The sequence below is a fragment of the Ovis aries genome, chromosome 15 (genome assembly GCF_016772045.2).
Source record: "Ovis aries strain OAR_USU_Benz2616 breed Rambouillet chromosome 15, ARS-UI_Ramb_v3.0, whole genome shotgun sequence".
In the NCBI taxonomy this organism is placed as follows: domain Eukaryota; kingdom Metazoa; phylum Chordata; class Mammalia; order Artiodactyla; family Bovidae; genus Ovis; species Ovis aries.
The window spans coordinates 37,550,823-37,611,770 of NC_056068.1; the positions used below are offsets into that span (position 1 = coordinate 37,550,823).

At 40.5% G+C, this 60,948-nt stretch overlaps 1 pseudogene; it reads left to right on the plus strand.

Moving 5' to 3' along the window:
* The first annotated feature begins 55,685 nt into the window (after positions 1-55,685).
* LOC101121038 (calcitonin receptor-stimulating peptide 2-like) lies at positions 55,686-59,334 on the plus strand (annotated as a pseudogene).
* The last annotated feature ends 1,614 nt before the right edge of the window (positions 59,335-60,948 follow it).

Below are 60,948 nucleotides of genomic sequence, written 5' to 3' on the forward strand. Positions count from 1 at the left end.
TGGGAGAAAATATTTGCAATTAATCTGCCTGACAAGGGTTTAATTTCCAAACTATACAAACAGCTCATACAACTCAACAACAACAACAACAAAAGACCCAACCAAAAAATGGGTAGAAAACCTAAATAGACATTTCTCCAAAGAAGAAATACAGAGGCCAATAGGCACATGAAAAGATGGTCAACATCATTAATTATTAGAGAAATGCAAATCAAAACTGCAATGAGGTACCACTTCACATCAGTCAAAATGGCCATCACTAAAAACTCTACAAGGAATTCCTTGGTGGACCAGTGACTTAAGATTCCACACTCTCACTGCAAGGGTCCTGAGTTCAATCCCTGGTCAGGGAACTAAGATCCCATAGGTTGTACAGCACAGCCAAATAAATAAAAATGAGAACTCTACAAAGAACAAATGCTGGAGAGGATATGGGAAAAAAGGGAACCCTCCTACACTGTTGGTGGGAATGTAAGCTGGTACAGCCACTGTGGTAAATAGTATGGAGGTTCCTCAGAAAACTAAAAACAGAATTACCATGTCATCCAGCTATCTTACTCCTCCTCACACAAAACCGTAAGTCAAAAAGATGCACGCAGCCAGATGTTCATAGCAGCACTATTCAGAAAATATGGAAAGACCTAAATGTCCATCAATAGATGAATGGATGAAGAAGATGTGGTACACACATACAGTGGACTACTACTCAATCATAAAAAAGAATAAACTAGGGGCTTCCCTTGTGGTTCAGTGGTAACGAATATGCCTGCCAATGCAGGAGACCTGTGTTCAATCCCTGATCTGGGAAGAAGCCACATACCACAGGGCAATTAATCCTGCACTCTGGAGCCTGAGAGCTGCAGCTGCTGAAGCCTGTGTACCCCAGAGCCCGTGCTCCACAAGAGAAGCCACCATGATGAGAAGCCCACGCACAGCTAGGGAGAAGCCTTCCCAGCAATACAGATGCAGCCAAACATAGTTATTCTATCTTGTAACTCAATTCCAGAAAAATAAGCGACCCCATCAAAAAATAGGCCAAAGAACTAAACAGACATTTCTCCAAAGAAGACATACAAATGGCTAACAAACACATGAAAAGGTGCTCAACATCAGTCATTCTCAGAGAAATGCAAATCAAAACCACAATGAGGTACCATCTCACGCCAGTCAGAATGGCTGCCATCAAAAAGTCTACGAACAAGACATGCTGGAGAGAGTGCAGAGAAAAAGGAACCCTCTTACACTGTTGGTGGGAATGCAAACTAGTACAGCCACTATGGAGAACAGTGTGGAGATTCCTTTAAAAGCTGGAAATAGAACTCTCATTGCTAAGTCACTTCAGTTGTGTCCGACTCTGTACGACCCCATAGATGGCAACCCACCAGGCTCCCCCGTCCCTGGGATTCTCCAGGCAAAAACACTGGAGTGGGTTTGCCATTTCCTTCTCCAATGCATGAAAGCGAAAGGTGAAAGTGAAGTCACTCAGTCATGTCTGACTTAGCAACCCCATGGACTGCAGCCTACCAGGCTCCTCTATCCATGGGATTTTCCAGGCAAGAGTACTGGAGTGGGGTGCCATTGCCTTCTCTGAGAATTCGCATATGACCCAGCAATCCTGCTTCTGGGCATACACACCAAGGAAACCAGAATTGAAAGAGACACATGTACCCCAATGGTCATCACAGCACTGTTTGCAATAGCCAGGACACAGAAGCAACCCAGTCCATCAGCAGATGAATGGATAAGAAAGCTGTGGTACATATACACAATGAAATATTACTCAGCTACTAAAAAGAATGCATTTGAATCAGTTCTAATGAGGTGGGTGAAACTGGAGCCTATTATACAGAGTGAAGTAAGTCAGAAAGAAAAATACCAATACAGTATATTAATGCATATTTATGGAATTTAGAAAGATGGTAATGATGACCCTATATGCAAGACACCAAAAGAGACACAGATGTAAAGAACAGACTGTTGGACTCTGTGGGAGAAGGCAAGGGTGGGATGATTTGAGAGAATAGCATTGAAACATGTATATTATCCTATGTGAAATAGATCACCAGTCCAGGTTCGATGCATGAGACAGGGTGCTCAGGGCTGGTGCACTGAGATGACCCTGAGGGATGGGATGGAGAGGGAGGTGGGAGGGAGGGTCAGGATGGGGAACAAGAAATGCTGTACACCCATGGCTGATTCATGTGAATGTATGGCAAAAACCACCACAATATTATAAAGTAATTAGCCTCCAATTAAAATAAAATATATATATATAAATTAATAGTTTTTTAAATAAAGAATAAAAAAGAATAAAATAATGCCATTTGCATCATGGGTGTGACTAGAGATTATCACACTAAGTGAGGTAAGTCAGAAAGAAAGACAAATACTATATGATATTGCTTGTATGTAGAATCTAAAATATGGCACAGATGAACCTATATACAAAACAAAAACAGACTCATGGACATAGAGAATGCATTTATGGTTGCCAAGCAGAGAGGGTTTGGGAGGGATGCAGTGGGAGGTTCAGGTTAGCAGATGTAAGCTTGTATACATAGAATGGATTCACAACAAGGTCTTACTATATAGCACAGAGAACTATATTCAATATCCTAGGATGAACCATAATGGAGAAGAATATTTTTTAAAAGAATATGTGCGTGTGTGTGTGTGTGTGTGTGTGTGTGTGTGTGTGTGTAGAAGAATCACTTTGCCATACAGCAGAAATTAACATAAAAAAGAAAAATCATTGAAGAAAAACATACTGAAATAAAAAACAACTTGAAATCATATATTGAAAGAATGTACTGAGCACCCTGGAAAAGGTACCCAGAATGACTGACTCCAAGGCATATACTAACAAAATAATGAGAACTTAAAGAAAAAAATGAATTAAAAATATAAGCTCAATAATAAAAGTTTTAGGAGTCTCTTTCATCTAGAAATTTAAAAATTATGCTGGCAGACTCATCCGAGGGGCAGGGGGTGGGGGTGCCATCAAGTGAGTGCCTCATGGGCTCCTGCCAGTTCTTGGCTTGAGTCCTACACACTAAATCCACAGTGCTCTCTCCCTGTGCAGAGTAAGGCAACCAGCACAAAATCCCCCCTTGGTATGTCCCATTATGTGTACTTATGTGTGTTTTTCCTAACAATGGAGGAGAGTGAGGGCCTGTAACAGGACAACCCAATTCTTTTTTTGTTTTAATTGGAGGCTAATTACTTTATAATATTGTGGTGGTTTTTGCCATACACTGACATGAATCAGCCCTGAGTGTACACATGTACTCCCATAACACCCTGAATGTGCCCCATCTCGTCTGATCTCAGAAGCTAAGCAGGGTCAGGCCTGGTTAGTACTTGGATGGGAGGACAACCCAATTCTTGATCTCAATGATAAAATTATACATGAGAATACACTGCACTCTTAGGTGGTAAGAAATGGAACATTAGGTGAGGACTCTGTTTTCTGTTGGATAACCATAACCACAGGCAGCAGTAAACCAGAGGTAAAGCTGTTAGAAACCATTTGTGTTAAGATCTGATGTGCCCTTCCAGCACTGAGAGAAGAGTTTCTCTCACTAATGGATGAAGTTCCATTATTAGACATTCATTCCTTTGGCTTAAACTTTATCCTTAGCACTTTGGAAATATTTAAAGCACTTGGCTGTTTTGATGGAAATTCTCAGGACCTTTCAAGCTGCCTACTAAGCAGGAAAACTAAAGCATAATTGTCCCCATACTGCCTTAGAGCTATTGTCTTAGGGCCATTATTTTTTTCCAATTACGTTTCTCCTGTGTGAAATGAAAGACAGAGTTGGACAGATCTGTATTTCTGCACTTCTGTTTTTTGCTGGTGAACAGTCAAGAAACCAGGTATTCGACAGCAGCATTCCAGGGCCAAACATTTCATGGCTGTTGAAAGGTGAGTGAAAGTCACTCAGTCGTATCTGACTCTTTGAGACCCCATGGACTATACAGTCCATAGAATTCTCCAGGCCAGAGTACTGGAGTGGGTAGCCTTTCCCTTCTCCAAGGTAGCTGTGGCAACACCAGGGACAGTGTCCCGATCCCTGGATCTCAGGCTTCATGGGATTTTCTTCCTGTCTACAGTTCAAGTGTGCAGACTTCTGAGTCCCTATCTTTTGGTTATGGTAACAGTAGCATCTTCCAGAACTGCACACATTATTTTTTAACACCTAGTTCCCTGTATGAAATTCCTTTCTGTTAAAATACCTAAAGTAGCTTCTATTTTGAAAACTGAATTGGGAATGTCACATGTGAATAAGCAGCTTAGTGGAAAATGGATAAAGGATTGTGGGGCAATAAACCTCCTAGTAAGGGTATGAGCTTCAAAACTTGAGAAAACAAACCTCACGGAAAACCAGTCCCATTGAAAATTGGACTGAAGGATGCCTTCCCTGAAAATGGCTTCTCTTAGAAGAACTCACCAGTAAGTCAGGCTGGGTTCTCCATAAAAAATAAAATAAATAGTTATAATCCGTGTCTCTCAACTAACCTCCAAGTAAATCTCATTGCCACCACAGTATCCCTCATTTGTTCTTTGTTCTTCTATGTCCACCTCCTTCACTCCCCTTCTCATTTCAGCAAAATTAAAGAATAAGACTGAAGTGTTCCTCACAACTATTTTCATTAGATGCTACTATTTTCTAGACTTAGGAACAAGTCATCAGTAGAATGACTTACAGAATATGATCTATATATGATCTGATATCTATATATGATCAAAATTTACCCAGTACCTCTTAAGACTGTAGAAAAGTCAGATTAACGGAAGAGGGCTTGTTGAAACATTTAATGCTGAAGTACACCAGAGAGGTAAGAATAACTTTTCTAACAACCTCCACCTCATTCTGCTGTCACCTGCAGGACCTGAAATCTATCTTCCTATAGAGAGAGCAGAAAGGATTTCACAGCCTAATTTTGGCCCAGTGAAAACTCCTTAACTTCTGAGGCAAAAGAAACAAGTTGTCCCAGATTGACCACAAGGCAAAGCAGGAAAAGAAAAAAACAACAATTCTCTAACCTGTGATCTCTGAGCCTTTGGGATCTTCTATGAACCCATTCTTCACATTCTTATTTTAACTTATCTTCTTCTTTCTTATTTTAACACACGGGAGGTTTGCTGTGGATGGCACTTATTGGTGCTGGAGAGAAGTTAGGCAATGATTTTGTAAGTGTGTGTGACTACTGCTTACTGCTTAAAGTATGTTGAGGACAACTGACCCAGGGCTGGTGTTTCCAAAGGACGTATAAAATCCTTTTGGTTGATGCCAAAAAGTGACTTTGAATTACAGAAATCAATACAAGACTGACATCTGAAAGTTAGCTGATATCACACCAGCTACAAGGATATTTGCCTGGAAAGAGAAACAGTTTCTACTCATGTCCTCAGAGCGCTATTATCCAGGGACACAGCCTGAATCACTGAGTCTCTTCCACGTCACAGACTTTGTCTTCACTATGACTGTGGCTCCTGAGAGAAACTACAAAACACCCACTTGTCAGGTGTCCCCTGCCTGATGACCTCCATTAAACCAGGTAAGACTGAGAAGAAGAGACCAAGAAAATAGCCTCTGGAAGACTGAAACAGGCATCACAACAATTCATTATTGCCATCCTGATCACTACTAAGTTCTCACTTAGTGTCTGTAGGCTCTTCACTCACACCCAGCTCTAACTTGCTTGTCTGTTGTTGCAAAAGATCAGAAGGAGGATTCTGGGAAGGTGGCCGAGTAGGAGGTACCAGGTCTCTGTCTCCCCACAGTGCCAACAATTGTGCTGGTAAACCTGTCTAATGTAATTACTTTGGAACTCTGGAGTCTGTTGAAGGCTTGCAACTTCAAAGGGAAGACTTGGACTGAAAACTGCAGTTTATGTTAGCCAATTACCTCATCAGCAAGTCACAGCCCACCAATCTACCATCCCCAATCTATGTGGCAGTCAGCTATGCATGTGTTCCTGAAGTAGGCTGCAAACAGCTTATGGGAGCCAGAGTAGACCAAAAGGACCCTGTTCTGCAAATATCAGGGAACTGTGCTCTGATTGCTGATCACTGGTTTTTATCACAGAGGTCGAGACAAGGAGGAGGATCTGAGGGGCATTGTTGCACCTCCTCTCATCCCTGCAAGCCTTTCTCCTCTGCCTGTTGTGACGTCCAAGGGACTTAAAGGGCCAGCACGCATTTTCTCTCCTGTTCAGTTTTCTCTTTTTCCTATAAGAAAACAGATTAAAAACTAAGCTACTCAAAACGACTGCATATACAAGGGAAATTATAAAGTGACCACACAGACACAGGGGGAAAATTCAGAAGAGATCTGAAGAGACTTTAAATTTACACAGTGGGTTGATTCTCAGCAAAAAAAAACCCCCAACGTCTTGAGGCACAAAATGTATAAAGACGTGATTTTTTTACATCAACCAACTGAAAAGGATGGGGATAGAGATGTAATGTAATGGAGCTAAAGGGGTTTTTTTTTGTTTGTTTATATTTAAAAAAAAATTGGCCATGCTGCACAGCATACAGGATCTTAGTTCACTGACCACGAATGGAACCTGTGCTCCCTGCAGTAGAGGTGTGGAGTCTCAACCACTGGACCACAAGGGAAGTCCCTGGAGCTGAGTTTTTTGTATGTTATTGAAGTTTAGCAGGTATAGATTGAAATTAGAGTGTATAACTTTAGGGCATTAAATGTGATCCCTATGCCAGTGACAAGGAAAATAGCTATAGAATTACAAAAGGGAAATGAGAAATGTATTTAAACATATATTACAAAAAATCAACTGAACACAAAAACAGGCAGTAATGCAGGACATGAGGAACAGAAAAGCCACTAGGCATTTAGAAAACAAATAGCAGAATGGAGGTTTAATTAAACATAAGTGAATTAAGCTCTCTGGCTAAAAGACAAAGATCAGCAAAATGGATAAAAACACATGGTTAACCTATATGTTCCAAAGAATCCCTTTTGATCCAAAGACACAAATGTATCAAAATTAAAAGGATTAGAAAAAAGACACTCTATGCAAATAGCAACCAAAAGAGAGCAAAACTGGCTATACTAATATCAGAAAAAAGACTTTATTTTTATTGAAATACAGTTGATTTACAATGTGTTAATTTCTGCTGCACAGCAAAGTGATTCTGTTTATATATGTATATATTCTTTTTTAAAAATATTCATTTCCATTATGGTTTATCATAGTATATTGAATATAGTTCTCTGTGCTATACATTAGGATCTTATTGTTTATCTATTCTGTATATAAAAGCATACGTCTGCTAACCTCAATCGCCTACTCCATCCCTCCCTCCATTCCCTCTGAGTTTCTGTTTCATAGATAGTTTCATTTGTGTCATATTTAGATTCCATATACAAATGATGTCAAATGGTATTCATCTTTTTCTTTCTGACCCGCTCAGTATGATAACCTCTAGTTGCATCCATGTTGCTTGCTGAAAATGGCATTATTTCATTCTTTTTATGGGTGGGTAAAATTCCACTGTATTTATACATAACACATATTCTTTATTAATTCATCAGTTGATGGACATTTAGTTTGTTTCCATGTCTTGACTATTTTGAATAGTGCTGCTATGAATATAAGGGTGCATGTATCTTTCTGAATGGTAGTATTGTCCAGGTATATGCCCAGGAGTGGAACTGCTGGATCACGTAGTAATTCTATCTTCAATTTTCTGAGGAACCTCCATACTGTTTTCACAGTGGCTATACAAACATACATTTACACCAACAGTGTAGGAGGGTTCCCTTTTCTTCATATCCTCTTCAGCATTTATGATCTGTAGACTTTTTAATGATGGCCATTCTGACCAGTGTGAAGTGGTACGTCTTTGTGGTTTGATTTGTATTTCTTTAATAATTAGTGATGGTGAGCAACTTTTCATGTGCCTATGGGCCATCTTTGTTTCTCTTGAGAAATGTCTATTTAGGTCTTCTGTTCATTTTTCAATTGCATTGTTTCATTATTTTATATTAATAGTATTTGTTCTGTTCTCCTTGGTTGCTTTAGCTTTCTTCAAGAATTTATACACACACATTGCAGATATTTAATGTCACTTTCTCTTAAATCCTTTTTAATTTCTTTCATGTTTTTAAGTTAAAATTTTCCTCCCTTTCATTGTATGTTTCTCTTTATGTTACTACCAATGCTATTTATTAACTGAGGTATTACTTTTACTTCATTCTTCATTTTTAAAGTGTTATTTTTTCCCCTACCTTTCCTGTTTTATAAGCTGCATTATCAAATATTCCTGTTTTATTTTTTCCAATAATATTATTTCTGGCTTGTTTTTTTATTATAATTTAAGTTGTTTTTGAACTGTGGTGTCGGAGAAGACTCTTGAGAGTCCCTTAGACTGCAAGGAGATCCAACCAGTCCATCCTAAAGGAGATCAGTCTTGGGTGTTCATTGGAAGGACTGGTGCTGAAGCTGAAACTCCAATACTTTGGCCACCTCATGCGAAGAGTTGACTCATTGGAAAAGACCCTGACGCTGGGAGGGATTGGGGGCAGGAGGAGAAGGGGATGACAGAGGATGAAATGGCTGGATGGCATCACTGAGTTGATGGACATGAGTTTGGGTAAACTCGAAGAGTTGGTGATGGACATGGAGGCCCGGTGTGCTGTGATTCATGGGGTTGCAAAGAGTTGGACGTGACTGAGCAACTGAACTGAACTGAAGTTGTTTTTTAAATAGATTTTCTCATTTTCTTAATTTCATTCATCTTGTTTATTTAAAATAGTAGATATAGTTTTCCTTTATTTGTGGACATGTCATTCTGGTTTGTTTTCATTGCTTGAAAGAACGTTACTCTGCTACTAATTTTCCTATTTTTCTGATAATACTTTTGAGTAGGTTTGACTGCTTTTCTTTCCTGTTACTTATATATTAATGAGATGAGTTTTCCTCCCTAGAGGACCTCCCTGGTGGCTCAGAGATTAAAGTGACTGCCTAGAATGCAGGAGACCAGGGTTCGATCCCTGGGTCGGGAAGGTCCCCTGGAGAAGGAAATGGCAACCCACTCCAGTACTCTTGCCTGGAGAATCCCATGGAGGGAGGAGCCTGGTAGGCTACAGCCCATGGGGTCGTCGGACACGACTGAGCAACTTCACCTCCTCCCTAGAAAGGAAGACGGTCAGTGTAGGTTTCCTAGCTTCAGGATTCTGGAGCTCCCTCTTCTGTCATTTATTTGAATTGTTTTTTTTTTAAAAAAAAACCCGCTGTGCTTTGCGAAGTGGGCTGTCTCCTTTCCCCTTTCCTTTCTTGTGCCCCTATTGTTCATGCTCAACATGAGAGCTCTGTCCTAGAAGTGAGACTTGAGTCCAGCATTGAGGTCACTCCAGCACACTCTGATTTAACGAGGTCCCCTTACACTCACCTGCAACCGTAGTCTACAAAGTGTCTCCCAGTTTGGACTGATGTTCTCTGGGAAATATATGTGCAACGCATATGAAGACAAAGAATTTCTAGTAATATCTAAATCATACGTATCAATATGGAAAAGAAAACTACCCATATGTGCCAAGGTTAAAAACAGGCAATCTATAGATGAGAAAACCTGAATGTCAAGTAAACATGAAAGGGTGCTTCATGTCACTAGCAACTGAAAGTGCTAATTAAAACATGAAAATAGAATTAAAGATTTTAAAATTTAAAAAATAAAAAACTAAAATAAAAAAAACATGAAAATAGAGTTTCATCTGATTCAGTGTTGAAGGCATGACAATAAGCTAATATAATAATGACCCCCCCCCAAAATTCAAATCTCAGATTCTGTTCAAGAACAACCATCACCTTGTGGGTATTCTTAAAAAAGAAAGTCAGGAAAAAACATCTGATAAGAAGAGAAAATTACATCTCTGTTGCTCTCTCTCTGGTCTCTGGGCCTTTGCTTATACTTCCCATATCCTAGAATATTCTCTATCCACCTCTTTATCTAGTTAACTCCTACTCATCTCTTAGATCTTACATTAATTGTCATCAATTTTAAGAAAATATCTGACTCCCCATAGACTAACATAGATGCCCCTGTTATGTCAGTTTCTGGCATTTTATACTTTATCCACCATATAATTTTTCAAACATTATTGTGACAGTCAGTTTTATGTGTCACCTTGGCTAGGTTATAGTGCTGTTATTCAATCAAACCTAATTGAGGTGTTGCTGTGAAGACAGTTTATAGATTTGGTTCACATCTATAATTAGTTGACTTTATGTAAAAGAGATTATCTTCCATAATTACGGTACACCTGTTCCAAGTAGTTGAAAGGCTTTAAGAACAGGGTATCCTGAGGAATAAAATTCTGCCTGTGAACTACAGTGTCACCTTGAGAATGTCCAGCCTTCCTTTCTTTTTTTTAAATTTATTTTTCAATTGAAGGATAATTGCTTTACAGAATTTTGTTTGTTTCTGCCAAACATCAACATAAATTAGCCATAGGTATACTTATGTCCCCTCCCTCTCGAACCTCTCTCCCATCTCCCTCACCATCCCACCCCTCTAGGTTGTTACAGAACCCCTGTTTGAGTTCCCTGAGACATACAGCAAACTCCCATTGGCTGTCTATTTTACACACGGTCATGTAAGTTTCCTTGTTACTCTCTCCACACATCTCACCTTCTCCTTCCTCCCTCTTCCCTGTGTCCCTAAGTCTGTTCTCTCTGTCTGTGTCTCCACTGCTTCCCTGCTAATAATTTCATCAGTATCATCTATCTAGATACCATATATATGTGTTAGTATATTATATTTATCTTTCCCTTCTTGACTTACTATATAACAGGCTCTAGGTTCATCCACCTCATTAGAACTGATTCAAATACCTTCTTTTCTTGACTTCCTTTCTCGCCCTAGGAATTTTGGACTTGACTAGCCAACCCTCCCAGTTGTACAAGGCAATTCCTTAACATGAATCTTTCAACCTACCCTATCTCTCTCTATTTATATATATTATTTATGTATATACACAGACTATATAGCTTATACACACATATATAGTATATACACATACTATATATGTATATATACACATATATTCACACATTTATACACACATACATTATATATACACACACATATATATATATTACAGATATATGTATTAATATGTATGTATCTCCTGCTAGTTCTGTTTCTCTTATGAAACACTACCTAGTACAATTACTATATCAAATTAAATAATTATCTTTCTTTCCCATCAAACTATAGAAGTGGTGTCTGTCTTATTTACTTTTATGTTTCTAGTGCCTAGAATGTGGTATATGCTCAAAATATTACTGAATGATTAAATGAGGCCCAACTAAAAAAATCTTCAAAACAGCATAGGGAACCCTCCTTAATACACTATAAAACTGAAGAAGGAAGGGGCTAAAAGACATCTATGTGTTTGTGAAAAGTCCTAACCAATCCCAAATAGTAACAGTTAAGTCTTTGGGAAAAATAGCCTTTTGGTAAGTCACTACAGTATTTTTCCAGTCTTCAAAGTTGTAGCAAACACTGAAAGAAAACTGATTCTAGGATGCAGTCATTTCTGTACTAAAAATGAAGGTTGAGTCAAACACTACTGGTGTAGTTCAGAGGTAATAAACTTTAATATTTAAAGGAAATGTAAATATATCTATAGCCTATAAGCATGTGCTCTATAAGAGCCTTCCATTTTTAAATCCAGTGAAATAAGAAAATAGAGTTTCATCTGATTCAGCTCAAGAGATATTACAAAAACCCAATATGACAACAGCAAAAGAGTATGTCAGAATGTCGGCTTCTATTAAAGAACAGATATTACCTTTATTTGTAGATTTTTTTTTTAAGCCAGAACAAAATCTGGTGACAGGGAGAATGACATCAAAACTTTTACCAAGTGCTAGAGATCAAAGTTTTAAAAAAGAAAAACTCCTCAACAGTGCTGTAAACCTATGTTTAAAAAAAAAAATACCGAAGGCTCATTACATCAGTATCAGCAGAGTATTGATAAAGACACTATTCCCAGGCCTCACTCTATGCCAACTGAATCTGAATCTGCAGGTGTCAGTTCTGAGCATTAAATAGTTACTAAGCTCCAACCAGTCTATTCTGAAGGAGATCAGTCCTGGGATTTCTTTGGAAGGAATGATGCTAAAGCTGAAACTCCAGTACTTTGGCCACCTCATGCGAAGAGTTGACTCACTGGAAAAGACCCTGACGCTGGGAGGGATTGGGGGCAGGAGAAGAAGAGGACCACAGAGGATGAGGTGGCTGGATGGCATCACGGACTCGATGGACGTGAGTCTGAGTGAACTCTGGGAGTTGGTGATGGACAGGGAGGCCTGGAGTGCTGTGATTCATGGGGTCGCAAAGAGTCGGACATGACTGAGCGACTGAACTGAACTAAACTGTAGCTTCCCAAGTGATTCTGATACACAGCCAGTTTGGGGAACAAATTCTAAACTGTCAGTCTTCATAATATCTCACTAGTCAAATTCAGCTTTCTATAGGAAGCTTTCAATGATTTCTTTTACCTACTAGTAAAATGTCTATACTTCCTTTTACTAATTTCTTAATTTATTTATTTATTTTAATTGGAGGCTAATTACTTTACAATATTGTGTTGGTTTTTTCCATACTTTCACATGAATCAGCCATGGGTTGTACATGTGTCTCCCATCCTGACCCCCCTCCCACATCCCTCCCCATCCCATCCCTCAGGGTTGTCCCAGTGCACCAGCTTTGAGTGCCCTGTCTCATGCATCAAACCTGGACTGGCGATCTATTTCACATATGGTAATATACATGTCTCAATGCTATTCTCTCAAATCATCCCACCCTTGCCTTCTGTCACCGAGTCCAAAAGTCTGTTTTTACATCTGTGTCTCTTTTGCTGTCTTGCATATAGGGTCATCGTTACAATCTTGCTAAATTCTATATATATGCATTAATATACTGTATTGGTGTTTTTTTTTCTCACTTACTTCACTCTGTATAATAGGCTCCAGTTTCATGAATTCTTTCAGTCATGGCCGACTCTTTGCGACCCCATGGACTGTATTCCCCCAGGCTCCTCCATCCATGGGATTTTTTTCAGGCAAGAATACTGGAGTGGGTTGCCATTTCCTTCTCCAGGGGATCTTCCTGACCCAGGGATCAAACTTGGGTCTCCCACACTGCAGGCAAACTCTTTACCATCTGAGCCACTGGGGAATCCCTAATATGGCATCTAATCAGAGTGTGTTACTTGTATTGTAGAACCATCAAATTGAGTTTGGAGAAGAATGGAGAAGAAGCAACACAATACTTTAGTTCTCTCCACATTGGTTCTGTGGATTCTGCTTAGTTATATTAGTTCAATTATGCTCCCAAAACAATACATATATTAATATTCAAATGCAAATTTGTACGTAATCCCTAACCCTGGCTTGAAAGGTACAATTTTCAGGGAGGGACTCACAGCTCACTTAGATTGGTTGACTAAATATTTTCTTACTTGTAAGCTTGACATGTAATTCTTGACCCAAAGTTTTAAACAGTTTAATTAATAGTGAGAACCAGGACTTCCCTGGTGGTCCAGTGGTTAAGAACACACATTCCAATGCAGGGGACACGGGTTCAATCCCTGGTCAGGAAACTAAGATCCCACGTGCCATGGGGCAACTAAGCCCTGTGTGCCACAACTAGAGAAGCCTGGGTTCCATGGCGAAGACCCAGAAGAGCCAATAAATAAATAATTAAGTAAAATAAATTATGATGTATCTACGTATGTAATCCTATACAGGCACAAAAAGAAAATAAATACCTAAATGTACTGACCTCATTTAATGTGAAAGATGAAAAATGCACAACTGTGTATAGGATGATCCTATTTGTGTTAAAATATATAATAGATACTTCATTTATATAGTTGTATAAAGAGAAACATTTCTGGAAGGAGAAATTAAGAAGAACTTGCTGACAATGACAACTTTTAGGGTAGAAGATTATGAAATTGAATAGGGAACAGTTTCCTTTTCCACATTCTCTGTACTTTTAAATCTTGAGTTTTATAATAAAAATACTTACAATGACTAAGAACAATACAGATTTGCTAACAGTATCAGAATTACTTTTTGAGTTTTCTTTAAAGCGATTTCTTCCCTGAGGGGCGGGTGTAGGTGTTTGAAATACATTTGTCCTCCCTCAGTGATCATACAAGAGCATGACAGCCGTCACTCATGGAGCCACTGACTCAGGCTCTAATGCGTTTAAGGACAGGCAGGCATGACTTTCATCTGAAATAGTAAGACTCCTAAAAGTAAGCTTTTGATCAAGTTCCATTTCACCACATGAATCTGAAGAACCATAAACACAAGAATAAAGTAGCCTCTACTTTTAAATTTGCCACAATATTGCTAAGTGTTCTCAGAGCCAACATGATTACTTACTTCATTTTTCAACTTGCCTAAGAAATAAAATACATTAGCATAGAAACGGGAAGAATTACCCATGTTAATAGAGGGAGCAGTTACACCCCACAGTCATTTACTTCACTGACATTACATGATTCTCAAACTAGTCCACTGGTATATTGCTCGGGCTAAGAATAAAATAACTTTGATTATCTAAACACACATCACCTGGGAGTTAGGTTAGTTGGTGAGGGCGCTGGTAGGTAGTGGGGAAGTTGGCAACAGAGAATGAAATTAGCCTCATATTTTCTGTGACTCAGATGGATATACCATAGATAATTTGGAATTTAATATTATCAGACCAAGCACCTCAGTATAGATTTGGTGTTTTCATGTTATTATAGTGTGATTCATGGTAGGAAAGTTTTGATTTAGAAATGCAACTAAACAATCACTGAAAATTTTTTTATGAAAAGTTAAAAAAAATCTCAAACAATACAAACAAAATATAAAGAAAGTCACAGCCCTTGCTGAGACTATATTAATTCTCAAGATATTGAACTTATAGTCCAAGCTTCTTGGCTTTGTCCTCTGAACTCTCAGAGCATATTATTTGGTCAAGAAGTCTGTGTGGAAGTCCTCAGTGCCATATATTTTGCCTGACAGAGAGGTGAAGGATGTCATTCTTGCCCTCTGAGCTTATGCTTACATCATTAGTATAGTTCATATCATATCATGTTATGGGTCATGGTAACTATGTATCAAGGCAAGGCTCAGGTCTTATCAACATTTGTTCATCGTGTCTAGCACAATAATCAGTTTTAATTTCAGCAAAAAATTTTTAAAGTAATTTTCTACCCAAAATATGGCCAGAAGAATAATGAGAAAAATGAAACTGGAAAAAAAGAATCAGGATTGTTGGATGAACAAGGCACCAACATTTCTTGACTGCCTATCATGTGCCAAACATCATTCTGGGGAACTTGTAGGTGATTCACTGTTTAATCTTCACCCAAATCCTGTAAGGCAGGAAGGAAACTAAGCCTTACAGAGGCTAATGACTTAATCCTTTTCAACCTGTCCTCCCACTGGAGACCAGTAACATAGTCTATTATTAATTGCTTTAAAAGGCTTCCATGGTTCTCCATTGTCCTTGAAATAATGGCCAAGACCCTTAACTAACCTTTCAAGTCCTGGTGCATTTCTAAGTTTCCAGGTTCATTTCTTGTGTCTCTTTCTCCTGCTCTCCTCTCTTGGTATAACGCACTTCCAGTTCTTTGAGCACATACCACACCCTTTCTCTTATCCTGGCCTTCCCACAAGCTGTTCTTTCTACCTGGATTGCTTTTCCTTCCTCTATTCTCAAAAAATGCTGAATGAATGAAAGGATATTAGAGAAAGTAGGATCCTACACAAGGGAAAGATGAGGAGTAGTAAAGGGATTAATCACAAAACTATGATAATAAATGAGTTGAGGTTTAAGCTGATCACAGGTTGCAGCACACCAAGCACCCAGATATTGGTTTCATCTCTTCACTAGTTCCTTTTCTTCCTTCAAGCCTCAGCGTTAGTGGCAATTCCTCTAGAATCCTTTTGTGGCCACCAAGATGTTTAAATCCCTCATGATATGCCCTATAGCTCCATGCACTTCCCTTCTATAGTACTCGTCACATCAGACTGAAGCTGTTTGAAGGAAGGACCGTGACTTCCTTATTTACTTTTCTATACCTAGCCCACAACGTTATAAACACCACTATTGATTACTCTCCATATATTTCTATATAACATTTCCCAATAAAATCAAGGAGCGATCCTTGGAGATATAGGCAATTCTGGGACTGGGGCAGGGAAAATACAAGGTGAACCTGGAACATCTTGCAGTGCTAGACAGTAAGGAGATGTTCAAGCCTCTGAAATGTGGGGTGTACTTAGTGATTCTCATCTATCAGATAGACTATGAAAAGAGAAAATAGTAACTTTGTCACAGAAGAAACTTGGAAGATACCACTTTAACTGTGATCAAGTTAGCATCACCAGTAGTAAGTAGGACTCCCTGATCAGGGACTCCCATTATGATGCAATGAAAAAGGCACCTCTTGGTGTGGAAAAAGGAACCCTTCTGCACTATTGGTGAGAAAGTTAATTAGTGCAGCCACTATAGAGAACAGTATGTAGGTTCCTTAAAAAAATAAAAATAGAGTTACCATATGATCCAGCAATCCCACCCCTGGGCATATATCCAGACAAAACTGTAATTTGAAAAGACATGTACTCCAGTGTTCATTGCAGCACTATTTACAACAGCCAAAATATGGAAGCAACATAAATGTCCCTCAACAGATGAATGGATAAAGAAGAAAGAAGATGTGGTGTGTGTGTGTGTATGAATATATATGGGGATATTAACCACCCATAAGAAAGAATGAAATAATGCCATTTGCAGTGACATGAGTAGACATAGAGACTATCATACTAGGTGAAGCAAGTCAGACAGAGACAAATAATCATGTGATGTTGCTAATATGTGGAATCTTAAAAGTGATACAAATGAATTTATTTACAAAACAGAAATAGATTCACAGATATAGAAAGCAAACTTATGGTTACCAAAGGGAAAGGGGGGACTGGGAGTGATAAATTAGGAGTTTGGGATTAACATCTACACACTACTATATATGAAATAAATAACAACATGGAACTACTGTATAGCATAGGGAACTCTACTCAATATCACGCACTAACCTATAAGGGGAAAGAATCTGAAAAGGAACATATATGTATATATCTGAATCACTTTGCTGTACACCTGAAACTAACACAACATTGTAAGTAAACTGTACTTCAACTTTAAAAAGAAAAAAAGTCACCTCTATTCTGGGATATTTCTCTTCAAGATCCATAACCTTTATGTAATCATAACAAAATCACAGAAAATCTATATTGGGGGGTAGTATAAGAAATATCTGACTAGTATTTTTGAAACATGACAATTAAAAGCACCAGGGGAACAATGTCAGCAACATAGCAGCAGAAGATGTTCTTTCTCTCTAATCAACAAATTAGTCATCCCATGGCACCCCACTGCAGTACTCTTGCCTGGAGAGTCCCATGGATGGAGGAGCCTGGTGGGCTGCAGTCCATGGGGTCACTAAGAGTCGGACGCAACTGAGCGACTTCACTTTCACTTTTCACTTTCATCCATTGGAGAAGGAAATGCAACCCACTCCAGTGTTCTTGCCTGGAGAATCCCAGGGACGGGGGAGCCTGGTGGGCTGCCGTCTATGGGGTCGCACAGAGTCGGACACAACTGAAGCGACTTAGCACACAAACTAAGGGCTTCCCTGGTTAGGTCAGACGGTAAAGAATCCACCCACAATACGGGAGACCTGGATTCGATCCCTGGGTTGGGAAGATCTCCTGGAGGAGGGCATGGCAACCCACGCCAGTATTCTTGCCTGGAGAATCCCCATGAACAGAGGAGCCTGGCAGGCTACAGTCAATGGTGTCACAAAGAGTTGGACATGACTGAATGACTAAGCACAGCACTAAATTACCTTGGTCAGTCTTTAGGCTCCTAGAACCTTACTCCAAGGGACCCAGGAGGAGTCTCATGCACCATTGCAGCTAGTAAGAAACTAACCTCCATATGGGCTGCAGAACAAGTGAGGCTAGTGAAACTGCCCAGATCCTTCTAGTTGCTATCAGGCAAAGATCAAGATAGTACTGACCAAGTAGGCATTCATATATGAGAGAGAATTTGGAGAAGTCTAGCCATCCTAAAGGGAAACTCAAGCACACCATTGGAAGAAATATAGAAAAATACAAATTTGGTTGCCACAGAGGCAATAAGAGAAACATTCCTATTGCTGCCTCCTTGTCACTTGTTACAGTGAGTATTGGAACTTCAAAACTTTAAAAGTATTCAAAAGGGAAAAGATCAATAAATAGAAAACTTCTGTACAAGAACCAACTAATCACAACTGATTAACTAATTAACTAACTGATTAGTCAAACTAACTGATTAGTTAGTTAGTGAAAATAAAAACAGCAGGGAAAGTATTTGTCTCAAATGTTTGAGAAATGAACTATTACATATAAGATATAAAAAGTTTATCCTAATGTATATAAATATCCTTGATGCCCAGTTAATGGCAAATGATATAAACAGAACAAAATGTAAACAAATGAGGGAAAATGTTCAGATGGCATAAAATTCAAATTAAACATCAAATTATGTTTTTATACCAATTAACTTGGCAAAGAAAATGCAATAATATTAGTGCCAGAGTTTATAGTGAAATTGATAAATAACTTTGACAGTGGATATAAAGTAGGAACATAGAAGGATGTACTGAGAATCATAAAAATATTTACATCATTTGACCCAGTAATTTGATTCATTGTAATTTAAATTGAGGGGATATTTTTAAAGAATAGTAAACCCCTGTGTATGACACTTCATTGTAGCATTCTCTAAAAGAGCAGATATGGAGAATGACCTAAATATTCAACAAAAGGAACAGGGAGAACAGTGAAGTATGTGACAATACATTAACTGGATGGAATACTCTACCTCTTTCACAATAATAATTATGAACAATGTGAGATACACCAAAGTGAGGGTGGTTCAGGGTGTCCGACTGGGGTGGGTAGCCATTCCCTTCTCCAGGCGATCTCCTCAACCAAGGGATCGAACCCAGGTCTCCTGCACTGCAGGCAGATTCTTTACTAGCTGAGTTACCAGGGAAAACCCTGGATACAGCAAGAAGTTTTTCAAAACACTGTTTCATAAAACAAAATATCCAATTATGTAGATGTTTTGATTATAACTCCCTGGGTTGGGAAGATCCTTTCCAAGTGGGAAAAGGCAACCCACTAGGGTATTCTTGCCTGGGAAATCCCAGGGACAGAGGAATCTACTGGGCTATACAGTCTATGGGGTCATGAAAGAGTCGGAGTTGACTTAGAGACTAAACAACAATTGACATATGTAAAATATGGGCTTCCCAGGTGGCGCTAGTGGTAAAAACCTGCCTGCCAATGCAGGAGATGTAAGAGACTCAAGTTTGATCCCTGAGTTGTGAAGATCCCCTGGAGGAGGGGCAACCTACTCCAGTAATTTTGCCTGGAGAATCCCATGGACAGAGGAGTCTGGCGGGCTATAGTCCATAAGGGCGCACAGAGGCGGACACAACTGAAGTGACTTCACAAGCATACACGCACACATGTAAAATATACCAGAATGTAGACAAGGACTATAACGGAAGGGAAGAAATAGGTTGTGTTTGCTCCTGCTCCCACTCTTCAAAATCTGACATTGCTAAAGTTTTTTCTTGGTATTTACACATCCTTCTAACTTCATTGTCATCTCTTTCATAGCTCCTCCTGTCCCATTTACCGAGGATCCATGCTGCTTCAGGACACCCATGTCACTTAGAAAAAAAGGCAACAGATAAATTTATTCTTTAATTATAGAGGGACTTTTTGTAATTAACATTGGTATACAATCGTAATTAAGACCTCTCCCCTCTGCCAGTGAGCTCACGGTTGACACTCGGGTGGATGAAGAGATATCTGCACTGCACTACAGGAGGCACAAAGTGGTCAGGAAAAAAAGAAACTAAGTGCCAACCAGAATCCTAAGGAATCAATATTTTATCTCTTTAAAGGGATTTTACCCTTAAGAGGGGCTTAGGGAATTTATTTTAGTTATCCCACTTTCCTCCACATCTTAGATTTCCATTTTTGTCTCCTCCCTGAGAGACATACATGTGTTTGATCTCTCCTCCATGGCAAAAATTGTTTTGGCTGCACATCCCCCTCTTATCATCTGTTCTATAACTCTCCTTCACTTTTACTCACAACTCCATACTTCTTATTCTCCTACTGACCAGTCACTGTTTTGCCCACGGCCATTTGAGTTATTTGTGACGATTAAAACCACAAGAAAAGATAGATTACACAGGAAAATATATGGCTCATGCAATCAGGTGGAGGAGACAGAAACTGCCAGGGGATGATGGACTCAGTGTGTCCCAGGCCAGAGAGCAAGCCAGTGTGGTGAACACAGTGGAGAAGAGCAGGAGCCCCACCATGGACATAGGGGCTATAGATCTGAGGAGACTTTGCCCATGAGAAGCCACAGAGTGGAGAAACATCTCTGCTGTTTCTTTTCTTCCCTCTATACTGCTTGTACAGCATCTTCATGAACCCTGATCTTCATGGCAACAATAGGAAATGAGTGGATTACATGATAATACCCATTTGATAGGTAAGGAAACTAAGATTTTTCACAAGACCATATGACTAGGAAATGAAAGAAGAGTGTGAATAAAAAAATCAACCGACCTTGGAACTTGAGAAATAAAAGAGATTAAAAAGCCCTTTCATTGTGACCAATGCAAGTCGGTGACCTTTCCCTCTTGGCCTGTTGCTGCACCTGAGAACCTTGCTCTGGAAGGGTCCTTCCAGTTTTCCACTATGAAATGATAAGATCTTTCCATTTCCTTTCACAGCCTCCTCACCTGGGAAGCTTCCTAAACCTGATGTCCAGGACACAAACCAGACCAATTGAATCAAAATGTGGAGAAGAGGGTGGAACTTGTGAATCGGCATTTTGCGAGAGTCCAGTGAGCATCTGAAGTAGAGAAACAACATATTAGAAGTTCCTGGAGGGCAGGCATGAAGGAGGGTCACCAAGATCTGCTTTACTCTGCCCTCCCACCCCGCCCACCTCCACCTAGCCCCACCCACCTCCACCTCCCAACCCCCTCCGCCGTCACCCCACCACCACCGCCATCACCCTCTCCTGACTGCCATCAACCCCTCCATCGCCATCACCTCCCCACTACCGCCATCACCCCCCATCGCCATCACCGCCCCCCCCCCCACTACCGCCGTCACCCCACCACCACCACCTTCGCTGCCAACATATCCTGCATCACCTATTCCTCCTCCCTGTCCTCGGGCCGCTGCTGAAGCTCCAGTCAGACCACACCCCTTAACTGCTTTCCACAATATTTATTGTCCCTTCTCTGTTGACAGCCATGATGGATTCTGCAGATTAAACAATCCCAGCCATATTGAGCTGTCCTGGGATTGGCCTGTCACACAAAGGCAGCAGCTGCCTTTGCTCCTGGTTTTAATTGAATAATATACTCTAAATACCATCCCTCTCCAGCAGGTGCCCAGGCTCCTTAGCCAAATGGAGATGAGCAAGCACTGACTCCAATGGGATGAAGGACCAGAAATGAGCTGTCCAAATGGAGTGGGTGTCCAAGCAGCTGCTATATTAAGTGAGAAACACTGAAAACTTCAAGTCCTTCTTGTTAACTAGACACTCCAGATGAGGATGCGCAGCAAAGAGCCCCACAGAAACCCAGGCTTCAGGTTCCAGGGTGGGATTCCTATTAGGACGTGGCCCCAGGGGAGGTGATGGGAGTTCCTCTCCCTGCTCACTTTCTACATCCTTCGCCTCTTCCCCTTTTTCCCATTCCTCCTCCGCACACTCACCCTTGCTCTTCCCTAGTGTCTGAAAAGATTGCTTAGAGCCTTATTCCTCCTCAGTTTAAGAGGCAATTTCTGTTCAAAATCCTTGCGCTGGGCTCCAGTGTCCTCCACTAGTGTGTGGGAGGAGCCAAGATTAAGATGGCTGATACCTCCTGGCATGGCTTCCTTTCTGGGAACCAGGACTCTGAGGAGTCACAGATCAGGAAACATGTTCCATGTCCATAATCTTTTCCCTCAAGAGGGATGCTGCTCAAGGTTATCTTTTTTATTGGCGTGCTCAGTCACTTCAGTCATGTCCAACTCTTTGAGACCCTATGGACTATAGCCCACCAGGTTCCTCTGTCCATGAGATTCTCCAGGCAAGAATACTGGAGTGGGTTGCCATATCCTCCTCCAGGGGGTCTTCCCCACCAAGAGACTGAACCCAGGTCTCTTACATCTCCTGCATTGGCAGGTGGGTTCTTCACTACTAGTGCCACCTGGAAAGCCCTATCTTTTTAACTTATCCCTTATTAATTCCTCATTCAATAAAGAATTATGTTCAACACAACAAGGTGAATCCCATGTTTCTTCTACAAGTTGTGTACAGCCCAGCAGCAGAGATAAATACGTGCACATGGCAGGACACTCACTGGAGCTGCAGCTCAGAGAGACCGCACTGACAAGATCCTCTTGTCACTGTGCTCAGGTTCATGTTGCTTGGTCACTGAAGCTCACATCAGTTGCAAGGAGATTTCTGAGAGGAAAGGCAATTGAATGGCGGCCATTCCCCTGGTTGATGTCCAAACACATTGTGTTCAGTGGGGCTATCCCAGTTGAGGCCAGAAAGCAAAAGAAAGTATACTGGACTCCAATGATCTGGCCAACAGGAAGAAATGTTGCTTCTGGGAGTAGTGTGCGGCTGTAAACAAGAAAATCCCAAATTAGCAGCATATGTGCACAGTGGGGGAAATGAACCCAAAGGTGATGAGTATAACTCAGAGCTGTTACAGGAGCATCTTAAGACTAAATCTCAGAGCAGGAATCTCTCTTGAGCCTGGGTGGGAGAGCATTTGGGAGGAGAATGGATATATGTATTTGTTTGGCTGATTCCTTTTGCTGTTCACATAAAACAATATTGTTAATCGGCTCTCTTTGTGTGTGTGTGTGTGTGTGTGTGTGTGTGTGTGTGTGTGTGTATGTGTTGGTCATTCGGTTGTGTTCAACTCTTTGTGACCCCATGGAGTGTAGCCCACAAAGCTTCTGTCCATGGAATTCTCCAGGCAAGTGTATTGGAGTGTATTGCCATTCCCTTCTCCATGGGACCTTCCTGACCCAGGGATTGAACCTGGGGCTCCTGCATTGCAGGCCACCAGGGAAGCCCAAATTGGCTATATCCTAATGCAAAATAAAAAATTTATAAAGAAAATTTCTTGCACTTGAGAACAAGATATCAGTGGCTCCCCAGTGCCTGGAACTGTTAGTTATAATCAACATAGCCCCACTTCCCAAAAGAAGGAGTGTGCAGTCCCTCTAGGAAACATTATTCCTGTCCAGTCTTCAGGTTGAGAAAAACAGCCATGGTGACTCACTTTTAAGTCACATGTTTCCTAATGAGAATACATCAGAAACATTAATTATGTTGTCACAGAAACAGAGTGAGAACCACAAATTAAAAGAGAAAGTCCACTTAGCAAGGCATCCAGAGCCCCTCACAATTAGTTTCAATTTACCTTTTAGCCTCATCTGCAGCCTCTGGCCAGTTTTTTCCCTAATGTCCTTTCTGTACAAGAGCTCTGTGGTTTGGGTGAAAGTGATTCCCTCTCCCCTGCTGTAAGAGTAGGTGTGATGATTTTAAATTATTAAAAATTCTTATAGATCTTCCCATCAAGAGATGGGGACTTCATTTGACTAGTATAATGTGACTGAAATTGTGTAGCACAGGTCTCAAGTTTGGATGTCAAGGGTCCTTGAGCCTCTGTTCTCACACTCAGGAGGTGCTCTGTGTATGAGAACATACCCTAGCTGGCTGGTTGGAGAGAACACACAGAAGAGAACCAAGGCAGCCCAGACAACCAGCAGGCATAGGACTGACACCTTCCAGAACTGTCTGGCCCCGAGCTGACTTGGCAAGTCACCCTAAATGCATGAGTGAGCCTGGCCAACACCACATGGAAGAGAGTGCACCATCCCACCTGAGCCCTGCCCAAACTCCTGATCCACAAGGCTCATGAACTACTAAACTATTGTGGTTTGTGGAGACACTAAATTTTGGAGTATTTGGTTATGTAACAAAGACCAATGGAAAGAGTAGACTAAGCCTGACAGAACACAAGTGGTCACACCTGAGCCTACCCTCCAGCCTCAGCTGTGGTCCAATCAGTGAGAACCCCGAGGCTTTGGCTAGGGATACTGGTCAGAGTTGTTCCTCTCCTCTGCAGAGTATGTTGTGAGGTGAGGCTGGAACTGTTTGGCCATTTTACCACCATAATAGGAGCAGCCCAAGGATGAAACTCTTCCATGACGACTCCCCAGAAAACTGCAGAGGACTGGAGTCAGAGGCTTGATCAAAATCTCTGTCAAACTGCACTGGAACCTCACATCTTCTATAGACTCATTTATAATTATAAGAGCCATAAATTCTTTGGCTATTTAGGACATCTGACCTCAGCTTTGTTTATTTACAACTGAAAGTTAGGGAAGGACTTCCCATTTAGACTAGTGTGACCCTGTTCCCCAAGGGCCAGTAGTGGCGCCAGCTTCCATCACAGCACTTGCACTGGTCAAGGTTGGAACAAAATGCCCAAGAGAAAGGGAAAAGGATGTCGGGGCATCACCCTCTTGTCCATTCACTATAGAGATTGTCTTCAAAAGGCAAGTGAGGTTTCTGCCTTTAAACAATGAGTACACCAAAACACAACCCAGAGAGCACTGATCCAGTCGTTGCCAGGAGACCCCATCAGGCAAGATGAATAGGGGCTTCCCAGGTGGTGCTAGTGGTAAGAACCCACCTGCCAATGCAGGAGACATGAGACATTCAATCCCTGGGTCAGGAAGATACCCTGGAGGAGGGCATAGCTACCCATTCTAGTATTCTTGCCTGGAGAAGCCCATGGACAGAGGAGCCTGGTGGGCTACCGTCCATAGGGTCGCATAGAGTTGGACATGACTAAAGCGACTTAGCATGCTCACAGGATGAATAGAGAGGACAGTGGGGCTAAGGGTCATTTTCTCTATAATTGCCCTCTGGTCTTGGAAAGGCACTTGGTCGGGGCATCTGATACACCTGGGTTTGAATCCCAGCTCTGCTGCTTACATTATAACCAAGTGTGTAGCTTAATCTCTCTATAAGTCTCTGATTCTCACTTGTAATGTGGGGACAATAACATCTACTTAACAGTATTTTGAGAGAATTAAAAAACATTAAGCATTTAAATTATCTAGCAGGGTACATAGGTAATCAATTTTCTTTCTTCATGCTTTAATAACTTGTTTAGAGAGAACAGAATCAGGGCAAAGGAGCCATAACAGCCTGAGTCATTGATCTTTACCAAAGAGAAGATCCTATTATCTTGGTTTATGAGACACAGCTCGCACCTACATCCCCCCCAGTCTTTGCTGCAAACATACTGACTAATTCGGTTTGGCTATCCTTTTTCTGGACTTGGTTGCCTGCCATCTCTGTCCTTAGGGTGTTAATTAATGATGTCACAGTCTTCTTTCAGATCAGTTCCTTTCAGGGTCCACATTTTGCTCCCTACAGATGCCTGATCTCAAACATTATATATGAGATTACGCATTTTAGCAAAAGGTCCTGGGAGAAGCTCACTCTAGTTTCCATGAACCTAAACATCTTCCATCATCCTTTCTCTCTTTGGAAAGGATCAAATGTGTTTAAGGGTGTGAAATTCTCCCAAAAAATTAAAATCACTATGTGGGTGAGACTAGCATCGCATGCACTGCTATCTCTCTCTCTCTCTCTCTGTGTCTCTCTCTCGTTGCTAAGTCGTGTCCTACTGTTGCAACCACATAGACTTTAGGCTGCCAGGCTCCTCTGTCCATGGGATTCTCCAGGCAAGAATACTGAAGGGGATTGCCATTTCCTTCTCCAGGGGATCTTCGCAACCCAGGGATCGAACCTGGTCTCCTGCACTGCAGGCAGATTCTTTACCGACTGAGCTACAAGGAGGGCCAATATTTCATGAATCTCAAATCCAGCAAGCCTCCCTGCACCCTTCACTCTGTGTTTGTGTGTGTGTGTGTGTGTGTGTACGTGTTTGTGTGCATGCTCAGTTGTGTCTGACTCTTTGCCACCCCATGGACTATAGCCCGCCAAGCTCCTCTGACCATGGAATTTTCCAGGCAAGAATACTAGAGCTGGTTAACATTTCCTACTCCAGGGGATCTTCCTGACCCATGGATCAAACTGTGTTTCTTGTACCTCCTGCATTGGCAGGAAGATTCTTTACCACTTGAGCCACCTGGGAAGCCTGCATCTACTCACTGCAGTCCCCTAAATGGTCAAACCTTGTGTGACCTCTTGTTTTGAAATTTTATGTTTAAGAATTTAGATTTTTTTAAGATGAGATTCAAAGATAGTACAGAATTCTCATGTACTATTCACCCAGATTCACATGGTGTTAAGATCTTATTATAACCATGGCCCACTTATCAAACAAAAAATTAATATTGGTTCAGTGAAATTTCTAAACTAGAGAATTTATTCATATTTCACCAGCTTTTCCACTATTATCCTTCTTTTGTTGCAGGATACCAAGTTGCATTTAATTGTCATTCTCCTTAGTCCCCTTTCATTCCTCAATAGCCTCTTAGTCACTCCTTGTTTTCATGACCTTGACACTTTTGATTAGCTCATCAGATATTTCTTACACCTTCCACCCATTGAAGTTATCTGATATTTTCTTGTGGTTCATGTTCTTTGGAAAATATCCCAGAAGAGAAATGTGTTTCTCGTTGCATCGTATCCAGGGCATCCATGATACCAACATGTGTTACTGGTGATGATAACCTTGATTGCTTGGTTAGAGTAGCATCTGTGAGGTTTCTCTTCCTATTAAAGTTACTCTGGTTCCTTTTCCTTATTTTTTTCTATTAGATGAAAGTAAGTTCAGCCCACATTTAATGGCCCCTTGAACACGTCTTTATTTTCTAGCCCTACATGTTACTCCAAACTCATCTTAAATTCTACCTGCTCCAGCCTTAGAAAAATCAGCCATTTCTGTAAGGTTTTCTCTCCATTTTATTAGAGAATGGTATTCAGCAACCAAGATATAGGTGCTAGGTAATGTGGCACCTTTTGAAAAGTTTAAATGTCAAAGAACACAACATCACTTTGTGATTGATTTCCTCATCTCTTTACTCCTGATCTTTCCCTGAACAACATCCGACCTTGAATTTCCCCAACACACCTTCATTTACTCATTCACTCACTCTTTTATCCAACAGCATTTACTGAGCTCCTACCATTTATCAATTGCCCTTTTACTTGACACTAGGAATGTGATTGTCATTTAGATAGCCAAGGTATACACTGTCTAAAGTGATATACCCCTGCTGACATGTAGACGATGGATAGGAATTAGCCATTAAAGAGAGAAAGATGAGAAGTAAGGTAAAAGAAAGGAAAACAAAGACATGTGTTCCACAGAGCATGTGCCCAGAGGGACATTTTTGAGAATCAGAATAGTTGTTATTTTAATTTTCTTATTTAATTAGATAATATCATTTTTTTACTTGAGAGCATCTCTAATCCCTGAGAGTTGTACTCAACCTAGAAGAGAAGGTAGGGAATTTATAAAATCTCCAACCACTCCTTATGCTATGTGAAAGAAACAAGTGTTTCTCAATTAAAGATGGTAGGTTGTTACTAGTTTCATTACTGATTCTTCTTTGAAACATATACTTCCCACTGCTCTCATTTCAGATTTCTGCATCCTGTTTAAGAGATTTCTTAAAATTGCAAGTCAAATTCTTTTTTCTTTTTCTGTTTTTTTTAACTGTTATCATTTGCAGCTACTCATTTAGTTCAATAAAGATTATTTTGACACTCTGCAATCAAAAAAAAAGAAAAGAAAGAAAGAAACAGGCAAACAAAACACCAAACCAATGAGAAAAACAATTCAACTGTATGTCCTGGAGTAACTGTATGTAATTTAAATCAATAAATACAGAAACAGAGTAACTACCAGTGATGTTTACTATGTGTCCCCAGCTATGTGCTGGGGATAGAGAAGCAAACAAGAAAGACATAAAAGTGTGTGTCATCAGTGTGATGAGCATTACAGAAGTGAAGTGCATATAGCTAGTTCTATGCCATATAGCAGAAGTTTTCACTAACTTGAGAGTAGAAAAGATTCCTAGAGAGTGTGGCACCAAGATTAAAGACAAATGGCAACTAGTAAAGGGAAGAAATCAAACTTGGGTTTTAGATGTGCTACGTCTTGTGATCAACAAGAACTTATCTACTCTCAGAATTTTGGGGCTAATTCCCTAATCCCCCTACTACTACTAATCCTTCTCCTGAACAGGCTCCTATCCTCTCTCTAATATCCCTTATTCAATCATTCATTCACTCATTCATTCAACAGTTAATGAAAAGCATTCCAAATTTAAGAAAAGGGTATGGTGGACTTCCCTGGTGGTCCAGTGGTAAAGAATCTTCCTGCCAATGCAGGGGACACAGGTTTGATCCCTGGTCCAGGAAGATCCCACATGCCACAGGGCAACTAAGCCTGTGTGTCACAACTACTGAAGCCCATATGCCCTACAGCCCATGCTTCACAAGGGAAGCCCCCGCAGTGAGAAGCCCACAAACGACAACTAGAAAATAGCCCCCACTCCCAGCAACTAGAGAAAGCCTGCACACAGCAACGAAGACCCAGCGCAGTCCAAAAAATAAATGAATCTGTGTGTGTGTGTGTGTGTGTGTGTGTGTGTTAGTCACTCAGTCATGTCCAACTGTTTGTGACCCTGTGGACTGTAGCTCACCAGGCTCCTCTATCCATGGGATTTCCCAGACAAGAATAATGGAGTGGGTTTCCATTTGAATTATTAAAGAGAGAGAGAGGGCATGGTGAATGCTGAAGGAACTGAAGGAAAAGCATTATTTCAAGAGAGAAGGCAGTAGGAGACAGAGAGGCAAGAAATGAGGCTGAGACTTGAGGACATACCAGCTTCATAGCTTGTTGGTCAGTTGGGGGCTTTAGACACTATTCTCAAGGCAGTGGAGAGTCATGGAAGACTGCTAAGCCAATGAGTGACCAGCCCAGGTCACCAGGCTGCAGTGAGGAGATGGGTCAGAAGGGTATAACACCTTTATTTCTATAAAGCTCAGTGAGGTTAAATTCCTTCCTGCCTTATAGGACTGGGGTAAGGACTACAGAGGGGAACAAATTCCTGGAATAATATTCTGTGCATAGAGGTCAATCAAGAAATACTGGTGCCTTGTTTAGGCAATAATTTGGATTTTTTTTTTCACCTAACTTCATTTTCTTTTTATCCTTCTGACCATATTTTGAAGGAAAAAGATTACCATTTAAACTTTCTACTACAATTAAAATTGACTGCTGTTCTTGACAGAGTGAACAAATGTGAATAAGACCTAGACCCTTCCTTAAAACAACCTGATTGATGTGAACTATACTGATGACATAAGCCAAGGCTCAAAGGTCAAAGACAGCATCCTTTACCTCTCTGTCCTTAGCATCAGGCAAAATGCGTGGCACTGTGGACATGAACACAAGAGACATGACCAAATGATTGCATGCTCTGGAGTTCAGGGGACAAAGCAGGAAAGACTATAGGAACTGAAAACTTGATCTCTGAGAATTTCCTACAAGCTCATTGGGGGTGTGGCTTTCTTTCTTTATATTTTGTTGATTGATATTTGGGATTATTAATGATGAGATTTCTTTTTTGTTTTTATTTTTATGAAAATTTCTTCATCATGTTTAGCACAGTTTCAAATTAAAACTTTCTTATCATGAAACATGGTATAATAACATGAAAACATCAAATCTGCATGGTGATGTATAGTTTGACAATGCTAATTATCTATGGTATTTCCATCTGAGTCATAGGAAATGTGAGGATAATTTTATTCCCTATGCTGACTTTTCACACCACCTACCTTCAACCTGGCCACCTAATGCTTAATGGGAATATGATAAGGTTAGAAAAAAAAAAAAACAAAAAAAATGTGGGGTGGGAAATATTTCAGCCAATACTGGAAAATACAATCTGCCACACTCAAAAGACACCTTCTTCAACTACAGATAGATAGTTCATAATAAAATGGTACTTCTGACTTTTGAAACAGGGATATCTATTTTGTTGTTTTTCCTTTGATCATATTTTGAAAAAAAAATTTACTATCACCATCAGTTTGTATTCTTTATAGTGATATAATATTCTATCTGCTCTCCATTATGGATAGAAGCTGTGTCATTTGTATGATCACTAACATTTATTTTAGAGATGAAAAAATTGTTTTCCTATTCACCTATTACTTAAAATAGCACTACTGATTATCAGCTGTTTCTATTATTATTCTATAGGAGATACTGTACATCACTTAATGATGAAATTTAGATGTGGAAAGGTAAAACACGTTTTCTAAGTCACAATTAAATTTAAAAAAAAATGTAACTTTTTTTTTTTCCCTAAAATTACAGCAGTGTTGAACCTGGGATTTAAACCTAGCTCTGTGTTCTAAGCCTAGATTCTTACTCTTAATTAAAATCTATCTAAATCTTTGGGTCAAGAACTTCTGGCAAGCTTGCACATGTGCTAAGTCACTTCAGTTCTGTTCGAGTCTTTGTGACCCCATGGACTATAGGCTTCTCTGTCCATGGGATTCTCCAGGCAAGAGTACTGGAGTGGGTTACCATGCCTTCCTCCAGGGGATCTTCCAGACACAGGGATCAAACTCAAGCCTCTCACATCTGGCTTGCCTGGGAAGCATTCAGGCAAACTTATCAGTAGGAAATCCTTAGTTAAGGCTCAATCTAAGTGAGCTGTGATACCCTTCCAGAAAACTCTATCCTAAGATCATTCAAGCCAGGAATACGGGTTACAGATTTGCATTCGAATATTACTAAATCTGTTGTTTTGTCTAGGAGAATACTTGAACTAACATAACAAAGCAAGATCTATAGATCCAATGTGGAAAGAACCAAAATATTGTGTTGTTTCTTCTCCAGGCTTCTCTCAACTCAATTTCATTGTTCTATAAGAGAATCCACTCTGGTGTGATTGTCAATGGGGCCCTCGCCCAGCCCCATTGTGTCCACAAGCTTGCTGTGTCCACACAGAGGAGGTGCTAGTCCTGGTGCCTCCCTCCCACTACATGCCCCACACAACTGTCCCCTGGAAACAAGCAGCAGCTGTCCATCCACCTCACCTCCATCCATCCCCCTCACCCTCCGTGGTGATTACTGTACAATTTTTTAAATTTACACGTTCCTGCTCCTCTCTCCTCCAGCCCTCACCTTGAGGTCAGCAACTAATTTGTCTGGCTTTTGGAGGCACCTCTGTGTGTTTGTCCTCAGGTGGTCTTATGGGTGTCTTTCAAAAACAGTTATTTTGTATGATTTGTCACAGAATTTGTTCTAATAAATCATTCTTCTATCATGTGGCAACAACAGAAAAAAAAAAGGGAGAGAATGCACAATGATCCAATTACATATCATACTAAGACAAGGAATGAGGAGTTAAAGAGAAAGAGGAATTTTGCTCGTTCAGAAAATAAATCACAGGGGGCAGTCCTAAGATGGCAGAGGAATAGGACGGGAGACCACTTTCTCCCCCACAAATCCATCAAAAGAACATTTAAATGCTGAGTAAATTCCACAAAACAACTTCTGAATGCTGGCAGAGGACATCAGGCACCCAGAAAAGCAGCCCAGTGTCTTCAAAAGGAGATGTTTTGTCAACAGTGCTGTATAGATGGAAAAGTCTTGAGACTACCATAAAAATAAGACTGAAAACCAGAAGCAGGAGGCTTAAGTCCAAAGCCTGAGAACACCAGAGAACTCCTGACTCCAGGGAACATTAATCGACAGGAGCTCATCAAACACCTCCACACCTACACTGAAACCAAGCACCACCCAAGGGCCAACAAGTTCCAGAACAAGATATACCATGCAAATTCTCCAGCAACACAGGAACACAGCCCTGAGCTTCAATATACAGGCTGCCCAAAGTTACTCCAAACCCATTGACATCTCATAACTCATTACTGGACACTTCATTACACTCCAGAGAGAAGAAATCCAGCTCCACCCACCAGAACACCGACACAATCTTCCCCAACCAGGAAACCTTGACAAGCCACCCGTACAACCCCACCCACAGCAAGGAAATTCCACAATAAAGAGAACTCCACAAACTGCCAGAATACAGAAAGGTTACCCCAAACACAGCAATATAAACAAGATGAAGAGACAGAGGAATACCCAGCAGGTAAAGGAACAGGATAAATGCCCACCAAACCAAGCAAAAGAGGAAGAGATAGGGAATCTACCTGATAAAGAATTCCAAATAATGATAGTGAAAATGATCCAAAATATTGAAATCAAAATGGAGTCACAGATAAATAGCCTGGAGACAAGGATTGAGAAGATGCAAGAAAGGTTTAACAAGGACCTAGAAGAAATAAAAAAGAGTCAATATATAATGAATAATACAATACATGAGATCAAAAACACTCTGGAGGCAACAAATAGTAGAATAACAGAGGCAGAAAATATGATTAGTGAAATAGAAAATAGAACGGTAGAAATAAATGAATCAGAAAGGAAAAAAGAAAAACTAATTAAGAGAAATGAGGACAATCTCAGAGACCTCCAGGACAATGTTAAACGCCCCAACATTCGAATCATAGGAGTCCCAGAAGAAGAAGATAAAAAGAAAGACCATGAGAAAATACTTGAAGGGATAATAGTTGAAAACTTCCCTAAAATGGGGAAGGAAATAATCATCCAAGTCTGAGAAACCCAGAGAGTCACAAACAGGATAAACCCAAGGTGAAACACCCTAAGACACATATTAATCAAATTAATAAAGGTCAAACACAAAGAACAAATATTAAAAGCAGCAAGGGAAAAACAACAAATAATACACAAGGGGATTCCCATAAGGATAACAGCTGATCTTTCAATAGAAACTCTTCAGGCCAGGAGGGAATGGCAGGGCATAGTTAAAGTGATGAAAGAAAATAACCTACAGCCCAGATTACTGTACCCAGCAAGGATCTCATTCAAATATGAAGGAGAAACCAAAAGCTTTACAGACAAGCAAAAGCTGAGAGAATTCAGCACCACCAAACCAGCTTTCCAACAAATGCTAAAGGATATTCTCTAGACAGGAAACGCAAAAAGGGTGTATCAACTCGAACCCAAAATAATAAAGTAAATGGCAACAGGATCATACTTATCAATAATTACCTTAAACATAAGTGTGTTGAATGCCCCAACCAAAAGACAAAGACTGGCTGAATGGATACAAAAACAAGACCCCTATATATGTTGTCTACAAGAGACCCACCTCAAAACAGGGGACATATACAGACAGAAAGTGAAGGGCTGGAAAAAGATTTTCCATGCAAATAGAGACCAAAAGAAAGCAGGAGTAGCAATACTCATATCAGATAAAAAAGACTTTAAAACAAAGGCTGTGAAAAGAGACAAAGAAGGACAGTACATAATGATCAAAGGATCAATCCAAGAAGAAGATATACCAATTATAAATATATATGCACCCAACATAGGAGCACCACAATATGTAAGACAAATGCTAACAAGTATGAAAGGGAAATTAACAATAACACAATAATAGTGGGAGACTTTAATACCCCACTCACACCTATGGATAGATCAACTAAACAGAAAATTAACAAAGAAACACAAACTTTAAATGACACAATAGACCAGTTAGACCTAATTGATATCTATAGGACATTTCACCCCAAAACTGAATTTCACCATTCTCTCAAGCGCATACAGAACCTTCTTCAGGATAGATCACATCCTGGGCCATAAATCTAGCCTTGGTAAATTCAAAAAAAATGAAATCATTCCAAGCATCTTTTCTGACCACAATGCAGTAAGATTAGGTCTCAATTACAGGAGAAAAACTATTAAAAATTACAACATATGGAAGCTGAACAACACACTGCTGAATAACCAACAAATCACAGAAGAAATCAAAAAAGAAATCAAAATATGTATAGAAATGAATGAAAATGAAAACACAACAACCCCAAACCTGTGGGACACTGTAAAAGCAGTGCTAAGGGGAAAGTTCATAGCAATATAGGCATACCTCAAGAAACAAGAAAAAAGTCAAATAAATAACCTAACTCTACACCTAAAGCAACTAGAAAAGGAAGAAATGAAGAACCCCAGGGTTAGTAGAAGGAAAGAAATCTTTAAAATTAGGGCAGAAATAAATGCAAAAGAAACAAAAGAGACCATAGCAAAAATCAACAAAGCCAAAAGCTGGTTCTTTGAAAGGATAAATAAAATTGACAAACCATTAGCCAGACTCATCAAGAAACAAAGGGAGAAAAATCAAGTCAATAAAATTAGAAATGAAAATGGAGAGATCACAACAGACAGCACAGAAATACAAAGGATCATAGGAGACTACTATTAGCAATTATATGCCAATAAAATGGACAACGTGGAAGAAATGCACAAATTCTTAGAAAAGTAAAAATTTCCAAAACTGAACCAGGAAGAAATAGAAAATCTTAACAGACCCATCACAAGCACGGAAATTGAAACTGTAATCAGAAATCTTCCAGCAAACAAAAGCCCAGGTCCAGACGGCTTCACAGCTGAATTCTACCAAAAATTTCGAGAAGAGCTAACACCTATCCTACTCAAACTCTTCCAGAAAATTGCAGAGGAGGGTAAACTTCCAAACTCACCCTAATACCAAAACCTGACAAAGATACCACAAAAAAAGAAAACTACAGGCCAATATCACTGATGAAGAGAGATGCAAAAATCCTTAACAAAATTCTAACAATCAGAATCCAACAACACATTAAAAAGATCATACACCATGACCAAGTGGGCTTTATCCCAGGGATACAAGGATTCTTCAATATCTGCAAATCAATCAATGTAATACACCACATTAACAAAGCCATATGATTATCTCAATAGATGCAGAGAAGGCCTTTGACAAAATTCAACATCCATTTATGATAAAAAAAAAACTCTTCAGAAAGCAGGAATAGAAGGAACATACCTCGACATAATAAAAGCTATATATGACAAACCAACAGCAAACGTTATCCTCAATGGTGAAAAATTGAAAGCATTTCCCCTAAAGTCAGGAACAAGACAAGGGTGCCCACTTTCACCACTACTATTTAACATAGTTTTGGAAGTTTTGGCCAGAGCAATCAGAGCAGGAAAAGAAATAAAAGGAATCCAAATTGGAAAAGAAGAAGTAAAACTCTCACTGTTTGCAGATGACATGATCCTCTACATAGAAAACCCTAAAGACTCCACCAGAAAATTACTAGAGCTAATCAATGAATATAGTAAATTTGCAGGATATAAAATCAACACACAGAAATCCCTTGCATTCCTATACACTAATAATGAGAGGATAGAAAGAGAAACTAAGGAAACAATTCCAGTCACCATATTAATGAAAAGAATAAAATACTTAGGAATATACCTACCTAAAGAAAGTAAAGACCTATATATAGAAAACTATAAAACACTGGTGAAAGAAATCAAAGAGGACACTAATAGATGGAGAAATAAATGGATGGAATAGATGGAAATAATAAATGGAGAAATATTCATGGATCAGAAGAATCAATATAGTGAAAAAGAGTATATTACCCAAAGCAATCTATAGATTCAATGCAATCCCTATCAAGCTACCAACGGTTAGGGTAAAACCTCGAATAGCCAAAGCAATCTTGAGAAAGAAGAATGGAACTGGAAGAATCAACTTGCCTGACTTCAGGCTCTACTACAAAGCCACAGTCATCAAGACAGTATGGTACTAGCACAAAGACAGAAATATAGATCAATGGAACAAAATAGAAAGCCCAGAGATAAATCCACACACCTATGGACACCTTATCTTTGACAAAGGAGGCAAGAATATACAATGGACAAAAGACAATCTCTTTAAGAAGTGGTGCTGGGAAAACTGGTCAACCACTTGTAAAAGAATGAAACTAGATCACTTTCTAATGCCATACACAAAAATAAATTCAAAATGGATTAAATATCTAAACGTAAGACCAGAAACTATAAAACTCTTAGAGGAGAACATAGGCAAAACACTCTCTGACATAAATCACAGCAGGATCCTCTATGACCCACCTCCCAGTATATTGGAAATAAAAGCAAAAATAAACAAATGGGATATAATTAAAATTAAAAGCTTCTGCACAACAAAGGAAACTATAAACAAGGTGAAAAGACAGCCTTCAGAGTGGGAGAAAATAATAGCAAATGAAGCAACCGACAAAGAACGAATCTCAAAAATATACAAGCAACTCCTGCAGCTCAATTCCAGAAAAACAAACGACCCAATCAAAAAATGGGCCAAAGAACTCAACAGACATTTCTCCAAAGAAGACATGCAGATGGCTAACAAACACATGAAAAGATCACTCGTTATCAGAGAAATGCAAATTAAAACCACAATGCGGTACTATTTCACACCAGTCAGAATGGCAGCTATCACAAAGTCTACAAGCAATAAATCCTGGAGAGGGTGTGAAGAAAAGGGAACCCTCTTACACTGTTGGTGGGAATGCAAACTAGCACAGCCACTATGGAGAACAATGTGGAGACTCCTTAAAAAACTGGAAATAAAACTGCCTTATGACCCAGCAATCCCACTGCTGGGCATACACACTGAGGAAACCAGAATTGAAAGAGACACATGTACCCCAATGTTCATTGCAGCACTGTTTATAATAGCCAAGACATGGAAACAACCTAGATGTCCATCAGCAGATGCATGGATAAGAAAGCTGTGGTACATATACACAATGGAGTATTACTCAGCCATTAAAAAGAATACATTTGAATCAGTTCTAATGAGGTGGATAAAACTGGAGCCTATTATACAGAGTGAAGTAAGCCAGAAAGAAAAACACCAATACAGTATACCAATGCATATATATGGAATTTAGAAAGATGGTAATGATAACCCTGTATGTGAAACAGCAAAAGAGACACAGATGTATAGAACAGACTTTTGGACTCTGTGGGAGAGGGAGAGGGTGGGACTATTTGGGGAAATGGCACTGAAACATGTATAAATATCATATATGAAATGAATCGCCAGTCCAGGTTTGATACAGGATGCTTGGGGCTGGTGCACTGGGATGACCCAGAAGGGTGGTACAAGGAGGGAGGTGGGAGGGGGGTTCAGGATGGGGAACATGTGTATGCCCGTGGCGGATTCATGTTGATATGTGGCAGAACCAATACAATATTGTAAATTAATTAGCCTCCAATTAAAATAAATAAATTTAAATTTAAAAAAAAAGAAATCACAGAAGCTTCTTGCAGGAAGCTGACCTTGACTAGTAGATGAAGGAAAAGAAAGATAACTTGTGAAGATGCTGACATTTCAGAGTTAGTTTCCCAAATTGGCTATGCATCAGAATCACCTGGGGAGTGTAGAGACTATTCAGATTCCGGAGATTCAGATTCATTACACAGAGTGGAACCTCTGAATAGAAATATATGTCTTTAATAATACCTAGATGACACTAATATAATAATTCTTTAAACTTCTTGGAAATTTTAGCAATTTTAGGGCAAAATTTAGGAGATATTTTTTAAACTCAAATGTTTAGCATTTGAAAAATGTTTTGATATCCCTTTCCTCACCAGATTTTTTTCCCTTGGCTTTCTTTTTTTGTGGGTGGAATACCTACTAGGTGATGTCTGTTCTTTAGTAGAAGCCAAGATTCTGATATTCTTTTGCAATTATCATAACAAGTTATTGTAATAACCTTTTAGCTGAATCAGATGAAGTTCTATTTCCATGTTTTCATTAGAATTAAAAAATGGAATAAGACTCCTAGAGCATATGCTTATGAGGTACTTGATATTTTAATATTTGTATTTCTTTTAAATGTCAACATGAATTGCCACTGAACAGGGCAAGAGATATTTGGTTGATATTTCCTTTTTAGTGCAGAAATCACTGCCTCCTAGATCAGCTTTCTTTCTTTCAATGTGTGCTAAAACTTTGAAAACTGGATGGATATTACAATGACTTACCAAAAGGATGATTTCTCCCAAAACAGATCTGTTACTCTTTGGCATTTTTCAGAACCTCCTAGAAACATCTACAAGGCTTTTATCTCATGTCTTCCCCAAATCTATAGTGCACTAAGCAGGGTTCCCAAAAACTGTGTTGAGAATTTTCATATTGATCTTCTTATATTCTTCAAATTTACTAGAAATTCACTTATTCAAGAAGGTTTGGAACATATACTATACTCTAAGAACTACATACAAGAGTGAACAAGGCAGATATCATTCTTGCTTTAATGGGGCTGACAGTCTGATATGAAACAGATAATTATATGGGTTATAATCATATCAAGCAGAAGGAGGAATTCACTTTCTCAACAACGTCCCACTTATTCTACCTCATCACCACAGGAACTGGTTCTCCATCTTCCTGGAGAGAGAGCAGAAAAGATTTCTTAGTAGTATGTTGGCCATTGAAAATTCCTGAGACAACAATAAAAGGAACAACTCATCACAGACTGACCACAAGGCAAACTGGGAAAAGGAGAAACCAACCCTTCTCTATCCCATGCTCTTTGCTTTGCCCTTGGGCTCCTCAGGGAACTCATTTTTCACATTTTTGTTTTAACTGGAAGTTTGCTGTGATGGCATTTATTGGTGCTAAAGAGAAGTTGGGCATTGATTGCTTAAGCCTGTTTAACTACTGGTTGAAGACAACTTGTCCTGCGCTGATAGATTCCCAATGGGCCTTTAAGATCCTCCAGGCATTTTATGCCAATGGGTGACTTTGATCTGGACATTTGAAAGCTGATCAAAAACATCAGCTAAAAAAACTAATTACTTATTTGCCAAAAATGAAACACGATTTCTACTCATGTCCTCAGAACACTATTATCCAAGGACACATTCCTCCCAAGGTTGCAGCCTGGATCACCAAGCCCTTGCCACATCACAGACTTCATCTTTCTTCACTATGACTTCACTCTTGAAAGAAACTACAAAACGCCCACTCATCAGGTATCCTTAGACTGAAGACTTTCCTTAAACCAGACAAAGCTAAGAAGAAGAAACCAAGAAAATAGCCTCAGGATAACCTGAAATAGGCATCATAACATTTCATTACTGCCATCCTGACCATTACTGAATTCTTATTCAATGTCTGTAGGCTCTTCATTCACACCTAGATCTAATTTATGTGGCTAATCTCTGTTTTTCCCCTGAGCACGTTAGTTAAAGCTGTTGTTGTAAAAGACCATGAAATTGCTGATCATTACTCATAAATGTTCACTTGGTATCTATTTACTCTGTACTTACACACAAATCAGACAAGGGTTGTTTCTGTTCACCAGTACAAATTAATGCAGTAAATGTCCAAAAAGAAGCATTTCATAATTCTTGATAAATATATAAGAAATATATAACATGTATAAATATATAAAATGTACTTTATATAAAGTAAATATATACAATAAATTTACAGATTTGCACTCAGTGTTTGCAGGTAGGCCTGTTGATCACATAACATTCTACTAAGCATGGTTTTTGCTGTTTTGTTTTTCTTTTGTTGTATATTTTACCACACACCAAATGAAAACGAGAGTGGGCAGACTGTTGCAAAAGACAGTTACGGTGAAACCAGTAAGATGTGATAGTTGACAACCTGATGAACAGAAATTAAATAAAATACCTATCAGTTCAGTTCAGTTCAGTCACTCAGTCATGTCCGACTCTTTGCAATCCCATGAACCACAGCATGCCAGGCCTCCCTGTCCATCACCAACTCCCAGAGTTCACCCAAACTCATGTCCATTGACTCAGTGATGCCATCCAACCATCTCATCCTCTATTGTCCCCTTCTCCTCCTGCCTTCAATCTTTCCTAACATCAGGTATTTTCAAATGAGTCAACTCTTTGCATCAGGTGGCCAAAATATTGGAGTTTCAGCTTCAACATCAGTCCTTCCAATGAACACCCAGGACTGATTTCCTTTAGGATGGACTGGTTGGATCTCCGTGCAGTCCAAGGGACTCTCAAGAGTCTTCTCCAACACCACAGTTCAAAAGCATCAATTCTTCGGCACTCAGCTTTCTTTATAGTCCAACTCTCACATCCATACATGACCACTGGAAAAAAGATGGACCTTTGTTGGCAAAGTAATGTCTCTACTTTTTAATACAGTGTCTAGGTTAGTCATAACTTTTCTTTCAAGGAACAAACGTTTTTTAATTGCATGGCTGCAGTCACCATCTGCAGTGATTTTGGAGCCCCAGAAAACAAAGTCAGCCACTGTTTCCACTGTTTCCCCATCTATTTGCCATGAACTGATGGGACCAGATGCCATGATCTTCATTTTCTGAATGTTGAGCTTTAAGCCAACTTTTTCACTCTCCTCTTTCACTTTCATCAAGAGGCTCTTTAGTTCTTCTTCATTTTCTGCCATAATGGTGGTATCACCTGCATATCTGAGGTTATTGACATTTCTCCCAGCAATCTTGATTCCAGCTTGTGCTTCCTCCAGTCCAGCGTTTCTCATGATGTACTCTGCATATGAGTTAAATAAGCAGGGTAACAATATACAGCCTTGACGTACTCCTTTTCCTATTTGGAACTAGTAGTATTATATTAATTTTAAACTGCAAAAAGAAAGATAATGTGATATCTTTTGTTGAGGAGTGTAGGATCTGTTCCCTGACCAGGGATGAAACTCAGGCCCCCTACATTGAGAGCACAGGGTCTTAGCCACTGGACCACCAGGGAAGTTCTGGTTCTGCATGTCTTATAGATGCTGAGAGTGGACAGTATTACTGTCCAGCATGTTAAGTTATATTCTTATGGTGTCAATGAAATCAAGAAAGTATTAAAAACTATATTCATTATATTCTTTTAAGAATGAAGAGGAGCACTGTTTGCAGATGGCATGATTCTCTACATAGAAAACCCTAAAGACACAACCAAAAAATTACTAGAGCTAATCAATGAATATAGTAAAGTTGCAAGATATAAAATTAACACACAGAAATCCCTTGCATTCCTATACACTAACAATGAGAAAACAGAAAGAGAAGCTAAGGAAACAATTCCATTCACCACTGTGACAAAAAGAATAAAATACTTAGAAATAAATCTACCTAAAGAAACAAAAGACCTATATATAGAAAACTATAAAATACTGATGAAAGAAATCAAAGATGACACAAACAGATGGAGAAATATACCATGTTCATGGATCAGAAGAATCAATATAATGAAAATGAGTATACTATCCAAAGCAATCTTTAGATTCACTGTAATCCTTATCAAGCTACCAATGGTATTTTTCAGAGAACTAGAACAAATAATTTCACAATTTGTATGGAAATAAAAAAAACCTTGAATAGCCAAAGCAATCTTGAGAAAGAAGAATGGAACTGGCGAAATCAACCTACCTGACTTCAGACTATACGACAATGCTACAGTCATCAAGACAGCATGGTACTGGCACAAAGACATAAATATAGATCAAAGGAACAAAATAGAAAGCCCAGAGATAAATCCACACATCTATGGACACCTTATCTTTGACAAAGGAGGCAAGAATATACAATGGACAAAAGACAACCTCTTTAACAAGTGGTGCTGGGAAAAGAATGAAACTAGAACACTTTCTAACACCATACCCAAAAATTAACTCAAAATGGATTAAAGATCTAAATTTAAGACCAGAAACTATAAAACTCCTAGAGGAAAACATAGGAAAACACTCTCTGACATAAATCACAACAGGATCCTCTATGAGCCACCTCCCAGAGTAAAGGAAATAAAAGCAAAAATAAACAAATGGGACCTAATTAAACTCAAAAGCTTTTGAACAATGAAGGAAACTATAAGTAAAGTAAAAAGAAAGCCTTCAGAATGGTAGAAAATAATAGCAAACGAAGCAAATGACAAAGAATTAATCTCAAAAATATACAAGCAGCTCCTGCAGCTCAATTCCAGAAAAATAAACAACCCAATGAAAAAATGGGCCAAAGTACTAAACAGACATTTCTCCAAAGAAGACATATAGATGGCTAGCAAACACATGAAAAGATGCTCAACATCACTCATTATCAGAGAAATGAAAATTAAAACCACAATGAGGTACCATTTCACACCAGTCAGAATGGCTGCTATCACAAAGTTTACAAACAAGAAATGCTGGAGAGGGTGCAGAGATAAAGGAAGCCTCTTACACTGTTGGTGGGAATGCAAACTAGTACAGCCATTATGGAGAACAATGTGGAGATTGCTTTAAAAACTGGAAATAGAACTCCCATCTGAGTCAGCAATCCCACTGCTGGGCATACATATCAAGAAAACCAGAATTACTATTAGTTTTATTTTGAGAACTAAAAACACAGATTGCCTCTTTCTTAAGAAAGCAGAGGAGTATGTAATGATTTCATTTAATTTACTCTATTAACCTGATACAATTTGGCACTTGAAGGGATAAGCCTTGTTTATTATAATAATAATAGCCACTACTCTTAAGTATCTGCTTCTTGCCAAGTTGGGGCTTCCCTGGTGGGTCAGATGGTAAAGCGTCTGCCCACGTTGTGGGAGACCTGGATTCGATCCCTGGGTCAGGAAAATCCTTTGGAGAAGGAAATGGCAACCCACTCCAGTACACTTGCCTGGAAAATTCCATGGATGTAGGAGACGGGTAGGCTACAGTCCATGGGGTTGCAAAGAGTCAGACACGACTGAATGACTTCACTCTCTTTCTTTATTACTTGCCAAGTAATATGTCTGGTCTTCAACATAAATACCTTTACTATTCCCAGATAGTTATTATTATTCCCATTTTACCTGCTAAGAAACTGACTGAGGGAGATAACTGTGTGCTGGAGGACAAAAAGTAAGTGGTGGAGACAACTTGAATCCAGTTGGCTAAGACACCCAACTTATTATCTTCATGACTCAGATAACCACGATGGCGTGATCACTCACCTAGAGCCAGACACCCTGGAATGCAAAGTCAAGTGGGCCTTAGGAAGCATCACTATGAACAAAGCTAGTGGAGGTTTTTCAAACAGTTGAGCTATTTCAAATCCTGAAAGATGATGCTGTGAAAGTGCTACACTCATATGCCAGCAAATTTGGAAAACTCAGCAGTGGCCATAGGACTGGAAAAGGTCAGTTTTCATTCCAATCCCAAAGAAAGGCAAAGCCAAAGGATCCTCAAACTACCACACAATTGCAGTCATCTCACATGCTAGCAAAGTAATGCTCAAAATTCTCCAAGCCAGGCTTCAGCAATACATGAACCATGAACTTCCAGATGTTTAAGCTGGATTTAGAAAAGGCAGAGGAACCAGAGATCAAATTGCCAACATCCATTGCATCATCAAAAAAGCAAGAGAGTTCCAGAAAAACATCTATTTCTGCTTTCTTGACTATGCCAAAGCCTTTGACTGTGTGGATCACAACAAACTCTGTAAAATTCTGAAAGAGATGGGAATACCAGACCACCTTACCTGCCTTCTGAGCAATCTGTATGCAGGTCAACAAGCAACAGTTAGACTGGAAATGGAACAACAGACTGATTCCAAATTGGGAAAAGAGTACATCAAGGCTGTATTTTGTCACCCTGCTTATTTAACTTATATACAGAGTACATCATGTGAAACGCCGGGCTGAATGAAGCACAAGCTGGAATCAAGAGTGTCGGGAGAAATACCAATAACCTCAGATACGCAGATGACACTACTCTTATGGCAGAAAGCAAAGAAGAACTAAAGAGCCTCTTGATGAAGGTGAAAGAGGAGAGTAAAAAAGTTGCCTTAAAACTCAACATTCAGAAAACTAAGATCATGGCATCTGGTCCCATCACTTCATGGCAAATAGATGGGGAAACAATGAAAACAATGAGAGACTTTATATTTTCAGGCTCCAAAATCACTGCAGATGGTGACTGCATCCATGAAACTAAAAGACCCTTGCTCCTTGTTAAGAAAAGCTATGACCAACCGAGACAGCATAGTAAACAGTGGAGACATTACTTGGCCAACAAAGGTCTGTCTAGTCAAGGCTATGGTTTTTCCAGTAGCCACGTATGGATGTGAGAGTTGAACTATAAAGAAAGCCGAGTGCCAAAGAATTGATGCTTTTGAACTGTGGTGTTGGAGAAGACTCTTGAGAGTCCCTTGGACTGCAAGGAGATCCAACCAGTCCATCCTAAAGGAAAATCAGTCCTGGGTGTTCATTGGAAGGACTGATGCTGAAGCTGAAACTCCAATACTTTGGCCACCTGATGTGAAGAACTGACTCCTTTGAAAAGACCCTGAAAAGACTGAAGGCAGGAGGAGAAGGGGATGACAGAGGATGAGATGGTTGGATGGCACCACCGACTCAATGAACATGGGTTTGAGCAAATTCCAGGGGTTGGTGATGGACAGGGAGGCCTGGTGTACTGCAGCCCATGGGGTCACAAAGAGTCGGACATGACTGAGCAACTGAACTGAATTTGCCATGCAAAATAATATATTTGCATTTCCAAGGGTGTGGACTTCTGGGGTTGAGGGAGTTCTAACCTTGTTCAGTTCTTCAGCTGTGCCCAACTCTTTGCTACCCCATAGACTGCAGCATGCCAGGCTTCACTGTCCAGACTTGCCCTGGAGGCTCCTTTTTCCAACCTCCACAGGCTGCCTCCTTCCAACCCTGCAGGCTCCTTCTTGCTGTAAGCACCAGGAGAGATTCCTTTAGAAGTCAAAAGGTTGTTTTTAGGGTGAGTTCAGCTTCCAGGGAAAGAAATGTGTGTGGTTGAGGAGGACCAGGCCGGTCACTCTGAGAGATGGATAGACTTAACTGGTCATGTCAGGGAGTTACTCTGGATGGGTTCTTCTTAAATGATTAGAATTCTCTCTTAGCTCAGACTTACCAGATACAGAATCTCTCTCCTCTCCCAGGCTGAGAACAATGCTCTATGGAGAAGAGGAATAGAAATAGGAATCTTCCCAGCATATTACAAAGGTCCTAACATTGATGACTCCTTTTTGAACACTGTCAGAGAACCATGATTGCCTATAAGCGGTCACCTGGGATTGGGAAAAGTAAGACTTTGGTGTCTTCAGTTCAGTTCCGTCACTCAGTCATGTCTGACTCTTTGTGACCCCGTGGACTGCAGCACTCCAGGCTTCCCTGTCCATCACCAATTCCTGGAGCTTACTCAAACTCATGTCTATCAAGTCGGTGATGCCACCCAACCACCTCATACTCTGTCATCCCCTTTTCCTCCCACCTTCAATCTTTCCCAGCATCATGATCTTTTCAAAGGTGGCCCTTTGAAAAGTTAGAGTTAGGGTTCTTTGCATCAGGTGGCCAAAGTATTAGAGATTCAGCTTCAGCATCAGTCCTTCCAATGAATATTCAGGACTGATTTCCTTTAGGATGGACGGGTTGGATCTCCTTGCAGTTCTTTACATAGCAAAAGAGACTTTGAAGATGTAATTAAACTAAGGACTTTGAGATGGGGAGATTATACTGGATTTATCCAGGTGAGTCCAATAAAATCACAAGACTCCTTCCAAGCAGAAGGAAGCAGAAGAGGAGGCTGGGGTGAGGCGATAGGAGGATTCAACTGGCTAATACTGAAAATGGAGGAAGGGGGCCTTGAGCCAAGGAACGTGCTGGCCACTAGAAACAGGAAGTGGAAAGGAAATGGATTCTCCTCTAGAACCTCCAGAAAGGACCCAAGCCTGCCAAGAATTTTGCAAACTGAGCACCACGTTGGACCTGAGACTTCTAACCATGGACGTGTAAGTTAATAAACTTGTATTGAGTTATGTCACTAGAGTAGTGATAATTTGCTATAGCAGCAATACGGAGTGAGTACTAATTCCCTGGGCTTCCCAGGTGGCTCAGTGGTAAAGAACCCACCTGCCAATGCAGGAGACATAAGAGACATTCAATCTCTGAGTCAGGAATATACCCTGGAGGAAGGCATGGCAACCCACTCCAGTATTCTTGCCTCAAGTATCTCATAGACAGAGGAGCCTGGTGGGGTTACAGTCCATAGGGTCACAAAGAGTCGGACACTACTGAAGTGATTTAGCATGCACGCACTAATTCCCTATCTTTTATTGTTCTTTAATTATTTCATTTGTGTGAGTCTTACTTCCCTGCTGCTGCTACTGCTGCTAAGTCACTTCAGTTGTGTCCGACTCTGTGCGACTCCATAGACGGCAGCCCACCAGGCTCCCCTGTCCCTGGGGGAGGCAAGAACACTGGAGTGGGTTGCCATTTCCTTCTCCAATGCATGAAACTAAAAAGTGAAAGTGAAGTCGCTCAGTGTCCGACTCTTAGCAACCCCATGGACTGCAGCCTACCAGGCTGCTCCATCCATGGATTATCCAGGCAAGAGTACTGGAGTCCTAGGAGACCATAATCATTCTTGAGAGATTGGTCTTATTCATTTCCTCTTTCTTTTTCAGGTTCAATTAGATATAAGCTTTAGGCTCTAGGTGAACTCACCAGGCAGTCACATTACAAAACTTCCGCTGACAACTTGCAGAAAGCATGGCATCCAGGCAAGCACTAAGAATTGTAGACCCATTTTTATTAAGAAGAGAAAGATCTGGTGCTGCCAGTCCAGGTGGCAAGCTCTCTCTCCCCTGTCAGAGGGCACTGTTACATAGTTTTCTATCAACAGTACAAGTGCTAAATATCACTCCGCCTCTTCCTCCTATTTTGAAAATTCTCCCTCTTCATGTTTAGCAACATTTTACAGACATATATCATACCTAAGCATATAGATATAACATATATAACTATACATTATTGAATATACCATTGCTATTTTTATTTTGAACAAATTGTTATCTGTTGGATTAACTAAGTATAGGAAAAATAAATTGATCTGATACTTGATACCTATTCATGTTGTTTTATCACCTTTTTAATTTTTGGATGGCTGGACATGATGTACCAGGTCAAAGGAAATACCAGAAATAGACCATTATGTGGTAGTGAGGTGTGGGGGCATGGAAACATTTCCATAGCCCTATAATTAGGTCTCAGCCGTTTAGTGAGACTATTCCTCCAGACTGTGAGCTTCACGGATGTTTTAACTTCCCCACATAGGTGAAAGAGGCGGCTAGAGAATCCTGGAGTTGGTGGTTTCCCTACTCCCACCTGAAAGCTTAGGAACAAAGTTAATTGGGAATTTCCCTTCCCCCAGGTCACTTAGGCTCTGATAATGCCTCAGTAAAGTTAGGCCCTGATTAGCTTAACAAGGGCAGACCTTATTAAGTAAAAACAGAATGCTCTGGTTCATTTCAAAAGGGTCCTTTTCTCCTTCCCAGGTTGAAAGCACAAAGGAATTTTTCTCCAGTATTTACTGTGAGAACCTAGTTGAGCTACTGGGGTTGAACTGCAGATAGTGCCAGTTTAGGAAGGTGAGTTTTTAAGTTTCAAAAATTGCCCACACTGAGCCTCCTGCAATTTGTCAGTTACAGTTCAGGTTTTCCTACTCTGTCTGGGGCTGGTTTCAGGTAAGTTTGGCCTTGTGAGTGTCTGCTCTGGAAAGCCATTACTCCCTGTATTCACCTGTCTGTCTCCCGAGTCTTGAGGGCAGAAACTTGCCCATACAGTCCTTATTTCTTTTAGGGCTCCTAGAAGAATTGTTGATATTTTTATTCTATTTAACTTTTTATTTCTTATTGTGATTTCTAAATTCCTTGTAAGTGGAACCCTATACAATCAATGTTCAATTAAAATTCTCTGGTTAATTGGACAGTTCTGAGTTTCCCCCAGACTGAAAAGAATGAATTTGTGTTGTTGTTGCTACTACTCTGAAGATGTTATTGTTGGGGTTTTGCTGTTGTTGCTGGTGGTGACGCTATATCATATACAAATTATATAGAATGAAAGGAATAACCTAGCGGAGAACTTCAGGAGAACATTCTTTGACATGAATTGTAGCAATATTTTCTTAGATCTGTGTCCCAAGGCAAAAGAAATGAAAGCAAAAATAAACAAATAGGACCTAATCAAATGCAAAAGCTCTTGCACAGCAAAGGAGACTATCAACGGAACAAAAAGACAGCCTATGGAAGCAGGGGAAAATATTTATAACAATGTAACTGACAGGGTGTCGATATCAAAGATATACAAATAGCACATACAGCTCAATATCAAAAAAGCAAATGGCCCAATCAAAACATGGGCGAAGGAGCTGAATATACGTTTTTCTAAAGAAGACATACAGATGGCCAATAGGCATAAGAAAGGATATGTGATAAGAATCACTTCACACTAGTCAGAATGGCTATTATCAAAGTCTACAAATAATAATTGGTGGAAAGGGTGTGGAGAACAGGGAACCCTCCTACACTGTTGATGAGAATATAAACTGGTGCAACCAGTGTGGAGAGAAGTATGTAGGTTTCTTAAAAAATTAAAATAGAGATACCGAATGATCCAGAGATACCATATGCATTCCTGGGCATAATCTGGAGAAAATTATAATGCAGAAACATGCATACACCCCAATGTTCAATAGCAGCACTGTTTATAATAAGTCATGAAAACAACCTAAATATTCCTCAGCAGATGAATGGATAAAGATGTGGTACATATATACAGTGGAATATTACTGACCCATAAAAAAGAATGAATTAATGCCATTTGCAGCAACATGGATGGACCTAGAAATCATCACACTAAGTGAAGTAAGTCAGAAAGAAAAAGACAAATGCCATATGATATCACTTATATGTGGAATCTAAAATATGACACAAATGAACTTATCTATGAAACAGAAACAGACTCACAGACATAGAGAATAGATGTGTGGTTGTCAAGGGGGAGGGATGGGTTGGGAGTTTTGGATTAGCAGATACTATTATATATAGAATGGATAAATGACACGGTTCTACTGTATAGCACTAGAAAGTATATTCAATGTCCAGTGATTTAAAAAAATAGAAAATATGACAAAGAATGTATATATGTATATAACTGAAGAACTGTGCTGTACAGTAGAAATTAATGCAGCATTGTAAATCAGCTATACATGGGTAAAATAAGTTTCTTTTAAAAATGTCTATATAGTGGAAAATTACTTAGCTATACAAAGAATGAAATAATACCACTTGCAGCAACACAGATGGACCTGTAGATTATCATTTTAAATGAACTAAGTCAGACATAGATAAAGACAAATATCATATGAAATCACTCACATGTGAGATCTAAAAAAAGATGCAAATAAACTTATTTACAAAACTGAGATAGATTCACATAGAAAACAAACTTATGTTTACTAAAGGGGGAAGGAGAGGAAGGGTAAGTTGTGCATTGGGAATTACATATACATACTATTATATATAAAACAGATAAACAACAATGACTTACTGTATGGCATGGGGAAGTATATTCAATATCTTATAATAATCTATAATGAAAAGAATCTGAAAGAATATGTATATATAACTAAATCACTTTGCTATACACCTGAAATTAGTAAAACTTTGTAAATCAACTACAATTTAAAAAAACAACAACAACAAAAAAAACAAAAAGAAAAGCCATCAGAAACAAGTTAAAAATTTTAAAAGACACATGCATCCCCATGTTCAGAGCAGCACTATTTACAGCAGCCAAGACATGAAAACAACCAGTGCCCATCAGATGACTGACTTAAGAAGAGGTGGCACACACATACAATGGATTATCACTCAGCAAAAGAAGAGGATGAAATTCTGCCATTGGCAATTGACTGTAAAGAATATTATGCATAGTGAAAAGAGTCAGAGAAAGACAAACATTACATGATATCACTTATATGTGAAATCTAAAATATAATACAAATGAATTTGTATACAAAACAGAAGCAAACGTACATAGAAAACAAGTTTATGGTAACTGAAAGGGAGAGGGAATTAGGGAGGGACAAATTAGGAGTAACAGATAAAAACTATATAAAATAGAAAAGAAACAGGCTTTTCTGTATAGTACAAGAAATTATACCCTGTAATTATATCCTGTAATAACATATAATGGAATATAATCAGGAAAAAAAAACTGAATCACTATGCTGTATGCCTGAAACTAATATAGTATTGTAAATCAACGGTACTTCAAATTAAAGAATAAAAGGCATAAGCCTTTAGGAGTCACCTTTTTTTTATTCTTATTTTTTTTAAATATTCATTTATTTGGCTGTGCTAAATCTTGGTTGCATCATACAGAATCTTTCCTTAAAGTGCATTGACTCTCTAGTTGCAACATTCAGGCATAGCATAGTTGCACAGCATATGGGATCTTAGTTCCCTTGATCAGGGATCAAACCTGCCTCCCCTGCGTTACAAGGTGGATTTTTAAACTCTGGAACCACTAAGGAAGTCCCTAGGTGTAACCTTTTTAATTTGAAGATAATGAGAGGCATCTTTTTTCTGTACTCCACCTACCAAAGACAGCAAGTCAGGACCTCAGACCTTCCAGGAGGGCTTAGAGTAGTTCAAACAGAGAGATCCAGAAACATGTTGGGCAGATAGGAGGGTGGAGATGCCGCATAACTGGGTATTATACAGCATGCTTATTCTTGAGAGTGAGTGCAGGCTTCATAGATATGGGTCATAATTATCCAGGTGTATGCATGTTCAAGGTGCAACTGATAGTGAATACCACATGGATCCCTCTGTGTGCCAGTGTAATTTTGCTAGTGCCTGTGGTTTAGGAGTAGGCATGTGTTTGGAGACAATATTGAGCTCATGTGTGTGGAAAAGTATGACTTGAAACATGAGGATTAGGTCCACAGTAAGTCTTCAACATCATCAAGACTGCAGCCAGCAAAAAACTGTTCCTTTTTGTATATTCCATCATGTAAAAAAAAAAGTTCACAAATTTTTGAAAGTGAAATCATGCTTTGATATGAAAGAAGATATCATAAGAGAAGCTAGCAAATATTTATAGATGAATGAAAATGAAGAATACAACATACTAAAAGAGGAAATTATAGCCTCAAATGCTTAATTAAAAAACAAAAAAGATCTCAAATCAACATTCTAACTTAACAATCTAAGAAACTAAAAAACAGAGTATAAATTAAATGCAAAGACATCAGAAAAAAGGAAGTAATAAAGATTGTAAGGGCAAGGGTTATTCACTCAGTTGAGTCCAACTCTGTAACTCCATGGGCTGTAGAACACCAAGCTCCTCTGGCCATGGGATTCCCCAGGCAAGAATACTAGAGTCAGTTGCCATTTCTTTCTCCAGGGAATCTTCCCAACCCAGGGTCTCCCACTTTGCAGGCAGATTCTTTATCAGAGCCACCAGACAGCAGGGTAAATGAAATAGAGGGAGGAAAAACAGTAGAGAAAAATCAAAGAATCCATAACAGGTTCTTCAAAAACATTAACAAAGTTGACAGTGTTTAACCTAGTAGACTAATTTAAAAAGAGAAGACTCATATTACTTAATCAGAAATGATAGGGGGACATTACTAACAATTTGATACAAATTTAAAAAAATAATAGTATTGTGAAAAACCACATGCCAAAAAAGTGGATAACCTAGGTGAAATGGACAAATTCCTAGCAACATAAAACCTACCAAAATTAAATCAAGAAGAAATAGAAAACCCAAGGGAACTCTCTAGCAGTGCAGTGGTTCACACGCCACAAAGCAGACTACTTTTGCTGTGAAGGGCATGAGTGGGGAATTAAGACCCTGCAAGTCATGCCACGGGCTTCCCAGGTGGTGCTGAAAAGTTAAGTGTAAGTGTTAGTTGCTCAGTCATGTCTGACTGTGAGACCACATGCACCACAGCCTGCCAGGCTCCTCTGTCCATGGAATTTTCCAGGCAAGAATACTGGAATGAGTTGCCATTCCTTTCTCCAGGGGATCTTCATGACCCAGGGATCAATCCTGGGTCTCCAGCATGCCAGGCCAATTCTTTATGTCTGAGCCACAGGTGGCACTAATGGTAAAGAATCTGCCTGCCAATGCAGGAGACACAAGAGAGGCAGCTTCAATCCCTGGGTCAGGAAGATCCCCTGGAGTAGGAAATAACAGTTCAGTTCAGTCGCTCAGTCATGTCTGACTCTTTGTGACCCCATGGACTGCAGCACACCAGCCTTCCCTGTCTATCACCAACTCCCAGAGCTTACTCAAACTCATGTCCATTGAGTCGGTGATGCCACCCAACCATCTCATCCTCTGTCATCCCCTTTTCCTTCCACCTTCAATCTTTGCCAGCATCAGGATCTTTTCAAAGGAGTCAGTTCTTCACATCAGATGGCCAAAATATTGGAGTTTCAGCTTCAGCATCAGTCCTTCCAATGAATATTCAGGACTGATTTCCTTTAGGATTAACTGGTTTGATCTCCTTGCCATCCAATGGACTCTCAGAGTCTTCTCCAACACTACAGTTCAAAAGCATCAGTTCTTCGGTGCTCAGCTTTCTTTATAGACCAACTCTCACATCCATACGTGGCTATTGGAAAAACCATAGCTTTGACTAGACAGCCCTTTGTTGGCCAAGTAATGTCTCCGCTGTTTACTATGCCGTCTTGGTTGGTCATAGCTTTTCTTCCAAGGAGCAAGGGTCTTTTAATCTCATGGTTGCAATTACCATCTGCAGTGATCTTGGAGCCCAAAAATATAGTCTCTCACTGTTTCCACTGTTTCCCCATCAATTTGCTATGAAGTGATGGGACCAGATGCCATGATCTTAGTTTTCTGAATGTTGAGTTTTAAGCCAACTTTTTCACTCTCCTCTTTCACTTTCATCAAGAGGCTCTTTAGTCCTTCGCTTTCTGCCATAAGGTTGGTGTTACCTGCATATCTGAGGTTATTGGTATTTCTCCTGACAATCTTAATTCCAGCTTGTGCTTCATCCAGCCCAGCACTTCGTATAATATATTCTGCATATAAGTTAAGTAAGCAACAGTTAGAACTGGACATGGAATGACAGACTGGTTCCAAACTGGGAAAAGAGTACATCAAGGCTGTATATTGTCACCTGCTTATTTAACTTATATGCAGGGAATAACAACCCACTCCAGTATTCTTGCTTGAAATTTTCCACGGGCAGAGTAGCTTGACAGGCTATATAGTCCATGGGACCACAGAGAGTCAGACACAAGTGGGCAACTATGCACACATACACACACACACACACACACACACACACGCCACACCACACAGAAAAACAAACAAGCAAAAAAAAGAAAAAAAAATCCAAAATACCTATAATTAGCACAGATTAAATCAGTAATCAAAAACACTTCAGCAGTGAATTCCCTAGAAGTCCACTAGTTGGGATTCCACACTGTCATTGCCAAGATCCCAGTTTAATCCTTGGTCTGTTTTTCAGTCACCTCAGTCGTGTCCAACTCTTTGTGACCCCATGGACTGCAGCATGCCAAGCCTCCAAGTCCTTCACTATCAGCCAGAGCTTGCTCAAACTCATGTCCATTGAATTGGTGATGCCATCCAACCATCTCATCCTCTACACCGTCTTCTCCTCCCACTTTCAATCTTTCCGAGCATCAGGATCTTTTCCAGTGAATCCACTCTTACCTGTAACTGGCAGAGCCCACTTACATGCCACACAGTATCTGCATTGCCGCGGTCTCCAATTTGGCCTTGAGCCCCTAAACCCCAAAATTGTCTCATCTCCTGATTTCCTCTTCTAGACTTCAGGATGCGGTCTGCCCTCTGGAACCCTTCGCTTGTACATTTTGCCTTTCCCCGCTCTGTACCTCATTGCACTTGCGCACTTCCCGCTAGTTACTCCGATCTCCGCGTCCCTTGCTGCCCAGTCGGAAGAGCCAATATTAGATACCCAGTTTCCCCGCCCCAAGATTGTATTCCCTTGAACTGATGCCACTCCTGGGCTTAAGAAGCAGAAAATTGGGATAAGAGCATATTCGAGGTTCATGTCCTGAGCCGTGAGACCACGAACCTGCAAGGGGAAAAGATGTGCCGCGAGGCAGGCGTGTCGAATGGAACACTGAGGTTTCTTGACACTGAGGTCTGGGTGTGAACCTGTCATTCGGTCACTCATGTCTCGTTTCAGCTAGAATCATTTCTCCTGGTATCTGTGCCCCACCCCCAACTCCCCCGCTCCGCAATGCCGCTGCAGTTTTTGCCATGCTGAAGGGTCTCTACAGGCAGTGTGAATTGTGTGCTGTGCGCTCAGACCCAGCGATCCTGTGTACAGGGAGAAGCTTCTTTCTCTGCGTTCTACCTGCTGAGGACAAGTTAGGACCTCGGACCTTCCTGGAAGGCTTAGAGCAGTCGCTGCAACAGAGAGATCCAGAAGCCTGTTGGCCAGGATGTAGGAGGGTCGAGGTGCTGGGCAATCGGGTTTTACAGAGCACGTTTATTCCAGAGAGTCATGGACGCAGGACGTAATTCTGCTCCTGTGTGCTGCGCGCTTGCTGCCGGACTCTGAACATCACCTGGATGCCCCGGTGCACCAGTGTCATTTTGTGAGTGCCTGTGGTTAGGGAGCGCGCACATGTTTGGAGTCAGTACTGAGTTTGTGAGTGTGTAAGAGTAGACACGGGATTACACTCCCGCAGGACTCTTCAGCACCATCAAGCTTGGCGGCCTTCCTAGCAGAGGACTGAATTGCAGTAGATGAGGGTGCAGGGCTACCATCACAGGTCACTGGAACATATGGGTAAACCGCAGCGGGAAGCTGGGTAAATGGTTGGGGAAGGAGAGTGAGCATTAGGTGATGAATGGTGGAGGAGGCGGCGTGCGGCTAGAGGTCTGCTTGGAAGCTGGGAGGCGTCTAAACCTTGCACTTCCCTGCTCAGGCTCAGCAGCACATCCAGCCCCTCCTTACCCAATGAAGGACCACCCAGCATGACTCCAGGTAGCTGCGGAGGGTGTTGACTGGGAAAGCGTATCGTGATCCCACGGAATCTTCTATGAACTTCCTGGTAAGCTCTTCTAGATCCCTAATTGGGTGGAGAACAGGTACATGGTTAGTAATGATAGCATCCCTTCAAGATTGGAATATGATTCCCATTTCAGAGATAAGTATGTTGAGACTTTACTAGTTTCTGGCCTGCGATCTTACTACCTGGCAAAGTTACAGCCGGAACAGAGCTGAAATCTGTCAAAGTTCCTGGACTTCGACGGCTTTATCTCCACACGCCCTGCTCTCCCATGCGCGCTTCCTGCTGCCTGAATCCAACTCCCTGCTTGGGCACAGAATCTTCAACTCTGCTGCGCATAACCCTGAAGCACTCTTGGACAGGGCTCTATGGTCAGATCAAGGGGATTCAGGATTCCCTGTAACGCTGGATTCTACTCTACAGGACTAGGAATGGAGTGGGACGCGTGCCTGTTCAAAACCCTTGAAACCGAACAGGTAAAATTAACTGTGACGTCAAATTGTCCTCAAATTCCAACTTACTTTTTCTGTGCTTTTCATTTGTCTTCACCAACCCCCCTCTGTGTCCCCTTCCCACCCCCGCCATCAATGACCTCAATGCAAATACAAGTGGGGTGGTACTTCTGAATGCTCCATGTTCTGGACGCAAGTGGTGACACAATCCTTCTGGGGCTCACATCCTTCCCCTCATTGGTTGCCTGGAGCTCCTGGAACCCCCCCTAGACCCAGAGCAGCAGAAATAAAAGCAGCTGCTCGCGCTGGGAGGATTCAGAGGCACCCAAGTATCTCTGCCACTTCTGCCAGAGTGCCATCGCCTGCCGCCAAAGCTACTGCTGCTGCTCCTTCCTCTGCTCCCAGCTACCTGGTATCGGCTGTCAGGTAAGCCTGGAGATTCCTGCTTAGCTGGGATTCTGTTTCTCTTTCTCCCCTTGCTTCCCTCTCTCTCTCCAGTACTTTTTTCTTACTGGATCTCTTCTTGTCACAACACCTCTGTCCACTCCTGTCCAGGTCTCTTCGACACACTGCGTTACTCTGCAAGGCTCACAGGTAACCTTGAATGGTCTCAGTTTGCAAACTCCCTTCTTCACTCTCCTCATGCCCAGGCTGGCTCCAGTCTCTCTCTCGCGGCTCATGTACTTAGGTCAGTCTCGGATGCTGAAGCTCCCCAGGGTACTGCAGGCTGATCCTGATGCAGGAATATCTTTATGAAGCCAGTGCTGTCATGGGTCACATCTCATGTCTTGTGGACCAAGGGAAATGGGTTTCAAATCCAGGACAGTGCAGGCAGGTGGGAAACAGGGACAGATAGCTGTTAAACAGAAGCACTCATTTGTGGGTTCTGGGAATTTTTTTCCTAATTTGAGACTTCCAGATTGATTCTTACTGGTCATATTTATCAGTGTAAACAGCTGAGCATAGGAATTTGGTCCTTTAGTTTCTTGGGGATTCCAACAGCAGAAATTTGTCCTTGGGAACTTCCTTCCAGTCCCACACCAGCAGGACAGCTCTGGGTTGTGCAAGTGGGAAACTGGTGGTCACAGGTACTCCCAGTCTGTCCTGAGTGTGTAAGGTGCTGGTAGGGACCTATAGACCACCATTTTTTCACCCAATTTCCTGCCAGTTTTCTTTGCTAAACCAAGCATTCTACAGGCTTACTGGATCATCTAGTGGTTCACTTAGCTATTGAGCATATGATGATGAAAGGGAGTGAAATGACCAAACTGAAACCAGGACAACTGGGAGTTAAGAGGCATAGGCAGGAGCAGAGCCCAGGTCTGTGGGCTCAAGGAATTTAGACCTGCTACAGGTGGTGACATTCTTTCCTTGCAGAGAGGTATCATGGGTTTCTCGAAGTTCCCCCTCTTCCTGGTCCTCAGCATCCTGATCATCCACCAGGCAGGCATGCTCCAGGCAGCACCATTCAGGTAAGACAGCCCTACCTGAAGCCCTGTCACTTCCCACAGCCCCTGGAATTATACAATTCTATGTTCTCAGTTGTGCTGTGCTCTTATGAGGGGGTGGTAATGTATGAATGTAAACATGTAGATAAGTTTATCATAACTTTTTATGAGATGAAGATGTATAGCATACAGTTTATAGATATATGATACATGATATTCCTTGCAAATTTCATATACTGTGAACCTCATAGCATTCTTTTGTTGATTTTTACCAGACATTTTTATCTTTAGGAAACCTAGTTAGTAGTTTAACCATAATTTGCACAATGAATTGCATCCTAATTTGCTAATTGCTTTGCCAATAAATGTTATTAAATCTGATATATAAAATCTGATTTATATTTTATCTAATTCCTCACCTTCATTCAAATTACATTAAAGTGAAACCATTTTCAGATTTAAATAATTAATAATGGCTATATTTTATACTAAGCTCATAAAACTCCTGAAAATCTAACCATCACCTTTCACAAGTCTATATGATCCACTTGGACCAAGCCACTTCTCTAGGTCACATCAGATCCTAAATCCTGGTGAAGCAGCAATTTTGGATGAACAATGGCCTACACCCTGTCCATTGAGAGCTGGTTTAGTCACATCTGCAGGGGAAGTCCCAGAATCCAAGAAACTTCATTGCTTATCCTAGAATGAGGATTTTCAGGGACTTAGAGCACCTGTTGCTCTTGTTTCTTCTCCCCAGGTCAGTCTGGAAAAATGACTTTGTACCAGCTACACTCACTGAGGAGGAATCGTACTTCCTACTGGCCACAATGGTGAAATGTTATGTGGAGATGAAGGCTAGTGAGCTGGAGTATGAGACTGAGGACTTCGGGTAAGTCTGTGTACCCCTCTCAGAACATGGCTTACCTTCTGCATTGGCATACCAGGAAGACATATGGTTAAGCATGAGATTGGGGGACTTCCTTGGTGGTCTGTGCTTCTGATGCAGGGGGTGCCAGTTTGATCCCTGGCTGGGGAACTCATGAGTTGGCCACATGTTGATCTCATATGTTAGAGAAAAAAAAAAATTGAGATTGGGATAGTGCCATAAGTGTCTCCCTCATCTCATAAGCCTTGGGTGATTTTTAATTTACACAGAAAAGACTGGCTGTTACAGATCTATGTTTCAAGACCAGTAACCCAAGCCCCCTTTGTTTTATGATACCCCTGGAAATGTCTACAGGGAATGATGTAGTATTTTCCCTAATGCTCTGGGATTTTCTACTGTGATGATCGTATTTAGCAGAAACATTTAAGGTTCACTGGTGCCTCTCAGAGTAGTAATTTTCCACTGATGGTCCCATGGGGCAGCACCTGCCCTCAACCTCTCACTGACAGATCTTTTCATTTTTCTCCATCCTACAAATCAGCATCATTGCCCAGGAGAGAACCAGTGACACCGCCACCAGCATGACCCATAAGTTGGCAGGCTTCCTGGGCAAATCTGGGAGCAAGATTAAGAGGAACATCATGTCCACCAACGTGGCTCCAAAGCCTTTGGCCGGCACCACAGGGATCTTCAGAACCAACTAGGGAAATAATTCCAGGAAGAAGATGACCAGCCAGTACTTCAAATGGCACAGCTGGTGGCTGGGTTTTACAGACATGCATGCCACATTCTAACCCTCTCTTGGCCCGTATCTTAAAAATATCCACAGCAGAGTTGCTGAGCCCAGTGTCTAGATACAGAACAGAGAGCCTCAATGTCTGAAATCCTTCTAACTTGGGTTCATTTGTTTTCCAGTGTCTCTCGGTGATACTGAGATCATCTGCCAGGAAACATAGATCCTATTCATTTAAAACACTGTTCCAGACATCCCCGGTGGTCCAGTAGTTAAGACTTCACACTTCCACGACTGGGGGAAAAGGTTCGGGCCCTGGTTGGGGAACTAAGATCCCACATGCTTAAGATCCCACACTGCAACATGCCACACCATGGTGCAGAAAAAGCAAGCATACAAACAAAAACTGCTCCTTGCAGTTATAATTGTGATTATTCTAGTTTTTGAGTTTGAAAGGCAAAGACCCGACCCTTTGAGAATATTTCCTACAATGTCGTCTGGATTCAGAGATAGACTTGGGTTCAAATACTGTGTCCTCTACCATGTCCCCATGGGCCAAACCCTCTATAAGCCTGTTTCCCCATTTAACTTGAAGGCAACAATACTAGCTACCTGTTAGCAGCTGAACTCTACTTCTTGTAATTTGCAATGAAAGAAACTTGCAGAAAAAATAGCATGGAAGACCCGCATGTATGCATGCTTGTTGATGTTGAAAATGTTCTTTTCCTTGAAGTAAACTGAAGCTAAATGCAAAATAAACTCATTTGCCGTTATTTAGTGTGCATCTTTTTAATATTTGATTCTATGTTCAGTAAATATGATTCATGTCTCATCGGCTTATCTGGCAGAAAATTAGGGCCCTGTCAGCCAACTTTGCCAAGAGATATTACATCCGTTATGAATTCAAACTAACTTAGTCTTCACAGACATATTTTGTCCTTAGAAGTATTTTGATTGTGAGATCTTTTAGTGATAACATATCTGACAATGTTTATTAAACGGCAACCAAACTCTTAGTTTAAAACAAACAGCCAAAATACACTACGTTTTCCCTGTGCTCTAAAGTTAGAATGTCCTTAAGATAACTTTAATATTCTTTAATGTGTGTGTGTATGCTCAGTTGTGTTTGACTCCTTGCAATCCCATGGACTGTAGCCTGCCAGGCTCCTCTGTCCATGGAATTCTCCAGGTAAGAATACTGGAGTGGGTTGCCATTTCCTATCCCAGGGGGTCCTCCCAACCCAGGGATCAAACCTGCACCACTGAGGCACCTGAGAAGCCCAATCTTCTTTAATAAGCATGTTCAGTTTAACCTACTGTTTATTTTTTTTCTTCAAAGTTAACTCTTTTTAGAAGCTCAGTCTAAGGATATTTATCAAGACCTTTCGCCAAGCAAGAGTAAAAAGGCTTCAAATTAGGACTGAAGTGACTCAGCGAGGTTCACAGATTTAAGGAATGGACTTGTCGTGTTCTGTTTCTGCCGGGGGCGCTCCGCAGAGAGAGAAGCAGCGGAACTTCCCTCAGCAAAGGCAAGGGGTCCCGACGAGAGGTGAGCCTGCTGTCCGCCAACCCAGCCCCTTGGCGAGCAAGAGACAATCACAAACGACAGCGGTTCCGTATAAGCAGTTCCGCTTTATTGCCTCAAACTCTTGGTTTATATAGGCAAGCAAGGGGGTTTTGCGAGGGACTTTCTATAGTTGCACCAATCACGTTAAAGGTCAAATTGTCATGTGCCATAGTTGTACCAATCACATTAAAGGTCAAATCATAATATGCCATAGTTGCACCAATCACGTTAAAGGTCAAATCATCATGCTCCTTCATTGTAACAGGAGTCTATGGTGATCACGCGCTGTCCACCTCCATGGAAATCAAGAGAGCCAATCAAAAACTATAACATAGACCATGCCCCTATCTCTTCGGCTTAGTTTCGGAGGCAAAGCTAACCCATCTTTTCTAAGGTTTCCCATTTAGGGCCCCACATGTTTCCTTACTCTTCCTACTTGGCACTCAAAGTTCCATAGAAGCCCAGTTGCTTGAGAAGAATTTCAGTAAACTTTGCAGTCAACATGACTGTGGGGAAGACAAGTCCCTGGCTATGAGCTAGTCCTGTGCCCCAGACAGCAAATTCTGACCCCCACTGATTACATTTCCTGTGTTATACAGGCTAGTAATACTATTTCTTTACATCAGAAAACTTAACTATCTGTAATGATACATCTATTTGTGGTTATTTGATTTATGTACACATTCCCCAATAGACTGTAAATACCATGAAAATGAGGACCATGGCTAGTTTTGCTCACCATTACATCTCCAGCATTTAGTCTAGGAGGTGTTCAATAATTCTGTGATGAATGAAGTCTAGAGCCCAGATTTCTGGTTTC